The sequence below is a fragment of the Phodopus roborovskii genome, unplaced genomic scaffold (assembly GCF_943737965.1).
Source record: "Phodopus roborovskii unplaced genomic scaffold, PHOROB, whole genome shotgun sequence".
NCBI lineage: Eukaryota > Metazoa > Chordata > Mammalia > Rodentia > Cricetidae > Phodopus > Phodopus roborovskii.
In genome coordinates this window covers 48379407-48443876 of record NW_026126480.1, presented here as the reverse complement: position 1 = coordinate 48443876, position 64470 = coordinate 48379407, and the positions used below count along the sequence as shown (strand labels likewise).

Sequence of the window (64470 nt, the reverse complement as noted above, 5' to 3'; positions counted from 1 at the left end):
GTCCTACTCTCCCCTAAGCCATAACATCTAACATAAGCTTGCATTCATAGGTATTAACAAGGTCTCTCTATGAGGCCCAGGCTGACCTTGAATTCTGTGTTAGTTGTCTATAGCTCTGAAAAAACACTGTGGCCAGAAGCAACATGGTGAGCAAATGGTTTATTTCAGTTTACAACTCGCGGGTGACACGTTATCATTGAGGGAAGTCAGGGCAGGAGCTGATGCAGAGGCCATGGAGGGGTGCTGCTTACTGGCTTGCTCCTCATGACTTGTTTTCTTTTCTTTTCTCTCCTTTTTCTTTCTTCTTTCCTTTCTTTTCCTTTTCTGTCTTTTTCTTGAGACAGTGTTTCTCTGTGTAACAGCTCTCTATCCTGAAATTCTTTGTAGACTAGTCTGGCCTTGAACTCACAGAGATACATCTACCTGTGCTTTCCAAGTGCTGGGACAAAAGGCATGCACCCTGCCCAGTCAACGAAAACATTTTTATTCAAGTGAGGTTCCCTTTTCCCAGATCACTTTAGCCTATGTCAAGTTGGCATAAAACTAGCCAGCACAGGCTGGGCAGTAGTGGCACATTTCTGTGAGTTTGAGGCCAACATGGTATACAGCCAGGGCTACACACACACACACACACACACACACACACCTGTCTCAAAAACAATAAGCAACAACCAAAAAACAAAACAAAAACAAAACCCAGTTTTTCTTCAACTCTTGATCTTCCTGCCTCATTGTCCCAAGTGCTGGGATTACAGATTACTACACCTAACTATATATTATTTTCAGCAAATTCTTAATTATTATGTCAACTAAGAACATAAAAAAAATCTAAATATTTGCCACTAAGTGATAGCACACATGCCGGGTATTGGAGGCCCTGGGTTCAATAACATGAAAGAATCTACCATAGATGCAAAAAGATGATGTGAAGTTGGGTTCAGAGATCCAGGAATGTTCACCTAGCACCTAGCACCTAGCACCTAGCAGGAGGATCAGGAGTTCAAGCTATCCTTTGCTACATGGGAAGTTTGAAGGCAGACTGGGTTACACCAGGCCCTGTCATTAAGTAACTACAATACAAACATACAGTGTGATTTTTTTTTTTTTAGAGGAAAATTTATCATCCTTGAGCCCCAGGGAGAGCTACAGTATCTGAACTAACTTGGGTACTGATGTTTTTGTATTTTCAGAGTTCTGGGGTTAGTTCTGGCCATTCATTAGGCATCATGATTAGGAAGGACAAGCCAGATGCACTTATCATGTTTTATATGAGAGACCAAGGCTGACGATTCTTTAGGGTATGATGTTTATGTGATCTAATGTCAGGTCCTAGTTGCAGGAGATGGGATGTCAAGGCTGGCATTTCCTTAAGGATTCCTGTTTTTCTCCCTGCTGGTTGAGTTTTCCCAGATTCCGAGCCTTGCTGATTGGCCTTTTGGAAGAGCCAGTGGTGGCTGTCATGGCGGCAGTGGTGAATCTTGTGGTGGTGAGATTCAAGCAGAGGCAGTGTAGCCGCTATGACTGGCCACAGCATTCGAAGTCCTTGCTTAGCTCTGATTTTCCCAAGTGCTTCTCAGTCTCTCCTTTTCTTTCTGAGGGAGACAGAGGCTGACCAGGCTCAGGTAAGTGAGGTCCTCCCAACAAGCAGCCCTTGGCTGTAGGTAGTCTAAGAAGGTTGTTGCACTCTCTACTGTCCCCAGGGCCTCCTGGGTTCTCTACAGATGCAAATTCTCTATTTCCAGTTTTTATGGTGACTCGTCCAAGTAGTTTGGCTGAGATGGGCTTCCTTCTCCTTTTTCTGGCTATGATTAGAAGTGAGGGTGTGGCAGTCTTGGAGTGCTCTATGGAAAACAGAACTCCATAGTCCATGTAATAGTCCAGCTACTGCACGTTCACCACAGGATCTCCATTTGTTTCTGTACTTTGACTTGCACTTGGTCACTGATACTGTCTTTGTATGTGCCCCCACGGTGTCACTGCTCCGCTTACTTCTCAGCACCAGGCTTTAGTATGGGGACATGCTTATAATGCCTGTTTTGAAGCCTTTCCCCGCTAAAGCCAGCATTCAAGTCTCTTGCAGGAAGTTGCTGGTTTTCATGGTTTCCCAGAGAGAAACATGGCAGGTGAATATTCTCAGAAAGGGTGTCACAGAGCACAGTGGTGACTGTTCACCACTCAGTGTCAGTAAGGGAAAGGACAAGGTTTGATGAAGAGAAGTTTATTCGCTGGGCATACAGACAGGGCAATAGATGTCACGTTCTCTGTAGTAGTCTAAGGAAGTTGAGTGGTGTGAGGCAAAGGGGTCTGTGAAGTGAGGGGAGGAAAGGGCTGAGAGGGTGCTGTACCTGTGTGGTATATCGTCATGGCTCTGAGGAGGAGCAGGTGCAGGAGTCGGTAGCTAGTTGCTGCCAGGGGTCATCCAAGTCCACATGAAGGATGAGTGTTTTCACCTGGTTTGAGATAGATGAAGGTGGGTTTTTAGCTTTCTGGAAAATAACTCAGGTAGTATGTGGCACCTTACTAGTTACCATAGTAACCATGTCAGAGGTGTTGTCTGTGGCAAAGCTAAGGGAAGCAAACTCCTTAGAAATTGACCTCTGACTTCTCCATAAAAGCCAGTGGAGCACCAGGGTTCCCCTGGCATCCCTAGTTTCCCAGGGTTTTCATGGTACATCTTAATAACACTGGCTAGCACTGAGCATTCAGGCCTGCTACTGGTTTTGCTTGTTAGATACTAATTTAATTAATTCACTCATCTCTACACATGCACATGGGCTCGGGGAGGCACAGCTCTGTGGACAGCCCTGTCATCACAGATGGTCTGACATTGGTAAGGAAGCCCTGTCCAGGGCCAACTGTGGAACTAGGGTCACTAATTTCTGGTTGCTGCACTGTTTGCCCATGCCTTAGTCCACAAATTGCTCCATAAATGATTGATGCAACTGTCTCTTTTTTTGGGAAGCTTCAAGTTCATGTTGGATGACCTCTCCAATTCCACATGGCCTCCTCCAACCCTCCTAGTTCACAGTTCCCTCTTGCAAGACTGACTATAAGAACCTGTTTCCATTAAACCATCCATTTCACTCAGGTGTCTTCTCCATGACCTCCACTATATTTGAGAGTGTTCTCATGTAGGACCCTGCAGGGACCCCTGAGGCACCTTGAGCAAGCCTGAAGCTATTGCCTGGAACTCCTTGCCCCAAACCTGTTGTTGAAACTCTTCCTGTTTTGATAACACACACCTCCTGAGTATATACACCTCGTGAGGAGGAGCTAAGCCTAAAATTCCTGTAGTTTTCCACTGTGCTGTAAGTCATTGTTTAAGCCCATTCCAGCCCCTCAATAAACAGCATTCGGCATTCGGTGTCCCAACATTGTCATTGAACAAATGACCCGCTGTCTTGTCTCTTTATTTCTGATTCCTGGAATAGATTGTAGCATGGGCACTACAAGTGGAGGTCCCACCAAGATCAGGAAAGAAAGGATCACCTAAGAGATCGCCCTTGGAGGCCAGCCGGCAAAGTAAGTGAATGAGGGTGTATTGAAGGATGGGTGCCAGTAACTGTAAGGGAATGCTCAGTGGGCAATTAGTGGCCCTATTGAAAAGACAGGGTACTGGAATGAAAACAAGACAGCTAAGTATTCATTGCCATAAAGTAAAATAAAAATGGCAGAGATGATTAGGACTTTTGAGGAAGTACAAGATTTAGAATCTGTGCAATCTATCAGGAAACAAGAGGGATCCCAACTAGGAGATGATAGTCCTACCGTAACTGATGAAGAAGATGCTTTGGAATCAGAAACTGAAGCTGATGAGCGCATATGCCATCCGCCACGGCACAACCCCTTTTGTGATTCCTTTAGTAGGGCCTCTGCACCTTGAGGGTTAGAGGAAGAGGTCAAAGATTTTAATAACCAAGGTGGTAGAAGCATTAGAAAAGGAAAAACAAATGTTTCCAGTGATTGAGACAGTGGATCCTCAGGATAACAGGGTTAGGGAGCACAGCCCATTAAAATTTAAGGATATAAAACAGCTTAAAGAAGCTGTCACTGCTTATGGACCCCATGCTTCTTTTACTCAGACAATTTTTTGAGTCTTTCCCAGCGTTAAATTGCACTCCTAGTGATTGGATGCAGCTCTGTAGAGCCACACTGAGTGGGGGGTGACTATTTGCTCTGGAGAGGCAAATTTTAAGAATTTTGCAAGGAAACTGCCCAATGCAATGCTGCTGCCAGATTTCCTGCTAGGAATTTAGATATGCTCAGGGGCGCTGGGCAATATGCTACCATTGCAGCTCAAATTCTTTTTGACCCAGCAGTCTATGCACAAATTGCTGTTGCTGCTACTAGAGCTTGGAAAGCCCTGCCTAATAAGGCTTCAGGAGATCAACTATCTAAGGTATTGCAGGGACTGTCTGAGCCCTATTCAGAATTTGCAGACCGCCTCCTACAGCTGGCAGTATTTTTGGTGATGTTGAAAATGCCATGCCCATAGTTAAACAATTGGCATTCGAAAATGCAAACAAGTATTGTAAAGAGGCTTTACGTCCCCATAAGGCCAAAAGTCTTAATGACTATATACACATATGTTGGTACATAGATGGTCATCACATTATGGGCCACATTATAGCTTCAGTTATGAAAAGAGGTGGGAACAATGGAGGAGCCAGGTCAAAGACTTGCTTTGGATGTGGACAACCAGGACATTTCAAAAGGAACTGCCCCCCAGAGTGTGACAACGTAATTGAGTCCTAGGCTGGGGCTTTGCCCCCATTGCAGTAAGGGTCACCATTGGAGCAAGGAATGTAAGTCAAAACCAGAGCTTGGTAATCCTTTACCAGCTCCGGGAAATGGGAAGCGGGGCCAGCCTTGGGCCCCTCAAGCTCAGATGTATGGAGCAAAGATACACCTATAACCCACCCAATACAGATGATCCCTTTATGTCCAGGACCTTATCAGAGGTACCCCAGGAAGCACAGGATTGGACCTCTGTTCTGCCACCCAAGCAATATTAACACCAAAAATGGGCATTCAAGCCTTAAGCACAGGAGTCTTTGGGCCTCTTCCCCTGGGAGCAATAGGGCTATTGTTATGATGTAGTAGTGCCCTGTTGAAAGGAATTAGAGTTATTCCAGGAGTAGTAGATTCAGATTTTCAAGGATAAATAAAAAAATCATGGTTAGGGCAGAAATGGGGGTATTAATGACACCACAGGGTGCTCTGATAGCACAATTGATTCTTCTCTCTGTGTTTAAAACCAACAATCCCTTTTTAAAGGACACCAGGGGATCTGTTTGTTTGGGGTTCACAGGCTCCATGGATGCCTTTTGGGTATCAAGTCTTGAACAGCGCCCCATGCTCACCCTTACCATACAAAGTAGACGATTTTCTGGAATTGGGGACACTGGAACTGACTCTTCAGTAATAGCGAAAAAACATTGGCCACAAGCATGGCCTCTTCAGCCAGCTTCCACTCATTTACAAGGAGTGGGAACTGCTGTGGCTCCAGAATGTAGTACTTAGCTTCTTAAATGGTCAGATGATGAAGGACATACAGGTCTTTTTCAACCTTTTGTGTTAAGTTGTATCCCTGTTAATCTTTGGGGAAGAGGTGTGCTTCAGGCCACGGGAGTGGTCCTTACTACTGAGCCTGTTAAAAATATGCTGGCTGACCAAGGTTATGTACAATGAAGAGGACTGGGTAAATTCCTCCAAGGTGACCCTCAGTCTGTTGCATCCAGAAATTTAATTATCAAAAGAGCCGGAGATGGCTCTGGGTTGGGAAATTTTCCTTAGGGGCTATTGCTGCTCAGCCTGTTACCATTCCTATTATCTAGAAAACTGATAACCCAGTATGGGTGGAGCAATGGCCCTTATCTATTGAGAAAGTACAGGCTGCACATCAACTTGTACAGGTACAATTAGAGCCATGACATATTGTTCCTTCCACTTCCCCATGGAGTACTCCAATCTTTGTTATAAAGAAAAATCTGGAAAATGGAGACTCCTACAAGATTTCCAAGCTGTTAATTGATTGTATGCAAATTATGGGAACCATACAATCTGGCTTACCTTCCCCTGTAGGTATTTCTCAAAGCTATCATTTATTAGTTATAGGCCTAAAGGATTGCTTTTTTAGCATTCCCTTACATTCTCAGGATAGTGAGCGATTTGCATTTAGCATTCCTTCTATTTTAAAGAGCCTTATAAGAGATATCAATGGGTGGTGTTGCCTCAAGGAATGGCCAATAGTCTCATTATTTGTCAAATTTATGTATCTTTGCCCATTGCCCCCATTAGGGAGAAATTTCAATCCCTGTATATTATACATTATATGGATGATATTCTTTTAGCTGGCCCAGATCCTAAGGAAGTTAATGAGGCTTTGGGGGAATTGCAACATAATCTTCAACTAGCTGGCTTAAGAATACCCCCAGAAAAGCTACAACAAGAATTACTCTATCAATACCTGGGTCATCAATTGTTATATTCTGGTATCCGTCCTCAAAAGATTACTTTAAGGATGGATGGACTGACCACCCTTAATGATTTTCAAAAATTATTGGGAGATATAAATTGGGTTCCATCTAGTTTGGCCCTAACCACTGGGCAGCTTAGACCCTTATTTGATATTTTACAAGGAGATTCTGATTCCACTTCTCCATGCACCTTAAACCTGCTGTGCGAGAATGCATACAACTTGTGCAAAAATGCCTCCAATCTGCACATTTAAATTATATTGACTATTCTCAAAACTTGATGTTATTACTTTTTGCTTCAGTGTGTCCCCCTACTGCGATGTTTTGGCAAACTGGTCCTATATTAATGGGTGCATGAACATGTGACCCCAGGAAAGACAGATCTTATCCCCAGGCAATGCTTTGTATTATTCAAAAGGCATACAGAACGAGTCTTCAAGTTTTTGGTAAGATCCCGGATGTAATTGTTACTCCCTATACTCAACAACAGATACAATGGCTTCAACAGTTTGATGAGGATTGGGCACATTTCTTGTGTTTCACACCCTGCCTCTTTGATAGTCATTTTCTTTCCAATAAATTAGCTCATTTTTTAAAAAAATCACCCTGTGTGTTTCCCCAAGATTATTTCCCAAAATCCTTTGAAGGGGGCCCACAATGTACTTACAGACGGCTCCTCAAATGGTTGTGCAGTAGTTGTTTCCTTTCCCATTATTAAGTGCTCTACATTTAAAGTGAAATCTGCACGATTTGCTGAACTAGCTGCAATATAATTAGTCCTTCAACATTTTTCTGATGAGCCATTTAACTTATACATGGACAGTAAATATGTGTATCATATATTGGCTCCCTTAGAAACTGCTGCTTATATAGCTCCAGTCTCTCATGTACAGGAACATTTACTAGCCATACAAAGCCTACTATGAAGGCACTCTCATACAATTTTTGTAGGACATCTCCGAGCTATCGCGGTTAAATAAGGATCAGGATAAACAAATAGGCCGAATAGATGTTTATTCAGGGAGAAATAACATACAACCTAGACAGATGAACACCAGGAAATTCAACCCAATGCTCTCCTGTCCGAGTTACGCCAGCAAGAGAGCTTTTCCCAGCTCTCTCCGACCTCCTCCCACAGGTCACTTCCGCCCATGGCTCCACCCCCAATGGGCGTGGTCAGTGCCCATCTCACTACACCGAGCGCATTCTGATTTGCCTGGCCCTTTGAGTGAAGGAAATGTCATTGCTGATTTTAATACTAAAACAGATAATGCCATTAGGATGATGAGAGAGTCTGGTTATGAAGCAGCCTGCAAAGCTCATGTAACCCTCCACCTTAATGCAGGATTGCTTAAATTCCATTTTAAAATTACTAGAGACCAAGCTGTTAATATAGTTAAGAATTGTCCCCTATGTGCAGAGTTCTTACCTGTTCCACACCTTGGAGTTAACCCCCGTGGTGTCACACCTAATGATATCTGGCAGATGGATGTTACCCATGTTCCTTCCTTTGGCCGACTACAATTTGTTCATGTATCTGTGGATACCCATTCTCATCTCATATTTGCCTCTGCCCATACTGGAGAAAGTCTTAAGGATGTTAAGAGCCATTGTTTACGAGCCTTCGCTTATATGGTAATGCCCTGACAATTAAAAACTGATAATGGCCCTGCTTATACTAGTCAGAGTTTCAACTTTTTTTGCAAATTTTTTTTTTTTTAATCTCACATAAGACGGGTATCCTCAGGGTCAGGCCATGGTGGAGTGTGCACATCGTACAATTAAAGCTTATCTTCATAAAACAAAAAGGGGGGAATTTATAGGGTCTCCTCATAATAACCTTCCTCTTGTCCTTTATATTTTAAAATTTTTTAACTATTGATGGTGCTGCTCGATCTGTGGCCCACAGGCATTGGTGCCCTCGGTCATCTGACTATGGCTCAGTAATGTGGAAGAATGTCACAAGTGGACAATGGTGCAGCCCTGACCCAGTTCTAGTATGGGCCCGAGGGTCAGTTTGTGTCTTTCCACAAGACGCAGATAACCCTGTTTGGGTGCCTGAGCAGCTGATTCGCCATATGGGGAGGGACTGTGACTGTAACAGCCAGAAAGAAAGTCCAATGGGCCTTCAAGAATCTACCCATTCTGATGCCTGTTGGTCTGAGTAGCCCTTTGTGGCCCTTTTTCCTGACCACTAATTATAGTTTGGGTCAAGCGGCTATAAATTTACACTTTGATCCAAAGGACAAGAATTTTACATTCATGTCAGGCACTTGTATTCTGGTTCCCTTCTTTTTGTTGTAACTAACGTTACTAATTTTGGAGGAAGTTTCAGTTGTTCTCAGCAGGTCTGCCGACTGGTTAGCTTCTGAACATATGAAGTAACAGCTGTCGAGGGCCACGTACCCCAGGTATGCAGCAGAGAAGAAAGGAGATTTCAGGATCATGGCTGCCAGTGCCGCCTCCGCCACTGAAGCAACAGTTTCTACGATAGCCCTCTCCAAATCTGTAAATACTGCAAGCACAGTGGATCAACTATCAGGTGATGTGGCTGAAGCCTTAGCCACCCAAAACACACTTGATCATCTAATACAAATTGGCATTTTTTAAACTAAATCTACAAACTAGCCTCCTATATGAACACTTGGCTTCTTGTTTTCAGTCTTTCACACATATCTGTGTTAATGCATCACTTTTCTCCAGGGATCCTGGAGTGATCAGTTTTTAAGTTATACACATGCTTTAGCCATGCAGACCATTAACATAGATGAAACCTGAGTACCACCTGCCAGTGCAGAAGACCTTTTACAAGGGCTTCAGCTTGTGGGCAGATTATTGGGGTTTGTAGTCCTTGTGCTTGGTGCTACTTTGCCACAGCATTAGACAGGCCCAGGCCAACTTTCAAACAAGATAGATTCTACTGTCTTTGGCTCAAGAGAAAATGTCTCTGCCCATGTGTGGCTGACAAACTATTCACAGAGATGGGTAAGGCAGGGGGGCAAATATCCAACCTAAGACAGGGGTGACCTCTCCAATGATGGGGAAGAAATTATGCTGACGTCCTCTGCCACCTAAGACAGGTGTTAGTTTATATTGAAAGAAAGGGGGACCTGTAGGGCCCTGCATGGACCCTACAGCCACCTTGAATAAGCCTGAAGCTGTTGCCTGGAACTCCTTGCCCCAAACCTGTTGTTGAAACTCTTCCCGTTTTGATAACATACACCTCCTGATGATACACACCTCATGGGGAGGAGCTAAGCCTAAAATTCCTGTAGTTTTCCACTGTGTTGTAAGTCAGTATTTAAGCCCATTCCATCCCCTCAATAAACAGCATTCGGCATTCGGTGTCCCAACATTGCCATTGAACAAATGACCCGCTGTCTTGTCTCTTTATTTCAATCTCTAGGCCTTCGCCTGATTCATGGAACAGATTGTAGTGCGGGTGCTACATTCCCAGACATGGCTTTCTCTGTTTCACTGTATATGGTGCTAGTGCCTTGGGACACGGCAAGTTCTGGCTTCTAGATACTTCTCCCTCTAAGGAAGTCTGTGTGGGGCCTCTGGAGCTGAGGAGGGGAGCTACGGCGAGCTTCTCTGCAGTGATGGAGTCAGAACAGTTTCAGAGGCTGCCGCAGCAGCTGGATGAAACCCATGCATGACTCACAAAATAGTAATGGGTAAAGAAGGAGTCTTTTGCGTTGGCCAAGAACTCAAGAGTGAACCTTTCCCACCAAATTAGCCTCTAGAGTAGGGAGTTAAGTTACAAGCATAAGGAAGGAAAAGAGAAAGATCGAGACAGACTGACAGTGGGGCAAACATTCAGTCATTTCTGGTCATAGACAAAGATCTTCTCGGGCTCTCTTCCTACCCTTTATGGTCTGGGTGTTTGTGGTCATGCTAGCTTGTGGGTATCTTTAGCCTGAGGGTGGAATGAGATCAACCCTACATTAAAAATCTTTCTTTTATATTTTTAAAAACAGGGTCCCTCTACATAGCCTTGGTTGTTCAGGAATTTATCATGTGCACAGTTGGAACATGGGTTCCAACTCAGAGATTTGCCTGCCTCTTTCTCTGAGTGCTGGGATTAAAGGTGCACGTGCCAACATACCCAGCTGTGTTACAGTATTTCTTTTTTCTTTTTCTTTTTCCTTCTTTCTTTCTTTTGACACAGGGTTTGTATATTATTGTGTTTTCTTTGAATTTTTGTACTGTTTTTAAATTAACTGCAGAGAGACATTTCATTGTGGGAGCTGCTAAGCTAAACCAACATAAAGATATCTTGATTTTAAGATTTAAATAGGTTCTACTTTTGTTTCCACAGAGGATAAATAGCAATGGATTCCTTCCAGGCTAATATGGCTTGATCAAGCAAGATCCCCTAAAAGGTCTCTGTGAACCCTAAAGGTACAGCAAGAAGCAATTTGGAGAAAACAATGTTCACATTCTGAAGAATTGGGGTAGTGATGGAGGAAGGCCTTTTGTGTATATGTTTCTCTTATTGGTTGATGAATAAAACATTGTAGCCAATAGAGGAGGGTCATTCTGTTTGGATTATGCTTAGAAAAAGCATTATTTCTAGAAATACCCTGTTTACAATCCCTTATTAGGTGACCTTGTTTACTGGAATTGAAACACCTGATACTTTTTCTTCAAACCTCTGGAAATCACCTCTCCTATCCATGCATTATCATGGTTATGAGATTCAATATTGACTGTATCTCGGATCCATTCCTCCAAGGGTGCTGATGTTGCCTTTAAGGCCTTATTATCCTTTTTCATTGTGAACTAGCATTTTCAAAAGTCAGAGATTCAATTATTTGTGGGAGCCCAGGAGTGAATCAGTTTCCACCTGGAGTCTGTTCTGACTTATAAGACGTTAGAGTTCAAGCTCGCTTGTCTCAGTCTCCTTGAGAGCTGTAAGAAAGCTCTGATGAAGCCCAGGGGAAAGAGCGTATTATCTAACAAGCTTCTGATGCCAGCCAAAAGGCACATAGAGAAAGGGAATGAAGCTGCTTGCTTCTAGAAGAACTCATGTGATAGTTGGTGAGGCTGGCTGCTACTTGATTCAAGAACAGTTCAGGAAGCTGATTAATTGACTATGCTGTGTAGGGACTCGAGAGAAGAGGTCCAGACCCGCTCTCTGGTAAGCCAAGACCACATGGAAATACTTAGATTAATAGAAATGGGTTAATATTTAAGACAGAGCTAGCCAATAAGAAACACTAGTAACAGGCCAACAGCTTTATATCTAATACAGCATCTTAGTGTGTTATTTGGGGCTGAAGCAACTCCAGGACCAGGCTGGCGGCAAAATGCTCATAACAATGCTGCTCTTTGTTCTGCTTTGCCTCTAGTCTGTATATAAACAGGTTCTAAATTAAACTTGGGGCTGTCTGGTGTGTTGAAAGGCATGGACTGGGAAGTCCTCCCCAATCTATCCTGAGTTTCTGTCTCTGTTTCTTTTATCTGCCATTTCTCAGTCCTAGTGCTCCATTTCAGGTACCCTAGCTGACTTGTTGGAGCCTTTTAGACAATTATTATTTGTCTAGCTTCTGATTATTATAAGTTAACCACGAGTTTAGCATCTCCTTCATAAAAGGAGAATGCATGCTTAATTGAATCTCCTTAAATCTAACATTTCCACAGGAGTCCATTCAGATCTTAGAGCCTTGAGGATATCTGTCATTTGGCAATTCTTGTAAGGTTACTGGATAAATTAAAGTTGGTTGTTTGAAAAACCTTATGCTATTCCCCTCTGACATTATAATGTAATACTAACATTGGCTCTTTTTTTTTTTTTTTGATTTTTCGAGACAGGGTTTCCCTGTGTAGCTTTGGAGGATGTCCTGGAACTAGCTCTTATAGACCAGGCTGGCCTCGAACTCACAGAGATCTGCCTGCCTTTGCCTCCTGAGTGCTGGGATTAATGGTGTGCACCTGGCCTATAGTCTTAAGATTTTAATCAAAATGAGTTTCAGAATGGTTCTTTTTCTGGCTATGCCTTTTTGGAGTTCCAAATGCCTCTTGTGTTTGAATGTCTGTGTCTCTCCCTAGCATCGGGGAAACTTCTGCTGTAATTTTAATGAATAAGAATCCTTCTACCCTATAGATTCTTGGGTTTGCTCTTGATCATGTTTCAAAGTTCTTGAAAGTTATGGTTATGTTCCCCTCCTCCACTGATATTTCAATATATATTACCTTAGCCTTATATTCAATCCCTGATATTTCTTGTTCTACTTCATCTAATCTGCTGTTACTTTCTAGTCACTAGTGATTTTTTTTTATTTGATTCTTTTTTTTTTTCACTTCTATCATTTCTATGGTTTTCCCCCAATTTTTTCTTTTTTGCTCATGTAGTTTCTCATCCATGCTTTTGGCTTTCTTTCCCAAGATTTCTTGCTTCTCTTTGAGGTCATTATGATTAGGGCATGAATACTTTGACATTTCAATTTTTAAAATTTGGTTATTGAAGTGTTATGATTATGTTGGAGGAGCTAAGTTGTCTTGATTGTCCATCTTTTGTGTGTTTCTGTGTTGTGATTTTGGCATCTGTGAAGGTGTATAATGTAAATCACCGTTTCTACTCAAGCATCTTCTTAGTGAGCCTCTTTTGAGGGGTATGGCAGTGCTCATTGAAGAGTGGCACTTGAGAAGGAGAAACAAATGGTTGACCAACAACCATGTCAGAACAAACACGATATAGAAATACAATTAAAACTTATTAAAGCCAATTACTCTTTGTGTCTTAATTTTCTATTGCTGTGAAAAGACACCATCACCAAGGCAACTTATGAAAGAAAGCATTTAATTGGGGGGTCTCGTATAATGCCAGAGGGTGAGTCCTTGACCATAAAGGGGGGAGAGCATGGCATCAGCAGGCAGGCACCGGAGCAGTAGCTGAGAGCTCACATCCTGACCCACAAGTGGAAGGGGGAGACAGCCAGAAACTGGGCCTGGCATGGGCTTTCGAAACCTCAAAGCCCACTCCCTAGTAACACAAATCCTCCAAGAAGGTTACACCTGCTGTCCTCCCCAGATGAATGGTCCTAGGTGTGGTTAAGGAGGAGGTTTTAGTGTAGATATGAGGGAGAGTACAGCCAGAGGCATCTGGAAGAGTCTAGACAGAGCTGGACCATGAGAGGAGAGAAAGGGGATAGAGTGAGAGGGGGAGAGAAAAAAAGAGGGAAGAAGAAAGAGGGTAAATGGACAAAGAGAAGCTGAACCAAGAGTAGAACCGAGAGAACATGTGGACAAAATGTCTGGGTTACGTAGGAAAGAGAAGCTGGGGGAAGGGAAATGAAACTCAGGGGCTGGAGAGGTTTAGGGTAGGGCGCAGGGTATGTCAGCCAGGATGTCTCTGTACAGGTACTTGGAGAGTAGAGCCTGGGGGAGCCCAGAGGCTAGCATTGACCTTGCTATACTAATAGACACCACAGCCATAGGTTAATGGAGGAGCCATATGTCCCTTTTGCCAGAGGTAAGGAAAATGACTCCATTTCGCAGGTGGGAACTATCTTCTCACATCCCCGAGGGAATGCTGGCTTTTGTCTAAATGTCAGACTTGCGGGAGAGGAGTTTCTTGGGGCCTAATACAACCTAGGGAAGAGTTTACTTGGCTCATGGGGTGCAGGCCATTGCGGTGGGGAAGGCATGGCAGCAGGCATGTGAGGCAGTGGGCCACATTTTACTAGTAGTCAGGGAGCAGAGTGGTGGTGTCCAGCAATCTCTCATTTGTATTCAATCTGGGACCCCAGTTTGTAGACTGGTGCCGCCACGCTTAAGGAGGGTCTACTCTGTCAAACCAATAAACTCCACAGGTACACCCACTCAGGCTTCCATGGGTGATCGTAAATTCAGTTAAGCTGACAGTGAAGATTTAACCATCATACATATTGTTTAGGCAGTTCATGATCAGAGCTGGATTCGCTATAGGTTTTTAATTTCTTTGCCTTTGGGGGAGGTGGTGGATCAGGGGACCCATGTCCTAGTGGGCAGTGCTCATCTTACTGGGGATGTGGTCTGCAGAGGACTGGTGAGCACTGACTTTACTGGCATTTGCTCCGCTCTTATTGTTTTATCACTTTAGCCAGATCCCAAAGCAAATGTTTACCTTGGATGGAACTTGAGGACCATAACCAAAAGAAACCATTTTCTTCATTAGTTAATGGTCTCAGGTATTTTGATATAGGAACATGTAGCAGAATCCTGCTGGCCTGGCACCAGAATGATAGCAACTAGCCTTAATCCTTGCTGGGCAGCACGTGGCCTAGCTCTGGAGAGCTAGAGCTCCTAGTCCTGATCCATCCTTTGTTGAGCAGATACCTTTTGGTGCCTCCCACCTTTCAGGCTCCTCCTCCCCCCATGTGAATTTTGTGAATTTCCCAAGGATACAAAGCCTATGCAAAACTTGGTTCAGGAAACCCGGAAAACTTTGGTACTATTCACTTGGCATTGTCTTTTTGGAAACCTCATTCAAGTTGTTCTGAGCATATGGTTGGTAAACAACCGATTAAGTATAAATATTGAGGAAAAATAAAAACGCCCAGGGCAAGGGGAAAGGCTTCAGTCCATCAAGGCCGAAGACCCTTGTAGCCTCAAAAGGCTAAGTTCATTCTTAAAGTGTCTCTGAGTCTTCTTTCCACAGACCTGCGTGAACCCACACCCAAGCTCTGACATCTGTGACAGGAACGGAAGACTGACCAACACAAGGAAATGTGTGCATGCCTTTCTGTACTAGTAATGTCTACCTACAAGTCACATCATGCAGCTTTATCTTATATTCCAACTATATTAGTTGGGTGGGTGATTTTTCTCTGACTTCATTGTTTACAAGATCATAAATAATTTATATGCAATTCAAATTTTCATTTGCTTTTGGACTGCTACTATAATATCTGGCATATGGAAATCTACTGATACATATTTATGTTTTTGCTTTTATCGATCTACTTACTGTTGTCTTTTTTAAATGTTAATCTCACTTTGGTCTAGAACATCCTATGACAGATGTATTTACATCATTCATTTAGTGTATGCATTTTATTTTACTTGAAACAGAAGATAACCATTTTAATACGTTGTGACAAGGTCCTATTTGTCAAAGCTAACTAGTTTTTACTGTTTATTTTGGTCTGCTATACTCTTATTTTTGCTTTTAGTGCCTTTTTCTCAGGTTGTTTCTATGTAGCTTTGTGTGATTTGTATTCAGTGTGTGGGGTTTCTCTGTGGTTTTGTCAGTTCCTTTTAGTCTGCTTTGTGCTTTGAGGCTATAAAACCTTTCAATGGGGTGTGTCGGGAATTTACAGTGAATATAATTGCAGGTGTATTTGGGTTTCCTTCTGCCCTTTTATTGTTTGTTTACCTTGGCAATTAGGCTTTGTTTCCTACGTGTGTTTCAGTTAGCTGTTGTTCAATGCTACATAGCTACAGCCTCATAGGGGAATAGCCAGGGTGGGGTGGGTGGGATGGGCGTGGGATGGAGAAGTGTCAGGTTTCAACACTGGGCTGCTGTGGGAAAAGCCAGCTTCCTTTTTTATTTCTGCTGAGGCTGAGTCAAAAGATGAGCTTAACCCCCCCACCCCAATCCTTTCCTATTTCTGCTCACTTCACATTTATTGATTCTCTCTCTCTCTTGTCTGTTTGTTTGTTTGAAGACAGGGTTTCTTTGTGGCTGTCCTGGAACTAGCTCTTGTAGACCAGATTGGTCTCAAACTTACAGAGACCTGCCTGCCTCTGCTCCCGATTGCTGGGACTAAAGGTGTGTGCCACCACCACTTGGCAAAAGCAAAACATCTTTAATTAATTAATGAGTTAACTCGGGTCCTCTTTCCATCTTTGACACAGCAGGTGGATTGAGAAGGACCCCAAGGGATCATGGGACAAGGAATTTATTGGGACAGAGCAAGGGTAGTGTCTGGGATCTGCAACAGACTCAGGATTAATGCACTTCCGAGCTTAGGCAACCTGTCCTGAGTTGATTGGTCAACTAACTGTACCTGCAGGAATGGTTGTTATGCTTAGAAGTCCTCCTATGGTGGTTACTATGCTCTGTACTCCATGGTTGCCCTAAAGCTCATCCAAAGCCCACCAGCTAACTTCTGATTGGTTCCTTGCTACATGGAGGATATCTGGCTTCCTAGTGATTGGGGCAAGGTGGGAAACTCAACACAAGTTGCTGAGTCAGGGGCCTTTGTCTTGCTGGGTCTTTTCTGCAGCCTGTCATGGCTGCCAAAGCAGGGGACTGGGTGAGTCTTCCAATCACTCATCCATCCTTCCATGTACTGAAATGTGGGAAGTCAGCTCCATGTGAAGTTATTGAATTGGTTAAACTGGCAAATGATTTGTTGTGCCTTTTGCCACAAAAGAACTTATATCCCCCCCCCCCTTTTTTTGTTTCTTTCTTTCTTTGTTTCTTTCTTTTTATATTTTTATTTTTATTTATTTATTTTTTTTTGAAACAGCTCTTTGTAGTCCTGGCTGTTGTAGAACTCTCCATGTAAACTAGGCTGGCTTTGAACTCAGAGTCCCACCTGCCTCTCTCTCCTGAGTGTTATGATTAAAGGCATGCATTACCATACCTGGCTTCTTATTTTGATTTTCTTAAAAAATGAGTTTTTAGATTTATTTTATCTTATGTGTATGGGTGTTTTGCCTGCACTGTATGTCTGTGTACCATGTGCCTGCCTGGTGCCCAGGGAAACCAGAAAAGGTATTGGATCCCCTAGAACTGGAGTTACAGATGGTTGTGAGCTGCCCTGTAGGGCTGGGAATTGAACTCAGATCTTTTGGAAGAGCAATGAATGCTCTTAACCACTGAATCATTTCTCCAGCCCTTTAACTCAGTAAGTTCTCTCACTGGTTCTGTGGGATAGATTTGGAGTTCCCCATATTGTCATCTCGTGCAGGCTTCACTTTAATGATGGTTGTCTCACAACTGGCAGGGAAATATCTGCCTTCTAGGAACTCCCAGGCTTCAGCCAAGTAACTGGAATTTTCCAGTCTCCCAACATAGACCCTCTTCAGTCAGCCAGAATTATCTAGAGCCTGAGCTGGAAGATACCTCCTTTCCCTGACGTACAAGGAGCAGCAGCACCCTCCTCAACCCACCCCTGTGGCAGATCAGCCCAGGACAGGCCATGAATTTCAGCACAAACACAGTGAGTGTAGGCTTAAGGGTGCTCTGGGGATGGCTGTGTGGAGCATGTCTATGACTCTGAGTGTTCTAGCTGTTGACCAGCCTCAGCACTGAGGAGCCTCCCATGCCAGGGAATGGTCCCAGGACCCCCACCTTAAATAAGGGGCTCTGGGTCGAGGTATGACTTGAGTTCCTACACAAGAAGTTCCCCAGACCCTTCCCTCTTCCTGCTATTCTTCTGTGGAATAATTTAGCCCTCAGTTATTTAATAGTCTTTCTGAATACCTAACCAGCTCTTTCCCATAAAGTCAAAATTCAGGAACAGGAAATTTCTGGAACATGAAAAGTACTAGGGTTTGGCTGGCCTAAGAAACAGAGTTCCTAAATGTAGAGGGTGGTGCATCTGAAGCCTGCCTTCTACTTTTCCTCTCATCTGCAGGGCCTCAAGGGAGGTTGGGTAACTAGATCCCTCAGGGATGGTTATACTCTCATGCTGGGCCAATCTACTCTGCAAGTCAGAGATAGAAAACAAGTTTGAGTCCTGGTCAAGTAAGGGGCTCTTTTACTCTGCACCAAGTATTCCCCACCCCTTCCTGTTAACAGCAGGCCTGCTCCCTGGCTGAATCCACTGCAGCACTTCCCACATTGGCACCAAGAGGACCCTAGACTCTTGTGCTACCCTAGGAATTCTGGGTACATTCAAACCCACTATGGTGGCTTAGGAGAAAAGGAATTGCAGAGTATGAGACCAAGTTTTACAGACTCTGGGAAAGGCTATGCAGACGCCGAGGGATAGACCTTGGGAACTGAAAGTAAATACTTTTAAGAGGGCACCATCCAGATACAGGCAGCATTGCTCTGGGAACTCCAAGGGACTAGCAAACTTGAGGTGCAAGTGTGAATGTGGCTGGGTCTGGTCTGTGGCAAGAGCCATTAGGGGAAGTTGAGAGGCCCCTCTGCCTAAGGATGCTACTGCACAACCAAGGGTAGGGGGAGCTAGGATGTCCAGACTCCCTATAAGCTTGTAGAATTTCCTTTGGGTTTTCTGCCTGCTGTTCACCAAATCAAGTAACAAGGGTGTTGTGTGGCCCCCATCCTAAACCACTCACCCTAGAATCTGAAATAAATACATGTTGTTGCAGGAAGCCAGAAGGTGAGAGATGGGCAAGAGATGATGAGTTTCCAATCAGAGAACCCAGTGCATTATGACGGGGCTCAGACCAGAAGCCCAGAGTCTCAACTCTGAGATGTGGCTCATCTGGAGAGGTGAATAGGAACCTCAGCTGGTAACACATCAGTGGGCTGGCCACTCCCTGGATCATTGTTCGATATCACTTACAGGCATTCTGGACACATGGAGCCTTAAGTGGGCAAAGCTTACTCCCCCTCCCCCAAACATACACACTGAGAAGTCTGGTCAACTATTGCCCACTGCAGGTGGCCAGAAACATGACAAGTTGAGGATGTCCTACTGACCTCAGACTGGGAAGACACAGGACAAGCTCAAACCAATATTAGTTCAGGAACAGAGTCACAGCACGGTTGTCAGCAATGCACTTTATTGGATCCACTGTGAACAGATGTGTGAGTTAACACTCACATATGTGTGGAGTAAAGGGGCAGCTGTAGACAGTGGAGCACAGGCAGGACTAGAAGGCTCCACAATCCATTACCATCCGTGAGAACTCTAGGAGAAGCTGACATAAACAATGATGGTGACAATGAACATAATGATGCTGAAGACCACAGCGCAGATGTTCAGGTACTTGGCAGTGGAGGCGTAGGTCCGGGCCCCAGTCATGTCACTCACCATCTTCCTGTCCCTAGACTGGAGGAAACCAGACAATCTGAGGCCCTGGAGCCGGTCAAGTGAGAGACAAGTGTTCTAACTCAGTTCTCCCATCATCTTCTCAGCATCCCCTTTTACTTTTCAGGCCAGGGAACTTCCTCCACTTTCACACACTCAAGACTATCCAGAGAGACCCAGCACTGGCCACTCACCCCACTGTTTCCTGTGAGTCCCTTGTGCACTTTCTACCCAGCCTGGAGTCCTAGTCTTCAGGGTGAAGGGGCATTTCCAGGCACCAGGAAGGTTCTAGGCTTCAAAGCATATACCCTGACCTAGAGATCTCCAGGCTTTCCCTTGTGATTACCTAGATATCCCCCAACACACACACACACACACACACACACACACACACACACACACACACACTCATGTAAGATGATATATATAAACTCTCACAGTGACCCAAGATCTGCCCCCACACACCCCAGGAACCATTGGAACAAGTCAAACTTGAGATTCGCATAAAATACCTTCACAGAATAGGCATAGGCTATGAAACCCAGGCAGCAGAAGTTCATGAAGAGTGCATTGAACAGGGACCAGACCACATGGTCAGGCATGGAGATCTCACCAGGCATGTTGACCACGGTGGTTGTTGCAGAAGTAGAGATGTGGGGTCCCCCCAGCACAATCTCTTGGTGCTCCTTAGGCATCTCTTGGTGTTTGAGGGTATTAAGAGCTGTGGATAAGGAAGGAATGGGAAATGTGGCTCACACTTGTCTGAAGACTGATGCATAGGTGGCCCGCTTTTTCCCCAGTGGGGTCTGTTTCTCAGAAAACTGCTTCTCTATGTTTGCAAATTGGTATGTTTTCTAGGGACTGGGGAGTTAAGAACAAATAATTGTTTCAAGTTACCACTGGGGGTGTCTTCTGGGAGAGCCACTCCTAGGCCTTCTCAGGCTGTCCTGACCCTGAATCCCCAGAGGTTGGAAGGTCAGCAGTTCACCCTCCACTGAGAAGAAGAAAAGACATCAGTGACCCCTGAGTGCATGGGTTACAGTAAGTAGAAGGGAGCTTTGAGGAAGTGTGCTTTGAGGAATGATGATTTTTTTTGTATGTCTGTTTGTGACAGATGGGGGAGAATAACTTATCAGAGAGTTTGTCATCTATTTTCTATTCAAACAGGGCTCAGGGTTCTGTGTTTTCAGTTAATCTGCTTTTGCCTTTGTGGGATACTCATTCTAGAAGCTGAAGTTGAAAAAAAAAAAAAAAACAAAGGCCTATAAGACTGGATTTCCCCAGAGATGACTGCACCCCGAATTCTGGCCAAAGCAGCTGCAAGTGGTAAAAAAGGGGGGTTATGAGAATGACTTACAGGCTGTGGTCTGATGAGTCCAATCGGCTTTCTCCCGATGGAAAGGCCAAGGATCCAGGAGTTGTCCACAAGACCAAATGTATCAGCTGTCTGAATTTGGTTCTAGAGTCCCAGGGAGGTACTAGAGAGCTATGTTGGAATCCTGAAGAAGTAGGTTCTATACCAGTAAAGGAATGCCCCAGGAACAGGAGAGATGAACTTGCCAGTGAGAGTATGGGTAAGCAGACAAAAAGCAAAGCCTCCTTCCGTGTCCTTTTATGTAGGCTGCCATCAGAAGGTGTGGCCCAGGTTTAGGGTGGGTCTTCTGACCTCAAATAATTCCACCAAAAAAAAAAAAAAAAAAATCTCTCCCAGGCACGCCCAATTGCTTGGGTTTTAATTAATTCTAGATGCAGTCAAGTTGATAAGCAACATTAGTCATTACAGCATATATGAACCTTCTAGAATATACTGTCATCAAGATGGCACCACTGACTTAAGTCCCCACTGAATGCTGAGTGGCATTGCCTTCCCAACTTAATGTACTTAAAAGATAGGAAGCTACAGAGCCCCCAACCCCATCCTCCCAAATCTCCATGCTCTTCCCCTTTTCCTCTGAAGTGAAAGCCCCTAATAAAAACCTTGTCTGAGAACTGCCTTTTGCTTTCGTGTCCATTTCTACTTCTGATGATGCCGGGGTCTGCAGTAACCTGATTTAAACTTTTCAGAACCATTGACACTTAAGTTTTACTTACAATGGTCATTGCAGTTGTAAGAGATGACTGGCATCTAATATCACCTTCTGGGAAATCATATCTACATAGAACCTGTAAAGGAGGCAAGCAGAGGTCCAAGAGGAGCAGCTTAAAATCTTCAGGTGGTTAAATGCACTGTGGAGGACAGCAGAGCCTTCAGGCCAGGCCAGACCAGAGGATGCTGGGGCACAAGGAGGCAAAACTGCAGGCAGGGCTCCAGCTGTTGGCTTGTGCTGATTGGCCCTTCCCAGGCAATGCCACCATCTTTGTTTGGGTTTGATGGTGTGCCAAGAATGGGGAGCCAAAAGCCCAATATTTTAGTTAGGGTGTCTATTGCTGCTAAGAGACCCCGTGACCATAGCAACTGTTATAAAGAAAACATTTAATCGTGGTGTCTTGTTTACAGTTCAGAGGTTCAGTCCATTATCATAACTGTGAGACATGGTGGCATGCAAGCAGATGAGATGCTGGAGAAGTAGCTGAGAGTCCTACACCTTGTAGGTAACAGTAAATGGTCTATGACACTGGGAGCAACTTCAGTGTAGAACTCAAAGTCCACCCCCACAGTAACACACTTCCTCTGACAAAGCCACACCTCCTAACAGTGCCACCCCCTTTGGGGGACCATTTTATTTCAAGCCACCACACACAAGGATAAAAGTATTTACCAGACTGGAATTTACCAGATGGAGAGATTCAATAAAGAAAAGGTGCTGGGGTTGGAGGAAAGGCTCGGCAGTCTTGCAGAAGGCTTGAGTTTGGTTCCTAGCACCCATGTCAGGAAGCTCACAATAGTCTCTAAGTCCAGCTTAAGAGGAGCTGATTCCCCCTTCTGACCTCCTTAGGTACTGCACTCAGTACACATTAACACACATATACACATAATTAAAAGTAAACATAGCCAGGCGGTGGTGGCACACACCTTTAATCCCAGCACTAGCGAGGCAGAGGCAGGCGGATCTCTGTGAGTTCAAGACCAGCCTGGTCTACAAGAGCTAGTTCCAGGATAGCCTCCAAAGCCAGAGAGAAACCCTGTCTCAAAAAACAAACAAACAGGGCTAGAGAGACAGGGGTTAAGAGAACTGGCTGCTTTTCCAGGGGACCTTGTTTCAAGTCTTGGCATCCACATGGCAATTGTTTGTAATTTCAGTTCCATGAGAACTGACACTCCCTCTGGCCTTTGTGGGTACCAGGTATGCATGTGGTGCAGGCAAGACACTCATTTTCATGATGTAAAATACTCTTTTTTTTTTGGGTAAAGTTTGTTTGTTTGTTTATTATGTACACTGTGTTCTGTCTGAACGTTTGCCTGCAGGCCAGAAGAGGGCTCCAGGTCTCACTATAGATGGCTGTGAGCCACCACGTGTTTGCTGGAAACTGAACTCAGGATCTCTAGAACAGTTACTGGTCTTAACCTCTGAGCCATCTCTCCAGTTCCCAGAAATAAAATAATCTTTAAAAATTAAAGATTGAAACTTTAAAAAATAAGCTAGTTTTTAAAGAAAGAAAACACACTGCAAAAATGACAAACACACAGCAGGCAAATTCTCAGATGCTTGTCCCTGAGAGACAACGGGAATACTTTCATAACAGTTGGCGAAACAACAGAGGGTTGCAGTGGCTTTCTTTTTGCCTCTCCATCACCTTCTGTGCTGACATTTGCTTCTGCTGCTCTCCAGATTGATATTTATGCCTGCCATTTCCCCCTCATCCTCATCACACTTCCTGACCTCAGGGAACTATGAGTCACCAGAGTTTCACTTTCTCCCTCAAAACTGACATGTGGTACTTTTGGATTTGTGAGCATCCCTTGGAGGGGTGATGCCCAACAGGACTAACATGGCTGAGGCATGATTGTTTTACTTCTGTGAGCTGATAGAGTCTTTATTTTCAGGAGACACCCTAGTCTAAGGCACCTCTCAGCCAAGTCAATGCACTGAGATTATATCTCACCATGGAAACCATCAGGAGGTGGTGCCCATTGCCTTTTAAGGATGCCTCTTAGGTGATCATCCATGGATCTATTCTCCATCCCCCAAACCTATCCTTCTCAAATTCAGCCCTATATGACATCCATGACAACTCTTCCTTTGGACATGCTCCACCTTGTCTAATACCAGCCACCCCTCTACCAGGCAACTTTGTTCCTTCCTCTCCACCTTTGACTTTTCTCATTTGCAGAACCCTTCCCATCTGCTCTCCCTCCTTGCCACATACACTCTCTCACACATGTTTGCTTGGAACATTCACATTAGGTAACTCAAGGAACAAGTAAAAGCAGTGCCCCTTCTCAGAAGACTTGCTTCTCCTTCCTGATGGCTAATGAAGACCTCAGCATGATCCGGACACATGCTCCTTTCCCTGCATCTCACCTTGTTCCAGCCTGCCATCAATGATCCCAGTTGCAAGCTTCCTGTCCATGTTGTACTATGGAACATCATCTCTTTCTCTTTTCTTACCCTTCTGCCCCCTGGTCAAAAGCAGCAGTTTGTCATATCCCAGTTCTTCAGGGGAGCAGGCGTTTTTTGTACTCTAAGTTGTAATTACAGAGTTAACTTACAAGAATTTTTGGCACATTTCATCTTCCCTTCTACTTTTCCACTAAATTCTAAGTTCACCATCTGAGGTAACTGTAAACTTTATTATCTTGACCATCTCTTGCTGGAATGTAACTGTTAGACTCTTGAGAAGAGAAAAATATAAAAAAAAATATAAAAAAAAATATAAAAGCACCAAAAAAATCTAAGCAGCTCTACAGCCTGCCTAGAACCAGGGACAGACAAGAACTTTAAAAGTTTCACAACATGTAGACAGGTTACTAAGTTATTCCATTGTTATAGAGTTTGAGACCATCAGGAAAAGAAAAACCTTCAGACTCAATTCATTTACAACTAGCCAAATTTATTAAATCTGCTACCAGGGCCGCAGCCTCTAACCTGGAGGCCAGTGAAAGCAGGGCTTTTAAAGGTGGAAACCACTGGAAGTCCTTGTTATCTGCACAATCAAGCTGTAGGAGACAAAGAGCTGTTCTGCTCTGCCAAGGTTAGGCAGCAGGTGACCTTAAAACAGCCCTTGACTATCTGCAGGTAATAGAAGCCAAAATCAGTAGTTAGTCATATCATAACAAAGTAGAAGGTCATGGCTGCACATTTCTGAGTGGGGATCAAATAGCCAGGGTTGCTGGGAACCTGTTTTCCAGGAACTTGAATCAGAGACAGATGGCTAATAGGTATCAAGACCAGTATCTAGCACAAAATGAGTGCTATGAATGTGACTTAGATTCAATTCTTTTAGCAAATTATAAATGAGCTTATTATGTTGCTTTGTCTCATGATAAGATGAATTTTTATATGGTAAAATAAGAGTTTGTCCTAAGGCAAAATAGCCAGATTTTGTTTTGTTTTGTTTACACTTACCAAGACTAAAACTCAGTGCACTGGTCTAAAACTAAAAATTTTGTTCTCAGTTTAAAATAAAGGGATTTCTGGCTGTGTGGTGGTGGTGAACCCCTTTAATCCCAGCACTCGGGAGGCAGAGGCAGGTGGATCTCTGTGAGTTTGAGGCCAGCCTGATCTATAAGAGCTAGTTTCGGGACAGCCTCCAAAAACACAGAGAAACCCTGTCTCAAAAAACAAAAACAAAAAACAAAACAAAAAAACCACAAAAAACAAAAACACACACAAAAACAAAATAAAACAAAACAAAACAAAAAAAAACCAAAGAAAAGAAAAAAAAATTTTTGATTTCTGATGTGTGGTGGTGGCTCACATCTTGAATCCCAGCACCTGGGGCAGAGGCAGGCTGTGAGTTCAAGGCTAGCCTGGTCTATAGAGTAAGTTCCAGGACAGCCAGGGCTACACAGAGAAACCCTGTCTCTCAATATATATATTTGTTCTTGGTGACATTATAACTGTGTTTCCTGATGAGTTTGCCAGAAATTGAAGTACTTGTGGAATCGAGTAATAACAACACCAGAACGTACTTATCTAAGCTTTGTCTGTTATATGAAATTTAAAACTGAAATGTATTATTTCCTCCTTAATGACTGGTAAAATCTTCCTTCTGAGTGGTCAACCAACAAAACATACAGGCCAAAGCCAATGAGGATATAGGTACAAAAAGGACTTTGTCCTCCAAGGTTAACCGGGATCAAGGAGATAACGGGCCCCTTGTAGAGGGGCCCTAGAACTCTGGTAACTCATCCGTTCTCTCACTCAGAAAGGTCATGGAAGCTCCCACCTCCACAGGGGCAGGGGAGATTGTACTTTAACCCGTGCACCTGTTGCAAAGTCCCTAGAGGGGGAAAGAGTCTCCTATATATTGGAGGAAATCCACACAGTTGGCAAGACCCTCGCCCATCGCTACAGATGGCAGAGTGGGAGAAGAAAAATGCAGGGTCACAAGTCCCGAGCAGTAACTCCACAGTCTCAGCTACCTACAATAAAGAGAAAGGTAATTTTTGGCCACCTACTTGACTTTATTTATTTTTTTTGAGACAGGGTCTCTCTATGTCAGCTGTTCTTAACTTGTGGGTTACAACCCCCTTGGGGGTCAAACTACCCTTTCACAGGGGTCATCTAAGACCATCTGTATGTCAAATATTTATATTATGATTCATTACAGCAACAAAATTATAGTTATGAAGTAGCAACAAAAAATAATTTTAGGCCAGGTATTGGTAGCACATGCCTTTAATACTAGCACTCGGGAGGAAGAGGCAGATGGATCTCTGTGAGTTCGAGTCCAGCCTGGTCTACAGAGCTATTCCCAGGACAGGCTCTAAAGCAATACAGAGAAACCCTGTCTTGAAAAACCAAAATAATAATAATAATAATAATAATAATAATAATAATAATAATAATAATAATTTTATGGTTGGGGTCACCCCAACATGAAGAATTGTATTAAAGTTTGTAGCATTGGGAAGGTTGAGAACCAGTGTGCTATGCAGTCCTAGCTGTCCTGGAACTCGATCTGTAGACCAGGCTAGCTTTGAACTCATAGGAGTATTGGGATCAAAAGTGTGTGCCTACTTGCCTTTTAAACATCTAGATGGAAAGTACAAAAAAGCTGGCAATATTATATAAAAATTTACCAGTCGCTGACTAGATGTCTCATCATGAACTTGTTCAGGTAGAGTACCTGTTATTCCTAATTACCTGAATAGACATTCCTTCAGATGAACATCTTTAGCCAAAGCTTTTAGGTCTTATAAAGTGCTCCAACAACTGTTAAACTGCAAGGAATTACCAAATGTACTCACCTGTGTGGATACAATCCAATTTTTCAACAAGCATTCAAAATAAAAGGCAAGAGAGCCTTGGGAGACAGCAAACCAATGGACAACTTAACATTTCTTTTCCTAAAGGACACCAAGGGCTGGAGAAAGAGCTCAAGAGTTAAGAGTGCTTCTCGTGCAGCCAGGAGGCCACAGCTTAGATTCTGGCACCCATTAAACAGGCTGGGCATTTCCTACAAGTGTCTGTAACCTCAGCACTGTGGGGAGAGGGTTGAGGCAGGAAGATTGCTGTGGCTTTCTGGCTTCCAACCTAGCTGAGATACAAGCTCCACAGTCAAGAGAAACCCTCTTTCAGAGGAACAGGCAGAATGATGGAGGAAGATGCCCATTGCCATCTTTTGGCACCTGTGCACACATGCATACACACATATGGACATATATTCACACAGATATACCGTTAAACCTAATGTGTTATGTGCCAAGACTAAAGAGACAGACAACATTTATTGGTTCTCAAGAGTTTAATAATTCAATGCACAATCAGGTCACTGATTGATCGCTGCTGCAGGACAAGGACTCCTGGAGCCTTGTTTCTCCTGGCAGCCCTACGCAGGGGCAGAATCAGAGTTATAAACATAAAAATCATAAACATTTGTTGCCAAGGTACAGTTACAATTTCACCAATCAGGATGTAGAGATTGGAGCTTCCTTGAATGTTTCACCAGGATACAATGCTAGCCTTCCAGTCAACCAATCAGATTCATTGGTTCCTTCTGTTGTTGGAAACAGCCTTTATGTTTCTAAAGAACTAAAGATACATAATAACTATTTCTATGGTGTAGGGAGGAGGTTGGTCAGCCATTGGAAAGTTCTCAGGCCCCCTAGGCTTGGGAACCTGAGCTTTATTCCGCCCTGCAGGTAAAATGGAGTCTGAAGTCAAAATGGAAGTCCTCAGGCCAAGGCACTTTTGCCTGCTCCCTTCAATACACAAATATAAACAAATAGAATAAAAACAGTCTTCAAAAAAATAAATAAAAAAGAACATTAAGGGCCAACTTTAAATAAGTAAATCTATAAACTTCTATAAACTCAAGATTTTATGGGGCTGGAGAGATGGTTCAGCAGTTAAGAGCATTGGCTACTCCTCCAGAGGACCTGGGTTCAATTCCTAGCATCTACATGGAAGCTCACAATTGTCTGTAACTCCAGTTCCAGGGCTTCTGACAGCCTCACACAGACACGGTAAAAGTAAAAATTAATTAAAAAAAAAGATTTTAGACACTGTTACCTATGCTTTTCCAGGAAAATCCTTTGATTGTCATAGCAATCTTTTCAGGATGCTATATTCTGGGGCCAGAGAGATGGCTCAGTGGGTAAGAGCATTTGCTGCATAATTGTGAAGACATGAGTTCAGATCTTCAGCACCTATGTAAAAAGCTAGATACGGGAGGGGTCAGAGACATGGCATATATGAGACCTCACAGCCCTTTTCCACAGTGACACACTTCCTCCACCAAGACCACACCTACTCTAACAAGGCCACAACTCCCACACCCACACACATCCATGCATGCACATACACACACATGCCTTATTATTTCCAAACTGTTTTTTTTTTTTTTTTAGCTCTGAGTAAATATAAATGCAGTCTATTCATTCAATAATCTCCATTATTGCTGAACTTCTCCATCACAGCTGACTCTGTCATACTCATCCTGAGGCTTGACCTACCTTTATGGAGTCTTCAGTCATGTCCCTTAAGTCCTCTTGCTAAGTCCCTGTCAATCCATTACAAAACCCACTGGTTCTAGTGGCCACCCTCACTGGGTATATGGAGGCATCCCCACTGAAACAGAAAGTGTCTCTGAAGTAACAACCCCCTTTTTCCTAGAATACACTTTTCCTCCTTTTGGCTCTCATGTTCTCTACAGTCAACAGTGTGGCTTTCATTTCTAGTATCACTCAATGAGTGCGTGAACATCTTAAAATTAAGCTCTATCTTCATGCTACCTAAAATCCTGAATCTTCTAGAAAACCTGGGAGGACTAACAAACTGTTTGAAATAAAATCTGATGGTTCACTTCCAAAAGTGCCTCAAGCCATTTTAGGCCCAGCTACCAAAGAAGGGAAAACACTAGCCAATGCTTGCTAGTCTAGCTATTCTCTCCCAATACATCCAGACTCTACTGAGCTAACCCATACACACCATCTAGTTTAGAATAGACAGCTACCAACAGTGAGGCTTCCCTACAAGGTCACACATCTGATAAGTGATAAACAGCCCAGGGGCTGGAGAGATGGCTCAGGGATTAAGAACTCTTGCTGCTCTTAAAGAGGACCAGCTTTAATTCCCAGCATCCACATGGCAGCTCAGAAGCATCTGTAACTGGTTCCAGGAAATCTGGTGCCTTCCTCTGGCCTCTGTGAGCACATGTGATGCATAGACTCAGGCAAAACACTCATACACAGAAAATAAAAATCAACAAATCTTTAAAATAAAATAAAATAAACAGGCTAGCTGGGCATGACATGCATGACTTTAAATCCAGCGCTGAGAAGGCAGAAGTATCTTGTGCCCCACACTAGGTGCCAAGTGAGGGAGGGTTATAGAGTCCAAGTAAAAGAATAATAAATATTTATTTGGGGAGCATTCACACAATGAAGGTAGATAGCAGTATCTGTCTTTCGTCCCTGGAAGCACAGGATACTGGGATGCAGGATGCTCAGACTACCACCCAAGAGAGAGCGAGAGAGAACCAGGCCCATCCTCTTCCTTATAAGGGATCACATTCCTACACTGAAGCCACACTCTAAGGCTGGTACCTCAAATTTATTGGTGGAACAAGATGCCCACTACAGGTTAGCCTTGAACTCAACAGAGATCCTCCTGCCTTTACCTCCTAAATGCTGGGATTAAAGATGTGTGCCATCACCTCCCAGCAGAAGCCATTGTGCTGTATTGTTAAAAATAAGTTTCCATAGGCTGGGTGTGGTGGCACATGCCTTTAATCCCAGCACTTGCAAGGCAGAGGCAGGCAGAGCTCCTCGAGGCCAGCCTGGTCTATAGAGTGTGTTCCAGGACAACCTCCAAAGCATTACAGAGAAACCCTGTCTCAAAATACAAAACAAAAAAAGGTTTCTGTTTACAGTAAGAGCTGAGTTGCTATTTTTAAGTTTGCTCCCTGGAACCTGACCTTCCCTAACCCATGATCTTGAATTGTTTTTTAGAATACCCTGACCCTTCCTGACACCCCCCCCCCACATCATGTGGCCACTACAAGATGTTTTGAGATTTTTCTGCATTTCCTTGTTGCCCCATTGTCTCTCTTCTATAAACCAGTTTTGCAACTACTTGTGCTTTTATTCCTTAAAAGGGACCCAATAAAATCTAATGGGAATGAGAGCATTTGTTTGGAGAATGGCCCTTGGGAGGCAGAGGCAGGAGTAGCAAGCGTTGTGAGTATGATACCAGCCTTGGTGATGTCATCAGCAATATGAAAAGGTATTTGCCACTAAGCCTGATGACCTGACTTCTCTACTCACAGCCAACATGGTAGAAGGAGAAGAAGAAGAGGAGGAGGAGGAAGAAGAATCCAATAAATGGGTTGGGGGCTTCTCTCTTTAATGTGATTTAGGAGGCAGTCACTGGCCAGTCATTGGGTACACCCCCAAAAAAATGAAGCTTGCCAATCCCATGGTGGTGGTGCATGCCTTTAATCCCAGCACAGAGATGTTGAGAAAAGTCTCTCAAAACTCAGAGTAAACATTAAAATACTAGAGTATCTTAAAATAGAGTACAGACCTGCTCGGACAACTCCAGGGTTGCTTTTCTACCAAGGTTTAAACTCTTAGTTCCTAAAATCTCTTTCTTGCCACTTTAATTATGCTATCTTTGCCCTCGGCTTAATTTACATCCTGTGATTGGTTTCTTTGTAAACCAAACTTCTCCTGATATTGGGAGGAATCAGGGTGTGCTTTGAAAGTACCCCCTGGGCTGATTGAAAAGCCTTACTCTGATGTCTGTTGGGTTTCCAGAGGAGTATATTGTGAACATGGGAGAGTAGGGTAGGATGGTAAGCAGTCTTGAACATTAGCCGAGCTGCCTGTTCAACCTGTTCAACCAAGAAAACTGACAGAATATTCTGGGTTTTTGTTTTGTTTTGTTTTTATTTGTTTTTTGGGTTTTTCAAGACAGGATTTCTGGGTGTAGTCCTGGCTGTCCTGGATGGAACTTATTCTGTAGACCCTTTGGCTTTGAACTCTGCCTCCCAAAGAGTTCTGGGATTAAAGGTATGTACCACTACAGCCCGACTTCTGGTTTTGTTTTTAAAATGGGTCTTGCAGTGTATAATAGTTGCCTATGTTGGAGTCAAGGTGATGACTATTAGGACCAGCATCTGGGCACTTTCATCAGTGGGTCAGCTCTAGATAGCTGGAAGGACACAGGTCACTGGAAAGCACAGTCCGATTCCATGCAGATTTTAGGTCACTCCTGCCCCCAGCTGGATAGCCCTAGTCAGGACAAGTTTTGTACCTGGAAGTAGCTCAGATTCTGTGACCAGAGACTCACTGCTGCATACTTGGACAGCTTGTGTCCTGCCACCACAAAACTGCTACCACCTGTGAGCCACACAGCCTCAGGCTGGGGAAGTGTGCCATCTTATAGGTCTGACCTAGCATTGCAAGTTAAGCTTATTGTTTTACACATGGGTGTATTGCAGAGGATCCTTGGTGTTGTGCTCTGGCAGAGGCAGTAGGATTAAAAGCTGGGTAAAGTTTAACACTTAGCTCTGAAGTTTGATGAGAGCCTGGTACTTGTTGATTCTGTTTTCTGAGAGCTAGTGGAAGGCCCCCAAGTTGAGAGTTTAGGGTGCAGAACAGAGTTATAACTCTTGGTTTTGTTCAATATCTAGAGAGGCTTGCCTTGTAAAATGTGAAACCAGGATGGCTTGACCTATCTGACTGTCAATATCCAGGTTTACATCTATTATTATCTTCTATAACTTATCATAGTTATGGGGTTTTAAATCCCTTCTATTTGATTGCCTCGCTGATAGAGGTATTATCTCTAATAAAAAGGTAGTTATATATAGTTCTGGTGGGTCTTTCTCCCATCTTTCCTATAAGTGTCCTGATATGTCCTACAGAGTTCTCCATCAGACCCAGCAATGGAAGCTAGCCTGGCTATAACAGAATTCTGAGTGTGAGCCTCACCAGCTCAGGGCTGTTCTAAGATCCAGATGTAGAACTTTCCCTAAAGCTTAGAATGTTATGGGTACTTTCCTAGCTTAGCTCAAATGCGACATGGAGACTTTTGAACTCCTTAATGAAGGTGGGAGAGATCCTGGCTAAATTAGGCCAATTTGGATTGCATTTGGGAAAGATCAGTGTTTTAGTTACTGTCCTATTGCTGTGAAGAGATATCATGAACACGACAACTTTCTTTTTTAATGATTTATTTACTTTTATTTTATGTGCATGGTATTTTGCCTGCATTCATGTCTGTGTGATGGTGTTTGATCCCCTGGCGGTAGAGTTACAAGCAGTTATAAGCTGCCCTGTGGTTGCTGGGAACCAAACCTAGGTCTTCTGGAAGAACAGCCCGTGCTCTTAACTGCTGAGCCATCTCTCCAGCCCTGACCACAGCAACTCTTATAAAGGAAAACATTTAATTGGGCTTACTTACAGTTTCAGAGGGTTAGTTTGTGATCATCATAGCAGGAAGAAGACAGACATGTCACTGAAGCTATAGCTGAGAGCTTTATATCCTAATCCACAGGCAGAGAAGACAGACAGACAGAGAGAGAGAGAGAGAGAGAGAGAGAGAGAGAGAGAGAGAGAGTACAGTGGGCGTTTGAAACCTCAAAACTGATCCCCAGTGATATACCTTCTCCAACAAGGTATATATATATATATATATATATATATATATATATATATATATATATATATCACTGTTTCCAAACAGTTCCACTAGCTGGGGACCAAGCATCCAAATGTATGAGCCTATGGGGGCCGTTTTCATTCAAAACACCACAGTCAGAGACATGAAAAAGGACATGCACCAGGCTCATTGGGAACCAGAGCTGAGCCTTAGAAGCTACCATCTCTGACTTTTCCCCTAGAAATATTTTCATCAAACACAACACACACACACACACACACACACACACACACACACACACACACACGAACAAAAAACTCAAAGACACCTCATCACATTCTCTTCCCCTTCTAGTTGCTGGGAATCACTCTCCTACTTCTCTTCCTAAGTACTGTTTCCAAGGCTCACACCCATGTGTGTGAGCATGTATCTTAGCATGTATCAAGGCTTTCTCTTCTTTTTGTGGCCTAATGACTATTTTCTGGATTTGAAAATTTGTTTCATTTGTCAGTTGACATTTAGTTTGTTCCTATCTGTTGCCTGTCATTACTAATGCTGCTGTAGATGTGGGATATAAATACAGGCTACACACAGATATGTTTTCACTCTAACATAGAAGTGGGATCCTGGGTTGTATCTGAGATCTGTCCACTTCCTGCGAATCCCACATTATAGTTCTGGTTTCTTTGCTTTTAAAATACAATGGCTTTTCCCTAGCATACCTAATGGATACGAGCAAGTGCTATTGGGGCTTTGATATGCATTTTCTTTTCTATTTTGGGGTGTGTGTGTGAGACTGGGTTTCTCTGTAGCTCTGGCTGTCCTGGAACTTGTTCTGTAGACCAGGCTGGCCTCCAACTCACAGAGATTTACCTGCCTCTGCCTTGATCTGCACTTTCTTGATACCAAGAATGTGGAGCCTGTTGGTCATTGTGCATCTTTTAGAAGAAAACTTAATTCCCCTTTTTGTTCATTTTATTTTACTTACCATTTATTTATTTATTTATTTATTTATTTATTTATTTATTTATTTATTTGAGGCAAGATTTCATGTAGCCCAGGCTGGTTTCAAACTTACTATTTAGTTGAGGATGATCTTGAATGGATTCTCTTGCTCACATCTTTCTCCAGATGTGCCCTGCTCCAGTTTTTGAGGCTCTGATGGTGAGGGTTGCACATCCAGAAGTGAACAGGGGCTCTGGAGTTAGGTTTATTGATCCCTCCTTTTATCCATCCTGCCCTGCAGGATGGAACTTGGGAAACAAATGAGAAGTTACTGAACAGGTTAAAGTGACAAATGATTTGTTGTGTCCTTCACCGCAAAGGAACTTGGCTTGTTCTGGCCATCACTAAGCCCCTCGTTGCTCCTTCTGGGACAGACATGGAGTTCCCTGTGTGGCCGTTCTTCTACAGACTTCACTTTAGCAATGGCTGTTTCACAACAGGGAGGGAAACATCTGCCTTCCATAAGCTTCCAGCCTGCAGCCAAGTGACTGGAATTTTCCTCTTCAGCTAGCCAGGAGCAGCCAGGCCCTGGGCTGGAAGGCTCCTCCCACCTCCACTGACCGCCAAAGAAAAGAGTTGCAGCTCTCTCCAGCCTCTGCAACATTCTATCTCCGGGGCGCCGGGAGGCATGGATTTCATTAGCGGTCCTCACAGCGAGGCCGGATTTAGGGTTGTTCAAGGGGTGTGAGAGTGGAGGGCTGTTTGGGTTTGGTTTGGGTGTGGCTCTGAACAGACTCAGTGAGGTGTTGCAGCTATTATCCTGGGTTGGGGAGACTTGCAGATCTGGGAAAAGTTCCAGTACTACTCCTACTCTAAGCAGGAGGTGGAGACCTTGGGACCAGTTTTGGCCCTGGGACAACTCTTGACCCCCGGAAGTTTGACTGTCTCTGTAACCTTAGCCACCCAGCCCCGAAGTAATTTGATCCTCAAGGTTTTAGTGCCGCCCCCTTCAGAACCCAGCCAATTCTCTACAGTAAGGCCTTCTAGAGACAATCCCACCAACAGGAAAAGGAAACTGCCAGAGAAAGGGCGGGCCTACAGAGCCAGGGTAGCAGCAGCCATCCTCCAGAAGGGGTGATTGTTCAAGTCAGTACCATGAGCCATAATCCCCAAGCCTTTTACACCAACAATGCCGGACTTCCCCCGAGTTATGAGACAATCAAAGAGGAGTACGGGGTGACTGAGCTGGGGGACCCTCACAACTCAGCTGTTGTGAGAACCACCGTGATCAACATGCCCAGAGAGGTTGCTGTGCCTGACCATGTGGTCTGGTCCCTGTTCAACGCACTCTTCATGAACTTCTGCTGCCTGGGTTTCATCGCCTATGCCTACTCTGTGAAGGTGAGTGAGGTGGAGCTGGGAGTGTAAGGTGTGTGGGAGCCTGAAGCTCATGTACCCGGGGGTGTCTTTTGTGTAAGAGAGTAAGTTCGTGTGCACCCTTCCTCTGTGTGTGTGTGTCTGTCTGTCTGTCTTGGAGACTTTCCAATAGTCTGCCGGGATGAGGCTGCCTGGAAATTCTGGGGCCAGACTTTCCCCACCCCATTCCTGGAATGTCCCTTCACAATATAGATGGGGGCCCTAAGCTGTGTGGAAAGTGCCATGTGTGGCCAGTTCTGGGGCCTCCTGTATAGTTTGAGAAAGTGTGTGTGTGTGTGTGTGTGTGTGTGTGTGTGTGTGTGTGTAGAGGTGAGAGTCCCTGGCCTAAGGGAGGGAGGCTGCAGTGGGCAGGGAGGACATGGGGGAATTGAATCAGAGCACCTAACTCAGCTGGCCAGCTCTATGGCCCCTTACTATTTGTTCTCCTTCAGTCCAGGGACAGGAAGATGGTGGGTGATGTGGTTGGAGCCCAGGCCTACGCCTCCACTGCCAAGTGCCTGAACATCAGCTCCCTGATCTTCAGCATCCTCATGGTCATTATCTGCATCATCATTGTCTCCACCACCTCAGTGGCAGTCTTTAAAGCCTTTTCACAAAGAATGCCACATTCTGGGTTCTAGTCTTGCCCTCTGCTTCACCGTCCAAAGCCGCCCACCCCAGGCTGAGGCCTTGACCCTTTGTTTACCCTACACATATGCAAATGCTACACACACACACACACACACACATATATATATATATATATATATATATATATATATATATCCACAGTGGAGTCAATAAAGTGTGCATGGTGACACCTCTGGCTGTGACTCTGTTCTGTGGTTCCGTACTGAGCTCACGTGCACCCTTCCTGTCTGAGCTGAGCAGAGTGTCCTTAACTTGGTAGGCTTCTGGTCTCCTGCTGTGGGCAGCAGCTGACTAGTACCCTGTGTGGGATTTTGGCTATTTCAGGCAAAGGGATTCTGAGTACCATTCAAGCCTGACACTGTGCCTCAAGGTGCCCAGGAAGGTGCAGAACCCTGAGCAGAGGAGGCTCTGGGTGAAAGACACCCAGAGTCCCTTACCTGAAGGGAAAAGAAACCTCTAGCCAAGATAAGTTGTGGCCTCATTCCATGGTGGTCTCCCAGATATGACTTCAGACTCCTTGAGTGATCTGCACACAACTAGTGGTGTGCTGCCGTGGACTTTGGTAGCCTTCACTCTTTCCTTGTCCCACACAGCCAGCACTCGGTATATACAAGGACCTGGAGTGGGTGGGGATTCAATGCCCCTAGTGGTCTTTGAGAGGACCAAATGACTGTAAGTTCTGCCGGGGTCTCAGCTCCTGTATTTCTGCTTCACCTGGAGATGATGCTGTCTGCCATTTTGCTCTCCTAACGTGTTACACTCTATTCCAGGAGTTCCTTCCAAAGGGTACCTCTTGCTGTTCACCAAAGCCTGCCCCTTGGGAATCAGGCTGGACTTTCAGTGCCTATGGGACTTGGTCCTATCCAATAGCTCTTTGCTTTCCTAATCGCCAGGATACCTTGAATGTATCCCAGAATCCCAGGAGTAACATAGTGAGCTCTAGGGTTGAAGTGCTATTGGGAGGGCACTTGGGTGGCTTCAGCAAGGAAAGGCCTGGCTCTTTTACAGGAAGTGTGGTTTTTAATAGGAAGTAAAGAGCAGCTTGGAAGGGGGCAGCTGTGGCCTGCAAGTCCGGGAAGTTCTCTTAATATTTTAGAGATCTCAGCATGGCTTTGACACAGAAGAGTTTCACAAGTCAGTGGGAAGGAGGTGGAATTTATAAAGAGCATGCTCAAGAGTGGGTGTGTGGGCTCCTCAGGAGTCACTGCTAAGTGTTTTAATGGTGATTGTGGGATTTTGGAAGCTTTTGGAATTTCAATGGTTTAACAGGTTCCTAAGGGAACCCCCTCCTCTAGTCCCCATTTAATCACTGAGTCTATACAGTGACTCTGGGGTATTTTGGATGCGACCACAAGCTGACAAGGTAAAACCAGGAGCAACTAGGCTTGTACACAGAGTTTTTGGTGAGATTCCCTAGAAAATGGCAGGTTTACAGTTAGAAAAGGAGAAGCTGGGGGATCATGATACACTCCTTTAATCCCAGCACTCTGGAGGCTGAGGCGGATCTCTGTGAGTTCAAGGCCAACCTAGTCTACAAGAGCGAGTTTCAGGATAGCCAAGGTTACAGAGAGAAACCCTGCTTTGAAAAACTAAAACTAAAAATACAGTTGGAAAAAGAGAAAGGTCTTTAGAAAATGTTAATTGTGTTGGAATTCTTGACTCAAAGCTGGTGACAGTCTTCCAGGGTGAGGGACACATTTCCTTCCCATGGATACATGCAGAGAGGGGCCATGGGAATTGGGTGGTGGTTCAACAGGAAGGCTTAGGACAGGCCATGAGCCTAGGCTGAAGGTTACTGTCCACAGAAAAGAGTCAGAGAGAACCTGAGAACCATGTGGGAAGAGAACTCCCCTGCTCAGGGCATGGCCATCAGGGAAAACAACTCATACCCTATACCCTGGGTCCCAAAGGGCCCAGGACAGTTCCTCCACCATGAGGGAGAGCAACAGCTCAGGTTCAGGGACTTGGTCCTGAGATCTCAGGTCTGTCCTATCTGATATTTGGCTTCTGCAGTGGACCCAAAGCCTAGGACTTTGCCCTGCCAACCTGTTACTGGATGTCTATACAACCAGCTCCATAGAAGAGTGGAAGATGGAACTAGAGGTGAACGGGCTAGTGGATGGGCAAGGACCAGGACTTCATCAACTGTTCCTAAAGGTCCCATCCATCTCTCAGGGCCAGCACTGTTCTCATTCTACAAGTCAGACAGGGTCATCCAGAGTCTAGTGATTTTAGATATAGTGGGCTTTTTTTGTTGTTGTCGTTTTTTGTTTTTTGTTTTTGTTTTTTATTGAGACAGGGTTTCTCTGTGTAGCTTTGGAATCTGTGCTGGAACTCACCTTGTAGACCAGGCTGGCATCAAACTCACAGAGATCTGCCTGCCTCTGCCTCCCGAATGCTGGAATCAAAGGCATGTGCCATCAGCACCTGGTTAAATAGTGTCTTAAATAAGCCCCAGTGCTCCAGGAATTCTCACTGTGGTCTATCTGCCCAGAGCAGGAGGCCAGAAACCTGAATCCTGAGGATGGACCCTCCTCCACTCAGACAGGGATGATAAGGATGGGTCCTGCTCCCCTTAGATGTTGAGGGTGAGGGTGTGCTCTGCCCGGAACCAGTCTGGGGATAACAGAAGAGGTATCATAGCACACTCACAGCCAGGTGCATTTTACGAAGCTCCTCTGGACAGATGTGTTGAGTGTAACATCTGTGATGCAGTCTGGGTCTAGGCCTCAGGGTGTGCAGCAGCTATGGGTCATATGGTGCTGGTGCTGGTGAGTGAAGACTGGGGAGCTCACAATGAGAGCTGAGACTTCAGTGTTTCTAGGTTCTTGGCACTGTTGGAACTCAGAGAGCAGGCCCAGTAGCATACTCAAACGTGGTAGCTTCACCACTGGGATTTTGGATAGCTCCCTTTTTTGTTTTGTTTTGTTTTATTTTATTTTGTTTCCCAGACAAGAGTTTCTTTATGTATCCCTGGCTGTCCTGGAACTTGCTCTATAGACCAGGCTGGTCTCGAACTCACAGTGATCCACCTGCCTCTGCCTCCCAAGTGCTGGGGTTTAAGGAGTGCACTCCCATTTCCTGCTTTGGATGAAATTAATTATGGCACTTTTTAATTTTTCTTTTTGCTTAAGGTAGAGGCTCTGGCTGGCCTAGAACTATGTTGATCAGGCTGTCCAGGAAGAAAGGAGGGAAACGCCTGGGATGTCAGGATTTTTTCTCCAACAGAATCCCCTCCCTCCAGATTGTACAATTCTGGTGACACGAAGATGTTTCCATATAGAAAGAAAGGATAGGTAGTGGTCATCTGGTCAACGTCCTGTTGTTTTCATCAGCCCTACCCTGCCACCACAGTCTGTCTCTTATTTTCCCTGCACCTTATCTAGCTAACCTCATAGGGAGAACAGGCAGGACCAGAAAGCAGAATCTATCTTCTGTAAAGATGTCTGCGGGCTTGATTCCTAGCAGCCATATAGGGTGGTTCACAACTACCTGCAACTCCAGCTCCAGAATCCCACACTACTGACCTCCATGGGCACCTGCACTCATACACACCCCATACACTTAATTAAAAATAATAAAAATATGTATTTAAAAAGAGGTCTCTCAGACAAAGAGAACTTGCAGAAACAAGGGTGGAAGTAACCCTGACGAAGACAGTGGTTACAGGACGGTGAAGACCAGGGTACTGTACTTGGCTGTGGAGGTATAGGCCTGGGACCAGTAATATCACCCATTATCTTCCCCTCCCCAGACTGGAGAAGACCAAATGACGAGGGGCCTTGGAGAAAGACATCTGAGAACCAGATGCTTGGACTAGGTCCCTGTCATCTCTCTTGCCCCCTGCAGTCCCCCTGCTTCAGGTCAGGGACCCCCCTTCCCTTTTCACATAGGCAGACTATCCTGGAGCCCCCAACCCTGCTCGCTTGGGGAATGTCTAGTGATCCTAGTGGCATGGACAGGAGTGACCAAGGCTTTTGGACTGAGCAGCTGAGGAAGGCTAGGCAGCGGAGGAGGATCTAGCTCTTGCTAATGATCTGGGCTGGGAAGACCCTGAGGTCTTCTTTATAAAGGAGGCTCTTGGCATGTGAGCCCGCAGACTTCCTGCTGGACACACACAAGCATCTGAGCCCTCACGGAAACTATTCCATTCGGATTCTAGGACTGGGAAGGGCAGCATTATGGGGTCAAGGAACTGAAGAGGCTCAACCTGCCCAGGAGCTGGAGGGAATGCCTATTGCAGGGAGTGGGGCGGTGCTTCCTACAGTTTGTGGTGGGAAGGGGGTGGTCTCTTTCATTATTCCTTTCTGCCTGCTATTTTCTTCTTAGCATTCATCTCTAGCAAGTATGTGTTTACGTTCCTATTTGTGCATGTCAGCAGAGGGTGACATGATTACAACCTGGATTCTGGGTTCTGAGTTCTGGAGATGGGAGGGCTATGGTATATGTAGCTCTGGTCCTGAGGAGGTAATTCTGGTTGCTCGCTGAAACTGAGGCAGCCTCATGTCCACTTAGCTTCATCGTCCATCAGGCAACTGTTTGCAGCCAGTGACCTAGAGTAGCCTTCTGTGGATAGCCCTGACTGTGGGGGGGCCTCTGGTGGGTGGTCTGCAGCCACTGCCCATGTGGCGCAGTGGCTTTTGATGGGGTCTTTTGAGAGGGGTGGGGGATGCTGGGGTACAAGGGCGGGCCACACTGCTTGGCAGGCTGAGGCTGTAATTTGTGTTATATATAGCGGGTGGGGCTGGCCAACCAGGGAGGGTAGTGTGGGGCTATAAGCAGGCCTGGAAGTGCTCAGAGAGCACGAGTCTCATCTAGCAAGACACGGCGCTGGAACCCATGGACACTTCATATCCCCGTGAGGACCCTCGGGCTCTATCATCCCGCAAGGCTAATGATGCTGCCCACACAGCAGTCTCCGTGGGAACACCGGGTCCTACACCACGAGACCATCTGCTGTGGTCAGTCTTCAGCACGCTCTACCTGAACCTGTGCTGCCTTGGTTTCCTGGCGCTGGTCCACTCTGTCAAGGTTAGCTTCAAGGCTTGTGGGAAGGGATAGGGAGGGGGGAATGAATGTGGGATGCGAGGTGATGTGGGTTGGGTAGGGATTTGAAAGAAAAATAAATGAAGGGGTGTCTGCTAGCATAGCCACTACTCCTAATCAAGTTTGGGGACCATGAGAGCCTATCCATTAAGGGGTGTATGCACTGTTCACAGGCCTGGCTACATAGTGCCTCCCAAAGGGTAAACACCTTAAAGGTTGTTCATAGAGGGAGTCCCACTATAGCTCCGAGTTCCTGGTTTTCCAGAGGACTCCTCTCCCATAGAAGGCTCTCAAGGATGCTGCTGATTCAGAATGACCACTGATTCTTTATCTGCAGCCTTTATGCTGGGGCCATCTCCCTGCCGTGTTAGGAGACTGTAGGCCCAGGCCAGGGGAATGTCTCCTCCAGCCATACCTCTCCATCAAGATTTGGAGTTCAGCCTGTGCCCTACAGTTGCTCTGGGTGATCTCTGGTCCTTTGGGGGGTGGGGTAGGGGACCAGAACAAGTAACATTTTGGTTCTGGTGCCACTCTGCAGGCCCGAGACCAGAAGATAGCTGGGGACCTGGAGGCTGCGAGGCAGTATGGCTCTAAAGCTAAGTGCTACAACATCCTGGCTGCAATGTGGACACTGGTGCCCCCCTTGCTGCTCCTCGGGCTGGTGGTGACTGGAGCCTTGCACCTGTCCCGACTGGCCAAAGACTCTGCGGCTTTCTTCACCACCAAGTTTGATGATGAGGACTATAACTAAGAGTTCCTAGCTTGTCCTGAACCAAGGATAACAATGCCAGATTACTGATCCCAGGTACCCAACACCAGCTCCTGGGAGTCATAGACTACCACAGCACCTTGATCCCTACCCAACCATGATCCAGAGACCATCCTCTTGTCCACCATGTGTATTCAACGCTGACTCACTCAGACCCCTTAGACTTGACTTCTAACCTTTCCCCCACCTCCCACTTACACTCCATTCACAATTAAATGTGGAAGATTCCAGAAATGTGAGGGTTCCTTCTTCTTGGTGGTAGTTGTGTAGGGAGCCCCGGCACCAAATCCTCTGGCTAACCCCCAGTTATCTGATTCCATCTGCTTGGCTGCCCTTGACTACTGCTTTTGCTTAGCTATAGGGCAGCCTGTGGCTTTTGGGGTGGAGGAGTCTAAGTATTTTAGGATGAAGTTCGGGAACTCAGGCCTTTGATCCCTACTGCCCTGTGGTTTGATGGGCTGTGTCCCAGAACATGTGAGGGTGTGCCCTGACTCCCCATACGGCACAATAGTCTTCTTCCCTCCCGGGTCAGTAAAGTCTGTGGGGAAGGTAGGCAGGGTTCATTTCCTATAAGGGGCTGGATACTGAACTCCATCTGCACACACAATATCCTCACATTATTTCTCCTCTCTATGTGTCACATGTCCCTGGCTTCCATTCTACATTCAGGAGATACACATGAGCTACAATGAGCCCCTCCAGCCCTACCCAGATTCTTACTGTGGCCAGCTTAAGACAGAGCAGGCTAACTGCATAGGTCTGAACCAAAAGTAGGCTCAGGGGTTGAGCACCCCACCCAAGTTCCTTTCTTCCCCAGGAGACCCTTTTCTCTGTCTTTCTAATCTGGAGGTCTCTGCTTAGCTGCCCTACTCAGAGGCCTGAGGCTGTTCCCTATGGTGTTACATACCTGTAGCCAAAAGCTGGCCCTGAGGAGTTCCAGGCTACTGACGTTGTCAAGCCAACCCCTGGAGATAGGGGCATATGCTGACCCATGTTTGGGAATGGAGATGCAGCTAGCACTGGATACTAGTCCTATATTGTGGACAAGGGACAAGGACAGTATATGGCTGTGCTTCTACAAAGATGGATACAATTTACTGATCATGAGCCCCTGGCCTAGTTCAAAAGAAAAAGATTAACTCTGGCTGGCTACAGGGACTTATCTGCTCCTGGGTAAATGTCTCCAAACATTGGCTATTTTGCCAGCCTCCATATATAATTTGGGGGCAGGATTGCCTGGTTTGTGCCCTGGTGATGAGGACAGAGGGTGTGGTCAAGCTAGCGAGGCAACAGCAGCAGTTACCCTGCTCCTGGCTTCTTAGATTGGATCATCTGTGCCAGTTCACATGTTCTATCACCCCATGGCCCTAGAAGCTTACCATACTACATGCACAGCAGTGACCACATATACACAGGTAGTATGCACACCCAGGTACTGGGCTACATCTATTCTTTGGGTGCAGTGTTACCAACCAACCTGCCGATAACCATGCCTACTCTCGGCTTGATGCAACGGATGAACATCCATGTCTGTCAGATCAGTTCCTGGCGCACCATAAAGAAGGTGGAGGAAGACACAAGGGCCCCACCTTGCTCCTGAACTTTGAAACCACATCACCATTCAGCCCCAGGTGCAAAGGGACATGAATCCATCACACATCCAGACTTTAGGAGCCTTTTTTTGCCAGCACTGACTTTAATTAGCCTGGTTGACTTGGTACATGGGCACAGGTTTTACCAGGATCCTGGTCCTGTGCTATGCACCTTGTTCTAGGGAAACACTGATAAAGTATGTCAGGAACTGAGGGTCAGCAGTGACGCCTGGGCCGCTTCTTGGCACAGATGGCCAGGGATATGGCCATGGAACCCTACCCATTTGACTCCAGTTTTTCTGGTCGCCAGCCAGGAACTTCGTGGTCTTGCTCTGATGTTCATCTTCCTTGTCCTCTGGTGATAGCACTGCCTTCCTTCTCACGTGGTTAAGGACTCTCACCCTAGCCCACTATGCTAGACACCATCTGACGTCAACAGGAGTCAAAGAACAGGAAGTTCAAAGCCACAAACTTGACCAGCTCTTCCTGGTCACAACTGCACACCACAGGAAGCTATTTGGGGTAGCTAAGTCCCTGACTCTATGACCCACCTGCTAGCCACCTTCTCAGCAGAGATGCTGGCCATTCACCACCCAGCTCTTTGAACAGAGCAACCCAGAGACCAGAGGAAGGAGGAAGGGGAAGGTGCAGAAGGAATGCTCAGTAGCCTTAATGGCTTAGAGCAGGATCCAGATTGAGAGACTGTGGGGGTGGGGAATGCAGCTGAGAGCTCAAAAATGTCCTAGAGGAACTGAAAGGAGCTACAATGTAAAAACTCGGCTCAGGAAACACTGAGGTGTTGGAATTTCTCAGAAGCTAGGGGGATGACTTTTGTATCCGGCCAGCTGAGTGGGGAAAGGAGACCTTATGCCCTGCAAGAGATAGGGTTAATCCTTTAGGGCATGCACCAAGACTCCTGGGTCACATGCCCAAAGGCTCTTCCTTACCTGGTGGCAGAGGAAGCCGGGCCAGCGATGGCCACAACTCAGCTTCTAGCAGGGGCGCCAATGGCTCTGCATGGGCTGTGACCTCAAGTATCACAGAGTCCTTGGAAAAGGTGAAGTTGAACTTGTTTCCCAGGTAGGAGATGCCAGAGACAGATACCTTGGACACCAGGTCTGGACACAGCGGGTCAAAAGTCATACCTGCCTCAGTGATCCTGTCCGGAAGAGATGTGTAAAGAGGGTTGGGACAAGTGGGAATTCCCTGCTGGTCACTGCACTCACCTGAATCCTGTGCACCCGAAGAGTGCTGTCTGCAGAAAGCCCCCCATGCCTGTCAGGAAGTTCACGGCGCCAGACCCATCCGCATTCTCTGTCCATACCTGCAGGCCACAAGGTGGCTGTGACATGAGGCTACCAGTCTAAGCAGGATGCTTACCACAGTGGGAGAAGAGAGAGGCAGTGGGTGGTTGGTGGGAGCCAGGCTGACCTTGAAGGGCTCAGTGACATTGATGAAACTCCTGCTCAGGAGGACCTGGGCTCTCGAGGGGTCCTTCAGCTCCATCCATCCCACAGCAAACATACTCTGAGGTCAAAATTCAGATATGAAGTAGTTAGACCTCACAATGTGGGAAGGAATGTGAGGACAGCAGGGTAAGACAACCCACCAGGCTCCTCACCCAGGTCATAGCAGGGCCCTGGGGGGATGTCACAGCCTCATAAATCTCCAAATTTTTCCTTCGGATGTCAGGTGACAGGGGAAAGGGGACTGGGTATCCCAGGAGCACAACATCCGCCTGCTTCACTTCTTCTCCTGGTTTGGGGGAGGGGGCAGCAGGATAGGGATGGGTTCTTGGTCAAAGGGATGTGGGTGTGCCAGGGTGAGTGGAGGGGGGGGAGGTGACCAACCAAGCAGAAGGGCCTCTGAAGGACTCAGTACTACTCACCACGCACGTAGCCATCAAACTCAGGGTGGAAGTTCTGCTCGGAGTCAAACGGCACCTTGATCCTATCAGCCACCTCCAGCCACTGCTTGGGGATAGGCAGACCCAGGTCCTTGGCCAATGCAGCAGCAAAGCGCAGGCTGGGGAGGGACAAGCTATGGTTGCACAGCTTCTGACTGGGCCCTGTCTGCTGTGCTGGGTTGGGGAAGGGGATGTCTTGTGTCTGACCTGTTCTGCACCAGGACGTTGGTGTACACAGAATTGTTGACTCCTGAGTGGTACTCATCAGGGGGCATGACTCCTGGTCACATACATGGGGCCACCATGACAGTTAGTGTAGGGGCTCAGGACACACCTTTCCATGGTAATGGTCTGTGCTGAGCTGGCTACTGTGCTCCCTAGTCCTCACCTTTCAGGTGGTACATCTTCTCCTGAGGGTTCCATTCTACACGGCTGCACCAAAACTCAGCCACAGCACTGACCACATCCCAGCCGCCAGCCTCTCGGAAGAGCTGCAGGTCCTGGAGAGTGAGAGCAGGCCTAAGGACCAGGGGTACAAGAGGGCCACTGTGCACGGCCAGTGCCTACCTTTCAGACACCCAGAAAGCAATGCCTGCCTCCCAAAGTCCTTCTTCACACCACTTCCTAGGGTCGCGGTGTGGAGTGTGGCCTCAAGAGGTGCATGGGCACACGTGGGATATAAAGGTGCCTCACCTGACTACAATGGTAGTACAACTGGAAGGCCAACACCACGGCTCCATTCACATGGACTTCCTGGGTCCCGTAAATGTCTTCAGGGCAGACCTCCAGGCCAGTGCTTGCACTCTCCCAAGCAAACTTGGCTCCCTGTGAAGAAAGAGGACAGAATGGTCAGGTCTGGATCTGGAGGGATGGCTTCATCCTACCAGGAGTGCAATCCTTTGTGGAGGAAAGAGGAGGGATGGGGGTCTGGTGGCCGCTGAATGGCACTGAGAAGACCCTGGGGAAAAGGCCCTATAGGATCATCCCAGGCCCCATTACCCGGTAGCCTAGGTTCTGGGCATTCTTCAGGGCCCCTCCCAGCGTACGGATTCGGTATTCCAGGATGGCCCTGGCAGCCTCTGGGTGGAACATCAGAATATTTGGGAACATCCAGAGATCCTGAGAGGATGAACCACTTTTGGTTTAAACAGAAGTCCATACCTTTGCCTTCCCTTACGGCCCACATTCCACCTTGTCTCCCTGGCCCCTCTCCCTCCCTCTCTCCCTGGCCCCTCTTCCTCCCTCTCTCTTCCTTTGGCAGTCCCTCTGCCTCTGAGTTCCTCATCTCATGCTCACCCAGACCCACCTGGCCTGCCTGCCCACTCTAATGCTTTCTCTCCAGCCCAGACAACCCAGGGTTCTGGTCCTCAGACCAGGCAGTGTCAGGAGATGCTAATGGCTATAGTTTGCCTCAGCATTCAGGCCTCTAGAAAGAGTTTGCTCTAGGCTCTCTGGCTGCTTGATTTCAGCTTCCTTTGACTTCATCTGCCAAATGGCACAGACTTCACAAGGTGTCAGATGGGGTCATGGCCTTGAGCCTCCTCCCTCAATACTTCCTCAGCCAGTGAGCCTTGACCTCTCCAGCCCTTGATTCCCATCACCCAGCTACTCCTGGCAGATCTTTGCAGACTGTATCTCCACCTGTGTCATTCCTCTAAAACGTCCTTCCTGATGGCTCACTCAGTCCTTTGGTAATCTCCAGGCTTATCTCCAGCTCACTCCCAGGCTCTGGCTGTCTGGGCTGTTCTCCACCTCAGTGAGGCTTCTGTGCCTTCAAATGTCACACACCCTCAGCCTTTGGGACTTCTGTTGCTCTAACCTGGATCACTCTTTTCTACCAAACTCGTATATATCTTCTGAGGAACCACCTCTTCCAGGAAGCCCTCCTGTCTATGGCCCCCATGTATCTATCTATGGCCTTGATCTCAGGTGGTGCAAAGGCAATGCCCACAATGTTTACATGCAGCTCTCCCTGTGTAACCAGTGCAGGGTGTACCTGATCCCAGAAGATATGGCCCCAGTAACACTCCTCCTGACTCCCATTAGAGAGGCCTCCTGGGCTAAGCCCATGGCTGATGGATCCTTTGGTGCCGGGCTGGGGAAGCTCACTGAGCAGGTAGTAGAGAGAACCACGAAGGGCCTGGCGCAGGGCCAGGGGCCCAGTCACATCCAGGCCACAGCCTGCCCAGAGCTGGGCCCAGGTGTCTGCATGAACTCTATACAGATGGCCCTGGGTCTGCAGCTGCAGGGCCTCAGCAAAGCAGCCTTGGGCCTCAGCCTGGCTGCCGCCAACCACTGTCAGAAAGTTCCAGGTCCTGTCTTGCTCATCTTCCCCAAGAGTCAAGGCTGGGGGCACTGGTATCCACAACATGTGTACTTCCTGCTGTGGCTCTCCTGGCTGCTCAGGGGTGAGTGTGTGGCCATGTAGGTACCTGCAAGAACATAACTGAGTCACAGGAAAAGACTCCCTCTCAGCTACCTATATTTACCCAGTGTACTCCTTACCGGGCTCCCTGGAAGTCAGGCCCTATATGCAGGTCCAGGTCTGGGCTTTCTGGGGAGAAGGATGACTGTAACAGCACTGTGATGGGCTTGTTCCCTGTAGTCAAGCGTGCAATGGACACGCTGAAGGCCAGGACATGGGGTAACACACGGTGAGCATAGATGCATTGGGAAGCCTGGAAGTCGGGGCCTTCCAGGGTGTGCAGGAAGGAACCTAGTGAGGGTTGGGAGCCTCAGTTACCCTGGGGAAGGTCAGATGGTCTCAAAGCTGTGAACTCCCAACACCACAGAGCACCATGGCCTTCCTGGACTGGGAGTGTGGTTCCTCAGCCTCAAGTCGCCTTTCCCCACTGTGTAGTGGGCCCACCCAGATGAAAGCAAAGCAAGACAAACCACAGAGGCCTCATCTTGGGAGGCAGTTTTTTTTTTTTTTTCTTTCTTTCTTAAATTAAAGGGCATTTGTTTACTTATTTTTGAGATGCATCTTGTTATGTACCTGAGGCTGTCCTCCAATTCTCCACCTTCCTGCCCCAACCTCCCCGGTGCTGAGATTATAGGCCTCAGTCAGACTGGCTTTTGTGATTCCTTTCCCTTGTGAGACTTCATGGACAAGTGAGGAGGTTCCTGTCACCCAAAGCAACAGCTTGACCAGGACTGGTGTCGGCTAACCTGTGTTAGTGTCCAGGGCAAAGGTCTCAGTCAGCGGTTCTGTTCCTACAGGGGCCTCCAGCTGGACATTGAGGGGGCTGGGCAGAATTGCCCGGTGAGTGTGCCCTCCAGCTCCGTTGTACACACCGTTTACATGTATGGTGTCATGATACACACGTGTGCCCAGGTATGAGTTGGTTACCGTGGCCCAGAGCCTGGGGTCACTGGGCAGACAGTGAGTACTGAATACGGTCGGGTCATCTTCAGATTTGTCCATGGAAAGCTGTCTCAGTCCCGGTGGCCTGAAGAAGGCAAGTTGACTGACATTAAACCCTCAAGTCTCTAGGAAACCGGACGATGCCTATAGACAGTGAGAGGAGTGAGGGGGCTAGCTTCGGGTAGCAGTACTTATAAAGCCTCCACACCCTTAACTCAAGAGGACCGCCAGGAACTCTACTGAAACTGTAAACCAGCTCCCACACGCAACAGGTCTGCCTCTCGAGAGGTCCTGACCCATCTTCCCCAGGGAGGAAGAACTGAAAGTAGAAACAGGGAGTTCCACGCTGGCCCTAACCTCCCAGGGAGCCTGAGGCCAGACAGTGGAGGCAGAAGAACCTGGAGCTGTGGTGAGGGTTAGTGAGGGAAGGGATCAGGGTGCGAGAAGAGGAACCGGATGTGGTGGAGGACGGTGATGGGAGTGGTGGTGGGTGGTTGGGGGCAGGAATTGGGGAGGAGCCAACTCGGTTGGGGAATGGAAAGAGGAAGCCAGTGCGTGGGCGAGGGGAGGGGTCGTAGAGGACAGACTGGAAGACAAGGGAGTGAAGGGACGAAAGAGAATTTCGAGTATTTGGTGGAAGAGGGTGAGGGCCGGTTGGGGAGAGGGAAAGGGACAGGGATGGGGACGGGCAGTTTTTGCGACTCACCGCAGCCCAGCTCCAGACTGTGCAGCCCCGCTATAAGCCGACTTTGTTGGCTCGGTGCGAGTTGCCCCTGGCGGGAGGAAGAAGAAGCGGCCCCGCCGCGTGGCAGGTGGGCGGGACTGATTCTAGGCGGAACCCGGGGAAATGTCATGGTCTCTGGGGCGAGTGGTCCGTGCCAAATCGTACTGGAATTGGGATTAGTTGAGCTTTGGCTCTACGATGGTTGTAAGGTCGGTTAAGCCTGAGATCTCTCTCTACAATGACGTTTAGTTACTAGAAAGGACACTAGCCAGTCGTCTTGAACAGTTCTTCACTTTGTTGGGGACCCCACTCCATTGATCTCCATCTGCCTTCCTGGCTGGACCTGGGCCTGTCTCTTCGTCTCTATCAGTTCCCCGATCTGCCTCAGACTCCGTATTTGTGCACCAGGCCAGTCAGCCTGAGCTTCACCTGCTCCAGGACCTGGTTCTGTTGTCCAGCTGCCCAGGTCAAAATCAAAACCGTGTTCACTCCGACTCCATGCCATCAACAGCCCACTGCCACCAATGGCCAGTGTCATGCCCAGGCCTCCTGGGTCCACTTAGAGACCCCTGCTGCTGTTTCCAGGGCCCACCTGGGGCAGTAGCAGGGTTACTGTTAGGTCACACCCCAGTTTACACCAGAGGTTTGCAGCTGGCCACCTCACCTGACCTCAACCTAAAGACTCTCTGCCTGCCTTGGTTTTTCAACCCATCTCCCACCCTGTCCTATGGTACAGGCACCACATGCTAGGCTACAAGACATTCCTCTTCCCCATGTCTGGCATTTAGACAAAAGCCACCATTCTCTCAGGGACTTGAGAAGATAGTTCCCACCTGCTAAAGGAATCATTCTCTTTATCCCTGGCAAAAGGGACATATGACTCCTCCATTAAACCTATGCCCTTGATGCCTATTAGCAATCCAAGGTCTATGCCAACCTCTGGGCTCCCCTAGTCACTACCCTCCAAGTACCAGTACAGAGACATCCTGGCTGACATACCCCATCCCATAGTCCCATACCCTAAACCTCTCCAGCCCCTGAGTTTCATTTCCCTTCCCCCAGCTTCTCTTTCTTATATAACTCAGACATTTTAGCTATGGGCTTTCTTGGTCCCTTGGTTGTCATGTGCTTTGTCCCTCTATTCTGCTGGGCCAGTTCAGTGTGGACCCTTCCAGATGCTTCTGGCTGAACTCTCTCTCTCATATCTATAATAAAACTTTCTTCTCAGCCAACCTAGGAGCTGTCATGTCCTCATTTTTCATTTATCATCTAGGCTTCTTTAGCATTTCTGGTACTTTCCAAGCTACTCCCTTCTCCTACATATTCACTCTTTCTCCCCCTTTTAAGTACCTCTTTGGAAATCTCAGAGCCTTTATGAGTCAGAAATCCTTGGTTTAATCTCTTCAGCCCTTGCTGCACTTTGCTGTGCTCCACAATCTATAGCAGCAACTGTCAGTGGTTGTAGTATTGAGACTGGTAGGCCCTGTTCCACTCAGATAAAGTGAGGCCCGTAATTCTACTGCAGAAAACAACTTCAGGGGGCTGGGGAGATGGCTCAGAGATTAAGAGCACTGATTGCTTTTCCAGAGGTCTTGAGTTCAAGCCCCAGCAACCCACATGGTGGCACAACCATCTATAATGAGATCTGGTGCCCTCTTCTGGCCCGAAGACCCACATGCAGGCAGAATACTGTATACATAACAAATAATTGGGGCAGGCTAATTGGTAGTCAGAGGCAGGCGGATCTCTGTGAGTTCCAGGCCAGCCTGGTCCACAGAGTGAGTTCTAGGACAGGCTCCAAAAGAGGAAACCCTGTCTGGAAGAAAAAAACAATAACAATAACAACACTTGAGGACAAGTCATTATGGAAGCACATTTGAGTAGAGCCAGTATGAGGTCAGAAAGAGGAAGTGACCTCCTGTGGCCTAGAGACAGGAAAATAGCTTCTCAAAATTAACAAAGGAAAGAAGCCAGTTGGCTGGGAAAGACTGGCTGCACTTTCCTCTGAGGTTGGTTCCCCTTTAGGCTAGATACAACAAATAGAGCGTGCTAGGGACAGTTTGCAAAGACTGGAAGCCCTTTCTTCACCTGGCTTCATTTAAGGAACAGAGTGTGTATGAGAAAAGGCTGGTACATGCAACAAGAGAGAAGTGGGTGCTGTGTAAAGACCCTATGAAGGGCCACATATCTCACAACTGCATGCTTTTTAGATTTTCTCCTTAGCTCACTGGACCTCTCCTACTTACAGAAATATTTTTATTTTTTATTTTTTGAGTGGTTGGCCTGGAACTTGCAAGGAAAACCAAAAGATCTAACCTACTTTTTTTTCTTAGGTGCTGGGGTTAAAGATGTGCACAACAGGGTTGGGGACTTAGCTCAGTGGTAGCAAGGCCCTAAACGTAGTGATACGTTTAGAAATGTTACTGAAAACCCACCACCAATGATGCAATAGACCAATCAGGCCAAATTAATAAATCCAGGTTTAATCTGAGCAAAGCATTCCTGAGTGGCTCCAGGGGAACAGAAAGCCGAGAACCACAGGGTGAACCCAGAGGTGGGGGGCTTTTAATGCGGGGGGATGGTGGTGGTGGAGGGGTGGAGGGGGTGGAGCCACCAATGCTTTTTTAGGGGCAAAGTCTGGAGTGAGGCAACTGCAGGGGAGGGGCCCACTTGAGGGTGGGGTTTGGAATGATGTTCCCAAACATCCCAACTTCTTAGTATAGATATAGATGTCAGAGGGGCTTCTACCTAAACAGTTTGATCCTCATCTCTGGGGGTGGGGGAGATATGTGCCACTACACCTATTATTTATTTTTATTTAATTAAAATATAATTACATCATTTCCACCTTCTGTCCTACTCCAGTGTATGTCCCTCCCAAATTCACTGGGCCTCTTTAAAAACCATTGTTGTTACATAATACATATAAATGAGTCTGTTGAGTCTGTTCGGTGTTGATGTATATCCCACCAATGGAGAATGAGGCCATTACTACAATTTAAAACCAGATTTGAAGCAAGTGGATGGGCTCTGGCCAGGTCCATCTCTGGTCCTCCAGAAAATGGACCCGACTCAAATTTTGCAAGGGCTTAGGAAGGAAAATCCATAATTCATTGCATTTCTCATCAGATCCAAATCAGAGGCAAGCATACATCCTGATGTATTTCTACCCTTGAACCTCCCACGCATATGTGATCAAATGCATTGGGTGCAGATGGGTCAAACAAACATGTTTAGAGAAGTGAAAAACCTGTGGTTTGTTATCTCCTATAAACAAAAGCCTCCAGCATTTCAGGAACTGTCTGTCCTTGGGCAAGGGGCTTGCAGATCCGAGGCATTTTTGTTTCATGGATCTCTTAGGCATAGTAATTAAAACTTAAAATATAACTTTGGCTCTCACATTGCCTTCCTAGGGCTGACCGCTTGGTACTAGATTACCAATAGGAGGTGTGAAATTAAAACAGGAGCCACATTGTTGTTAAGGAGGCTCATTGTCATACATTGTTACTAAGTATCCATACCCTACAAGTGTAAGTTTCTGTTTCCTAAGCCTAATGCATCCTAAAACCTGCCTTTCAAACTATGTAGATGCATGCCGGCCCCTTTTCCTTGCTAAACTCCTGAACCTATGTGATTGCCTTTTGCCTTACAAAAGTGTGTCTTCCCAGATACCTTGGTGGCTCCCCTTCCTTATGTGTATTCTTGGGCTTATTTTTATAGCCAACGATCGACAGCTGTTTCCTATCAACCCTAATCTTTCCCAATAAAAGGGGACCCCAAAAGCCAGTGAAGGGCTCTCTCTGAAATCCTGACTTTGGGAGAGGCTGCTGGCTGGTCATTTCTAAATACTGCTTGCTTTAACCAGACATTCATGGAGTTGTCTTCTCCTCCTCCTCCTTCCTCCTTCTCCCCTTCCTTCCTTCCTTCCTTCCTTCCTTCCTTCCTTCCTTCCTTTCTTTCTTTCTTTCTTATGTCCAGCTGAGGCTCATCCCTGGGGAAGACTAAGTCTCTTTTTCAGCAGTTGTTAATTGATTGTAGCTCTTCATCTAGGTGTGGGGTCTCATGAGCTTTCCCAATCTATATTGTTGGAATTATACAGATCTTTAGGCTGCCATGTTGTTGAGAGTTCATGGGTGTAGCTTCTCCACCATAGTTACAATGCATACTTTCACAGCAGTCAGCTTGGTCTTCTGTCTCTTAGAAACTCTGCTCCGGCCCCTGTTCCTTGCTGTTCACTTGACCCTTAGGTGCAGGCTTTATAATAATTGATGTATTAGTGGCTATGCATCCAGAAGATATTCTCTTCTTTCTGCCATGTCCTCCTTCTGTCAGGTCCCAAGAAATCCTTTTTCCCAAAGTCTGGCATTTAGTTAGCATTCCCTTAGTAACTTGAGAAGATAGTATCTACTTGCTACTTTTTTTTTTTTTTTTTTTTGAGACAGGGTTTTTCTAAAGCTTTGGAGCCTGTCCTGGAACTTGCTCAGTAAACAGACTGGTATCGAACTCACAGAGATCTACCTGTCTCTGCCTCCTGAGTGCTGGGATTAAAGGCTTGGGCCACCACCCACCCTGCCACTAAAAGGAACCCTTATCTTGGGCAAAGGGGACCTATCACTCCTCCTTTAACTTATGCCTGTGGTGCCTATGGGTCTCTCAAGGTCTATGCTAGCATTTAGCCTCCCTACTCACAAGTACCTGGTATACACTTGAAAGCCCCTCACCCCAGCTCCCAGGCTCCCTTCCTTCCAGGTATCCCTTCCGTCACAACCCTGGTGATATACCCCCACCCCATGCTCTCTGTTTATGGTAGTTTGGAATAGGCTTTCCCCTTTTCACCCACAGAGCTTCCTTTGGGCTTCTTTACTAGACTGCTCACATTCACCTGCTGCAGAAAGAGGCTCCTTTCAGCCCGGCGGTGGTGGCACAAGCCTTTAATTCCAGCACTCAGGAGGCAGAGGCAGGCAAATCTCTGTGAGTTTCAGACCAGCTCTGGTCTACAGAGCTAGTTCCAGGATAGCCTCCAAAGCCACAGAGAAACCCTGTCTCGAAAACACACACACACACACACACACACACACACACACACACACACACGATATATATATATATATATATATACATATATATATATATATATATATAGAGAGAGAGAGAGAGAGAGAGAGAGAGAGGACAGACTCAAATAGAAGCTCAAAGACATTTTTACTTGAGTTTAAAGGAAAACCCCATGTCAGGCCAGCTGCAAACCTTAACAGCTGCTATTCAGAGGGGGAAGATGCAGGAGAGAAGGAAAAAAGCCATGCTACTTATGCTGACATGGAGGTTAGATACATGGCTGACAAGCAGCCACATAGCAGGCTAGGAGGATTTAGAGAAAGCCCAAACGTGTGGTTGTGTGGGAAGCCCAAAGTATTCAGGAAAACATGCTTAGAAAAGAGATAGAAAAAAGAAAAGGAAAAGTCATTATGCTTTTCTGAGTAATTTGGAAGATTGGGTCGATTTATGACTGAATGTCTATGGCCCCTAAGCTACTGCACTGGGGACAAGGATTCCAGGGAGGAAAAGTACAGGATTCCATTACATGACTTACTGTTTGGCCTATCGCATAGCTTAAGAAAAATGGCTGTGTGGTAAAGGAGCTTGCTACCAAGACTGATGCTCTGTGTGTTAGATCTCTGGGATCCACATGGTGGAAGGAGAGATTCAATTCATGAAAGATGTCCTCTTGTTAGAATAAAAACCTCCTGGTTGCCAGGGGGTGGTGGTGCATGCCTTTAATCCCAGCATTCGGTAGGCAGAGGCAGATGGATCTCTATGAGTTCGAGGCCAGCCTGGTCTACAGAGTGAGTTCCAGGACAACCAGGACTGTTCCACAGAGAAACTGTTGTTCCTTTTTTTTTTTTTTTTAACAGTTGTAGGAAAAAAGTCAAGAAGGGATAAAAGGGTGCGGGTGGTGTCCCAAGTGGGGGTCCCAAGGTAAGGGGCCGAGTGGGAGAGCATAGGAGAGCATAGCGGGTTCCATAGCAGGTGAGGGTGACCGAAGGCAGAGGAAATAACACGCCAGGCAGAAGTTTATTTAGAAGGGGAATGAAGGGGAAGGGAAAAGAGACATAGAGACACCAGGAACAGAAGAGAAGGGTGTGTGTGTGTGTGTGTGTGTGTGTGTGTGTAGATCCAGGAAAAGATAGCAAGGAACAAAGAAAGCAAAGAGAGTGTAAGCGAGCAAGGTCTGTCGTTTAAAGGGGTCCTTTACACCTGAGTGCCTACTAGTACTCATGGAACCCTGGGATGACCAGAGTACTGCCTGAGTGCATTCTGCTAGGTGACAGGGGCAGGCCAGTATAATGCCTGAATCCTTATAGAAACCCTGTCTCAAACAACAAAAATCTCCAAAAAAAAAAAAAAAAAAAAAAAAAAACCTAAAAAAAACTTAAAAAACCTAAACAAAACATCCAACCAAACAAAACAAATGTTTCCTATATACCTGGGTATTTGAACAGTTGCATCCCAGTTGGTGGCACAATTTGGGGAGGTTTTTAGGCGGTGTGGCCTCTTAGAGAAAGTATGTCACCAGAGGTGGGCTTTGAGAGTTTAAACACTAGTGCTGTTTCCAGTTCATTCTTTGTTTTGTGCTTGTGGTTCAATAATATGAGCCTTCAGTTTCTGCTCCTGTTGACATATCTGCTGCTCATTGCCATGCTCAGCCTTGGTGGGTCCTTATTCTTCTGAACTATAAGTCCAAGTTGACCCTTCATTCTATAAGTTGTTTCTGGTCATGGTGTTTTATTACAGTAATATAAAAGTAACTGATACAGCAGGTTTTTGTGTTTTTCATTTTGGAGGATGGAGAAATGGATGTATAAAGGGATTGTGGAGGGGATTTCCCCTGGGAAGTAAGGGGCTCTCTGCAAAGTGCTCGAAGCCCAGCAGTGCAGAGCAGAGAAGACTCAGCTGGGGCATCCCTGGCTTGCCCTGGCCCTCAAGACCACATCTCTCTTGCAGATTCTGCAAACAGGCTGGTATGCCAAGCCCATTTCTTCTGTGTTGAACTATGGATTAAACCTTGCCATGTATATGTGGTTTTTGGAAAGATCATGTCATCACCTACTTTGATACTTTGACAAGTGTTACAGAGATCAGTGAAAGGGAGTTCAAAAGGAAATTCATTATGTTGGAGACATCCACTATGTTGCCCCAGCTCCCATCATCAAAGGAAGCTGTCACTCTTCTGGCTCCTTTCCTGCATCTCTTGGGCACCAAGTGGATCCCTCTGGGCTAAAGCCCCAAGGTTTCAGGAATGGCATCTTTACAAAAGCCAATATCCCAAATTTCAGACTGAAATGCTGCTCCACCTACCTTTTGGCTACAGAGGGTAGTATTCTGTGGCCCTGCATCCACCTATACAACAGATGTGGGCCAGATTAAAAGATGGATGAGTAACGATATTAAACAGTATGGTCAATTACTGAGTATTCTAATTACTGCTCGGGGATTATCTGTAAGGGACAGATTGGAGGGTCCAAAAGGAATATATCAGTGGTTGTGAGCTAGGGGACAGAATAACTGTAACAGATGTCTTGATGTGGGTATGGGTTCATGCAGATCCGTCAAAAGAAGGCTCAGAGACACTATAAGAATGAACTTGGCTGTTTGGAGGCAGCAGGGGTTTCCAGCCTCAGTAGACTCAAGCCTTTCCCTACAGCCAGGGCATTTTTATTTTTCTCAATATTTACACTTTAGCCGATTGATTGCCATAAGCTCAGAACAACTTGAATGAGGCTTCCAAAAATACAATGTCCTGTGCAGAGTCTTGATTCATCAGGTGCCACAGTTTTCTGAACCAAATTTTGCATACCTTTGTAGCCTTGGGAAACTCCCTGACAAGATTCACATAGGGTGATAAGAAAACAATGGGTATCTTCTAAACAAAAGATGGATTAGGGCTAGGTTCTAACTCTCCACAGCTAAGCCAGTTGTGGCATAGCGGGGTAGGGGTAGGGGGGTAGTGGAGGTGGGAAGGAGGTGGGGTGAGGAGGTAAGGGGCTGGGGGGGCTGATTTGGGGGGGAGTGGTGTTAGAGCTAATTGCCAATTCTCTGGTTCCAGGCCAACAGAAATTCTGCCACAAGTAAGCTTATAGTGTCCAAGCCAGGGCATGTGCCAGGCCTATCAGGAACTGCCTATATCTACCTCGGTCTTTGCTGTTCTGTGGCTTCTTGGCTTGAAAGACTTGTCTGGAGGGAGAAGCTGACATCTTCCTTCTGTTGAATGGGGAGGACATCTTCGTAAGAGCTCTGGTTGCAGTATCCTCTACCCTGTTCCTACCTCCACTGTTTCATCCCTTGAGAGGCTGCGGATGTGTGCCTAGTTTTGAATGTAGGATGGTCAGGTCTGGCTTCGATGCCTTCACAGTTTGAAGCTCCCTCAGTGACACTTCACTCAGCTCCACAGAGGTCAGACTGCAGCCACATGCATAAGACAGAAGGGACAAGGGTCAATTAGGGTCAAGGGTCAATCATCTGGGGGAAGAGCCCAAGTGAGAGTGGAGTGCTTGGAGCATCTGCTTAGCTGTAACAAACATGAGCACCAGAAGTGTTGGGATCTAATAAAAGTTGAGGGCCTTTGAGGGACTATAGATGACGGTTAGGCTCATTGGCCCAGACTGTTTCCACAGGCTTTGGATGTTTGTTTGAGATCCAGAGCGTTGCATAGGACCATAGAAGGCTAGTCTTTGTAGGCTGGGCACCCAGATCTGCGTGTGAGCTTGATCTCAGAGAGGTACCTAGGCACCTACTCTAACTTAGGGTTGATAGGCTGTGTCCTCAGCACCATCCCTCCCCGTCTTCACCTGAGTGTCTTTAGGCAGCATGTAGGGTGCTTCAGGGCTGAACACAGGCAGTCCACCATGTAGCCAAGCAGCTGACAGCCACTGAGATCCAGGGTGGTCAGGACCAGGCTCCGCTGGAGCACGATGACCAGGTATTGGATTGCTTCTTGGAGGTTAGGTAGCTGTATCCTGTGGGAAGAGCTTACCTCAGAGGTTGCAGGAGGTAGGATCCTCTCCCTCCATCCCTCCAAAACCAGGCCTCACCTGAGTGTCTGCACCTGGCACTTGGGCCAAGCTAGTCCTTCACTCAATAAACGCAGGCCTGTCTCAGTGATCCGGCTCTGGAGGAGGGCCAGCTCCCTTAGGGCAGGAGCTAGCTTCAGGGCCTCAGAGAGGTCTCGACAAACACTATCAAGGAGTTTGCAGTGTGACAAGCTGTGGTCAAAAAGCACGTAGATTTGTCAGTAAGCCCCTGACCACGTTCCCACCTCCAACTGAACCAGCTACCCCACTCCCTGGTAGCCCCATGTTCAGTTATATTTTATTATGCTGATGGTAGGCACACAATTTCCACACTCTATATCCTTACTATGGTATTAAGCCTGTCTCCCCAAGGTTGCTCACCTGTGTAAGCAGAAGGTCAGCTCCAGTCTTTTTTTTTTTTTTTTTTTTTAACAGCTTTTCATAATTACCCTTCAGGCTCAGACAGGGCCATCATCCCCAATAGCCGAAGCTCTGATGTTTCTGATCTTTCATATTATAAACCATGAGGTGGGCACCTTCTTGTACTCAGTTGTCTGGTAGAATTTCTGGGCCAAAGGTGATTATCTTTTTGGCTTCTTTTGTTTTATTATGAGATTGCTGGACCCTGACCCCCACAAAGCCAGTTTTCCACCCCACCTCTATTAATGGATGGCAGATTATCTTCTTCACCATAGCCTGTCACGATTAGTTCCTAGAAATTTCCTTACTCTCTGCTCAACAGTGATAGTTAACAGTAATAGGAAACCTATCATAGTCTAAGAACTTTACCCACGGAGCCTCAGGAAATCTTACACCAATCCCAATCCTCTGGATTGGCTGTTTTGTTTTGTTTTTGAATACACACTTATATTCTTTTTAAAAAAGATTTATTTATTATGTATATAGTGTTCTGTTTGCAGGTATGCCTGCAGGCCAGACAAGGTAACTGGATCTCATCATAGATGGTTGTGAGCCACCATGTGGTTGCTGGGAATTGAACACAGGTCCTCTGGAAGAGCAGCCAGTGCTCTTAACCACTGAGCTATCTCTCTAGTCCTCAATTGCTTTATCTTACAGGGAGGAAATGAAAGCATGGGCAGACTGAGTAGCTCAAGGGCACAGAGAGGCAGATGCATCAGCTGCCAACTGCTCTGAACACTTTCCTGCAGAGATGGCACAGTTGGCTCCAACGGCACTCAGGAATTTCCTTCAAAAGGAAAACGCTGTTGCTTTCTTTGTCTCTCCCCACGGACTGTGCTTCACTGTTTCCCACAGAGCCTAGCACCAGCCTTTCTCTGGCAGCACTTAATAGCAATGGAACCTGGTTAGGCTCTCAGGCTATGTCCTCAGCCTGCCCCAGAAAGGTAAATTCTGTCTCTGTACAGGACACCTGGCTTGAATCCCCTCCATGCTGAGGCATGGTGACTCACATCAGAATATGAAGACCACATTGTTGGGCAGTCATGGCCTCACAGAGGGGGCGCAACAGGGAGACTGGGGGTTGTTTTGTGGTGTTCTGAGAACTGCAGAAAGAGAAAGAACAAGGTTGACGGCCATAGTGCTTCTTCCAAGCCTTCCTAGAAAGTACTCAACTTTTCCTACCTAGGGTCTAGAATTCTAGAACTTTCTCTGCCACTTATCCCACATCCCTTGCATCCCCTCCCCTAACAAACTTGAACAAAACCCAAGAGTAGGCCTTCAGGTCCCCAGGACCAGGTCCTGCCATTATCCTGGCTTATACTTTCAACAGATGGCAGGCAAGTCTTGGAATGGTTATTGAATAGAACTGAGTTCAAAGAAAGTAAAGGTCTATGTCTGTGTGGGAACCTAGGATCTGATGGAGGCTGGGTGGGAGAAGGATGCAGAATAGTGTGGTCAGTGGTGGTATTATGGGGTCAGCAGTTTGAACCCAAGTGGTAGAGCCAGGATAGACTTTGAAGATAGACGGCAAATAGTGTTGGAGTGGAGGAAACAGCAGGTACAAGGCTCAGCACACAGAGGACATGACATGCTCCAGAATGTATGAGACAGTGCATCAAGGAGGGGCCTAGGCCCTTCATGGAACTATGTTGGCTATGCTGGGAGAGTTGCCTTGATCTTCATGGCTAAAAGTGGGTGTAACGAGAGACAACTGGGGGAAGAAGAGGACAGTTGCCTTGCAAGGGGTGGATCAAGCAGTCCTAAAGTCCTCCCTGCCATAAGGGTTATCAGGTGTGGACAAGTGGGCATGGGTGCAAGTTGCACTGGTGAAGACAACCTTGCCCTCTAGACTCACCCCTTCAGTCTCTTCACCAGACTCTTCTTTTTCTTCTTCTCCTTTGCCTCTGCCAGCCTACAGTTGACCAGTCTCAGAGCCTGACCAGCCGGGCAGCATTGCACGCAGTAGCTCAGGACCTCAATGTCCATGCGGGTGAGTCGAACTCGCTCCAGGACCATTTCTGGAAGGCTGCTGAGAGCCTGGCGAACAAAAGCATCCTCTTGTGTCTCATACAGGCAGTACAAAAGCTCCAGTCCAAAGTCGAGGTCATCGTCTTCGTCGTCTTCCTCCTCCTCCTCTGGTTCCTCAGTGTCCTTCAGTTCATCATTCTTTTCTGCCCCTACTGGTGCCACCTTGGGGTGGCCCTGTCCTTGTACCCACCGCAGGGTGTCCTGTTTCACACGCTCTGGTACCACACAGCCAAAATGACGTTCAATGTCACGAATACGCTCTGCACTCAGCAGTCCAAAGAGGAAGCGAGTGGTCAGTGCAAGATGACCACGCAACTCTGAGTTCGAGTTCAGGAGCATCTGCACACCTCTTGCAGGTGCCCCCTCAGTCTCCAATAGGTATGACAATGCAGCCAAAAACTCCTGGAAACTCTGGTCAATAAACTGGTAGGTGACCTCCTTTTCTAGCACACCCGGCAGTTCCTTCTTGCTGAGAAATAGTGTCTGAACTTGGGAGCCCTGAAGCTTCAACTGCTCCAGGTCATTTTCTGAGAACTGTGCTTGATGCTTTAAGATGCCTTCGCGGGCCAGGCGGCACAGTGTGCACAGTTCTCCTTGCACCCGTGGCCCATTAGTGCCTGCAGATTTCAGCATGCTGGCGATGAAGAGCAGGTACACAGATGTAGTGGTCTTGGAGGTGCGAGACAGATCCTTTCCCAGCTCCAGTTGCTGTTGCAGCACGGTGCACACGATCCAGCACACGAAGGGCACAAAGCACAGTGCAAACAGTGTCTCATTCTCTTTCACGAAGCGGTAAGCGCGCTCCGCCTTCCTCTCGTCCCGGAAGAACTTGAAGAAATATTTCTTCTTGTCTTTGTCTGAGAAGCCACGCACTTCTGCGCACTGTGGGGAGCACAGTTTGCCTTGCAGCCTCCCAGCAGCGACATTGCGCGTAGTCACCAGCAAGCGAGCCAAGGGCAGCAGCTCCTGGCTCAGCAGTCCGCTCAGCACTCTCAAGCCACTCGTAGCCTCGAAAGGGTCTGTGCAGGGCGCTGCCTCCGAGGCTGCTAAGGCAGGCAGCTCATCTGCACCGTCCAGGATAAACAGTAGGCGCTGGGGATGTGCTAGTATTTGCCGCACCGGTGCCGTGCGGTCCGGGCACTGATCCAAGATCAGGTCTGCCAAGCTGCGCGTACCGGGCCTCTCCAGTAGCTCGCCGCAAGGCATGAAGAAGGCGAAGTCCACCTGGCCGTGGTATAGCTTGCCTGCTGCCCAGTCGTAGAGGATTTTCTTGGCGGCCATGGTCTTGCCAATGCCCGCCGGGCCCTGCAGTACTACGGTCAGCGGCCGCAGGCCCTCCTCATCTCCCCGGAAGAGCTTATTAAAGGTGTGCGTGTCTGAGCGCCTCGCACGCTCAGCCTGGGGCTCTTCCGCCGGCCCCAGCAGCTCATCCTCCACCGCGCCGCTCCCAGGTGCGATGAGCAGCTTGGTGAAGCGCTTGTTGATCTTCACCGAGCGTGCGTTCCTCTCCTTCACTTTAGCGTGCTGTAGCAGCACGTGCTCACGGTATTTCTTCTTGTACTCTGTAAGGTGTGAGACCATGCAAGGTGGGGACGCGCTTGCCAGCACCCTGGAACCAATGCCCCTCCTGTCTAAATCTGGCTTCACTTTCCTTTATTGTGCCATGGTTTCCTCCTCCAGCTCTCTCACATCCAAGGACCCCACCCCATCCCCCACCCCCACCCCCACCCCGTCCACACCACACACCACCAGGAAACCGGCTCGGTGAGGAGCCCAATAAATAGGACCTCTTGCTTGTGTGCCCAGCGGAACTTACCTGACAAGGAGACAACTACTAAGCTGGAGCCGAGCCCTGGAAGGAAAACCCGACATGAGGCTCACTGAGCATGAGGATAAACAAGGCATTTCCCTGGGAGCCTCTGCAACTGCCCCCTTGTGCAAGAAATTATTGGCTGGTTTCTGGGAAAGGGAAGGGGAGAACCATAGCCTCTGTCTGTGGTGGAGTGGACAAAGTAAATAAATCTTCTCCAGAGCAGGCCGAGTCAGCCGATTCCACCCCATTCTACTACACCCAGCTTACGCTGCTGCTGCTGCGCCTTGAGCCGAATTGCCACATCTCGAGCATCTGCCTTCTTCAGGATCTTTCGGGTCACGTCCACGGCTGGCTCTGACCCATAGAACTGGGTCAGCTTGTCCACGAGGTCCACAGGGTCTGAGTTCTCCAGTCGCCCCCATGGGATGCTCCGGCCATCAAGGGGCGCGTCCCGCAGCTTGTGGCGAAAGCGTTTCAGCTGCTCCTGGCTCAAGTCCTCTAGTGCGACCAGAAGCAGCTCCCGTGCCAACGCGTCCGTGTCCGAGCTGGGGATGGGCAGGGATATTACTGATGAGATCTGCACAAGAACCTCCAAAGCACCCTGGGTCACACCTCTCACATTCTCCACATGGGGGCCCAGGACAATACACCTCTAATTCCTAACTGCTTGTGGTGAAGTAGATCACTCCACAGCTAGCCTTCTGCATCATTTCTTTCACATACCTGACCACACCAGATAAAGCCATTTAAGATCCTTACTAATAGAGCTGTCCTAGCACGGCTTGCCTCAGGAACAGGGAGCATACAGGCCAGGCCCTGGTGGGGTTCCTGAATTCTCCACCCCAAGATCATAGCACATTTCGGTGAATCCTTTCTGGAGCGCCTGCACCAGGGGCTGAGTCCTTTGTGGGGAGCAGACTCATAAATGCTCTGGCTTAGAGGGGCATAGAAAATTGGCAGCCCAGGACAGGCTGGAGAGGTGAGCCCATTTAGCTTGAAGGTTATCCCTGGAAGTCACACTCACCTGGAGCAGGAGGCCCCAGCCACAGCCATGGAGTCTTGTCACTAATGCTCAGAGGTGGAGGGAGGTAGGGAGCAGAGGCGATCCTTCCCCAGCTAAACTGGTCTCATCCTGGGACTGGTGGGGTTGCTCAGCCTTGTCCATTCCAGCTCAGCTAGAGTCTTGATGACAGTCACAAGGCTCCCACACTTAAGCATAGTTCACATTTAAGTACTATACCTAGTGACCTTTGGTTTTCTTCTATTTTATTCCATCAATACTCCTCCTACTGGGTGTGGCATCCCAAGCAGCTGGGAGAAAGTGATTCAGACTAAGTGGATGGGTCACAATTAGGTTTTTAGAAATGGCCTTAGGTGGCTTAAATTTTGCAGACAGGGTGCAAAAGTCAAAGGGGGAATGTGTGGGCAGGGCTTTGTGGAAAGGTTCTCACCAGTGGAAGAGGGGAGCCAGGCCCTGAGCTCTGCAGCCAGTTAATCCTCCCACACCCAGCTAAGGGGCAGAGATGGGATGTTTCTGACCTTAGGACCTGCAAGGCACTACAGGCTTGTGGAGTCCCACTGTCTGTGGAGGATGGACGTGTGAGTAAGCATGTGTGCATACCTCCATATGGCAAAGTTATCACAGTATCTGAGTGCAGGAGTTTGTAGTGGACTGAATTACAGTCCTTGAAGATACAGTTCACACAGGCAAAGCTGTGCCACTCTTTAATGCATACCTTTTTCTATAAATTCTTGAAAATAAGTTTGCTTTGTCACTCTGTTGTTATTATTGAAGGTAGACAATACAAAGCTAGGGCCAGTGAGGTGGCTTCTCAGGCTAGTGCCTGCCTGACAACCTGAGTCTCATCCCTGGAACCCATTACATAAAGGTGGAAGGAGAGAACAAACTCCACCCCTAAGCTGTGGAATGAATGCCCCCAACAATAAATGTTTAACAGTGGGAAGCCTGGAGAGACAGACAGCTCTTGAGAGTTTTTGTTGCACCAGATGTACAACACATGCCTTTAATCCCAGCACTCAGGAGGCAGAGGCAGGTGGATCTCTGTGAGTTTGAGGCCAGCCTGGTTTGCA

At 46.8% G+C, this 64470-nt stretch overlaps 5 protein-coding genes across 5 annotated transcripts; 2 read left to right on the top strand and 3 right to left on the bottom strand.

Annotated features, from left to right (window-relative positions):
- Positions 1 to 19153: 19153 nt before the first annotated feature.
- Positions 19154 to 21014, bottom strand: LOC127227735 (interferon-induced transmembrane protein 1). The gene is made up of 3 exons (XM_051192081.1): positions 20778 to 21014; positions 19933 to 20141; positions 19154 to 19441 (listed from the first exon to the last, which is right to left on the bottom strand). Exons 2-3 carry the CDS (start codon positions 20113 to 20115, stop codon positions 19301 to 19303), a joined length of 324 nt encoding a protein of 107 aa, XP_051048038.1. The 5' UTR covers positions 20116 to 20141; positions 20778 to 21014; the 3' UTR covers positions 19154 to 19300.
- Positions 21015 to 34630: 13616 nt separating this feature from the next.
- LOC127228518 (interferon-induced transmembrane protein 2) lies at positions 34631 to 35815 on the top strand. The gene is made up of 2 exons (XM_051193318.1): positions 34631 to 34980; positions 35448 to 35815. Exons 1-2 carry the CDS (start codon positions 34735 to 34737, stop codon positions 35634 to 35636), a joined length of 435 nt encoding a protein of 144 aa, XP_051049275.1. The 5' UTR covers positions 34631 to 34734; the 3' UTR covers positions 35637 to 35815.
- Positions 35816 to 40436: 4621 nt separating this feature from the next.
- On the top strand, positions 40437 to 41594 carry Ifitm5 (interferon induced transmembrane protein 5). The gene is made up of 2 exons (XM_051192080.1): positions 40437 to 40677; positions 41231 to 41594. The coding sequence occupies exons 1-2, from the start codon at positions 40486 to 40488 to the stop codon at positions 41441 to 41443; spliced, it is 405 nt and encodes a 134-aa protein (XP_051048037.1). The 5' UTR covers positions 40437 to 40485; the 3' UTR covers positions 41444 to 41594.
- A 1525-nt stretch (positions 41595 to 43119) lies between these two features.
- Pgghg (protein-glucosylgalactosylhydroxylysine glucosidase) lies at positions 43120 to 49195 on the bottom strand. Its single transcript, XM_051193317.1, is given in 15 exon segments — positions 43120 to 43925; positions 44001 to 44212; positions 44280 to 44377; positions 44485 to 44580; positions 44675 to 44808; positions 44942 to 45078; positions 45167 to 45239; positions 45348 to 45459; positions 45653 to 45784; positions 45959 to 46078; positions 46956 to 47391; positions 47465 to 47675; positions 48131 to 48411; positions 49033 to 49057; positions 49060 to 49195. Coding segments are annotated over 15 exon segments (2244 nt in total). The 5' UTR covers positions 49181 to 49195; the 3' UTR covers positions 43120 to 43869.
- Positions 49196 to 57123: 7928 nt separating this feature from the next.
- On the bottom strand, positions 57124 to 63471 carry Nlrp6 (NLR family pyrin domain containing 6). The gene is made up of 8 exons (XM_051193316.1): positions 63404 to 63471; positions 62647 to 62924; positions 62383 to 62418; positions 60394 to 62128; positions 59549 to 59641; positions 58140 to 58310; positions 57897 to 58064; positions 57124 to 57507 (listed from the first exon to the last, which is right to left on the bottom strand). Exons 1-8 carry the CDS (start codon positions 63430 to 63432, stop codon positions 57384 to 57386), a joined length of 2634 nt encoding a protein of 877 aa, XP_051049273.1. The 5' UTR covers positions 63433 to 63471; the 3' UTR covers positions 57124 to 57383.
- Between the last annotated feature and the right edge of the window lie 999 nt (positions 63472 to 64470).

Excerpts from the sequence above, each read along its gene's own strand:
- LOC127227735 (XM_051192081.1), bottom strand. The coding sequence starts at position 20,115 with ATGCCTAAGGAGCACCAAGAGATTGTGCTGGGGGGACCCCACATCTCT. Across the intron at positions 19,442-19,932 it reads CCTATGCCTATTCTGTGAAG|TCTAGGGACAGGAAGATGGT; the intron begins GTATTTTATGCG and ends GGTTTCCTCCAG.
- Nlrp6 (XM_051193316.1), bottom strand. The coding sequence starts at position 63,432 with ATGGCTGTGGCTGGGGCCTCCTGCTCCAG. Across the intron at positions 62,129-62,382 it reads AGTAGTTGTCTCCTTGTCAG|AGTACAAGAAGAAATACCGT; the intron begins GTAAGTTCCGCT and ends CACACCTTACAG. Across the intron at positions 57,508-57,896 it reads TGCTGCCTAAAGACACTCAG|TCTGACCTCTGTGGAGCTGA; the intron begins GTGAAGACGGGG and ends ATGTGGCTGCAG.
- Ifitm5 (XM_051192080.1), top strand. The coding sequence starts at position 40,486 with ATGGACACTTCATATCCCCGTGAGGACCCTCGGGCTCTATCATCCCGC. Across the intron at positions 40,678-41,230 it reads CGCTGGTCCACTCTGTCAAG|GCCCGAGACCAGAAGATAGC; the intron begins GTTAGCTTCAAG and ends GCCACTCTGCAG.
- LOC127228518 (XM_051193318.1), top strand. The coding sequence starts at position 34,735 with ATGAGCCATAATCCCCAAGCCTTTTACACCAACAATGCCGGACTTCCC. Across the intron at positions 34,981-35,447 it reads CCTATGCCTACTCTGTGAAG|TCCAGGGACAGGAAGATGGT; the intron begins GTGAGTGAGGTG and ends GTTCTCCTTCAG.